Source organism: Oncorhynchus masou, chromosome 9 (assembly GCF_036934945.1).
Source record: "Oncorhynchus masou masou isolate Uvic2021 chromosome 9, UVic_Omas_1.1, whole genome shotgun sequence".
Classification (NCBI taxonomy): domain Eukaryota; kingdom Metazoa; phylum Chordata; class Actinopteri; order Salmoniformes; family Salmonidae; genus Oncorhynchus; species Oncorhynchus masou.
In genome coordinates, this window is record NC_088220.1 from 48,070,751 (window position 1) to 48,142,550 (window position 71,800).

The 71,800-nt window shown below is 43.6% G+C and overlaps 3 protein-coding genes across 9 annotated transcripts in view; all 3 read left to right on the top strand.

Annotated features, from left to right (window-relative positions):
- Positions 1-19,472: 19,472 nt before the first annotated feature.
- On the top strand, positions 19,473-41,655 carry LOC135546085 (protein FosB-like). Of its 5 annotated transcripts, none has more exons than XM_064974228.1 (5): positions 19,473-19,651; positions 35,727-35,908; positions 37,359-37,745; positions 37,968-38,075; positions 38,506-41,655. In XM_064974228.1, the coding sequence occupies exons 2-5, from the start codon at positions 35,786-35,788 to the stop codon at positions 39,091-39,093; spliced, it is 1,206 nt and encodes a 401-aa protein (XP_064830300.1). In that variant the 5' UTR covers positions 19,473-19,651; positions 35,727-35,785; the 3' UTR covers positions 39,094-41,655. The 5 variants fall into 5 exon arrangements, with proteins under 5 accessions (XP_064830300.1, XP_064830295.1, XP_064830298.1 ...); XM_064974223.1 differs by lacking the exon at positions 19,473-19,651 and adding an exon at positions 35,251-35,521; XM_064974226.1 differs by lacking the exon at positions 19,473-19,651 and adding an exon at positions 35,251-35,521 and having other exon boundaries at positions 37,359-37,715.
- A 4,534-nt stretch (positions 41,656-46,189) lies between these two features.
- LOC135546087 (uncharacterized protein C19orf47 homolog) lies at positions 46,190-51,594 on the top strand. 3 transcript variants are annotated; one of them, XM_064974229.1, is made up of 8 exons: positions 46,190-46,240; positions 47,400-47,487; positions 49,030-49,144; positions 49,463-49,544; positions 49,746-49,871; positions 50,046-50,192; positions 50,448-50,521; positions 50,624-51,594. In XM_064974229.1, the coding sequence occupies exons 1-8, from the start codon at positions 46,222-46,224 to the stop codon at positions 51,152-51,154; spliced, it is 1,182 nt and encodes a 393-aa protein (XP_064830301.1). In that variant the 5' UTR covers positions 46,190-46,221; the 3' UTR covers positions 51,155-51,594. The 3 variants fall into 3 exon arrangements, with proteins under 3 accessions (XP_064830301.1, XP_064830304.1, XP_064830303.1); XM_064974232.1 differs by having other exon boundaries at positions 50,046-50,121; positions 50,452-50,521; XM_064974231.1 differs by having other exon boundaries at positions 49,749-49,871.
- A 9,762-nt stretch (positions 51,595-61,356) lies between these two features.
- The window catches only part of ttc9b (tetratricopeptide repeat domain 9B), a 28,273-nt gene continuing 17,829 nt past the window's right edge, over positions 61,357-71,800 (top strand). Inside the window, exons 1-2 of the mRNA XM_064974233.1 lie at positions 61,357-61,441; positions 61,688-62,171. Of these exons, the coding sequence (XP_064830305.1) occupies positions 61,787-62,171 (385 nt within the window). The 5' untranslated portion in view covers positions 61,357-61,441; positions 61,688-61,786. The remainder of the gene's footprint in view (positions 61,442-61,687; positions 62,172-71,800) is intronic.

Genomic DNA, 71,800 nt, shown 5'->3' on the forward strand with positions numbered 1-71,800 from the left:
GCAAAAAAGATATTTAGTCTGCCTGGGAGCAAGACATCCTGGTCCGTGACTGGGCTGGTTTTCTTTTTGTAATCCGTGATTGACTCTAGACCCTGCCACATACCTAGTGTATTTATACCTTTGTTCTCTGTTCGTCTGTTGCCAGTTAGCTTTGTTTCGTCGAGCCTACTAGTGGTTTTCCCATGCGCCTGGCTTTCGTTCTCTACTTCCTGTTTTCTAGCTTTCCCGGTTTTGACCATTCTGCCTGCCCTGAGCCTGCCTGCCGTTCTGTACCTTGTCACACCACCCTGGATTACTGACCTCTGCCTGCCCTGACCCTGAGACTGCCTGCCGTTGTGTACCTTTCTAACTCTGCTCTGGATAGCCAGTCTTCTCTTGAGAGCCAGGTCTGCCTACGATGGCCTCTCTCAATAGGAAGGCTATGCTCACTGAGTCTGTACATAGTCAAAGCTTTCGTTTAATTTTGGGCCAGTCACAGTGGTCAGGTATTCTGCCACAGTGTACTCTCTGTTTAGGGCCAAATAGCATTCTAGTTCTCAGTTTATTTTGTTAATTACAAAACACATTGGAAATAATTATCTTTTTGTTTTCTCATGATTTGGTTGGGTCTAATTGTGTTTCTGTGCTGGGGATTTGTTGGGTATGTTTGTGTTTTGTGAACAGAGCCCCAGGAACAGCTTGCTTAGGGAAATCTTCTACAGGTTCACCTGTCTGTAGGTGATGGCTTTGTTCTGGAAGGTTTGGGAATCGCTTCCTTTGAAGATGTAAAATTTTACATTTCTTTTATGGATTTTGATATTTATTGGGATCAGCCTAATTCTGCTCATCTTGCGTTATTTGGTGTTTTACATTGTACACAGAGGATATTTTTCCAGAAGTCTGCATGCCGAGTCTCAATTTGGACTTTGTCCCATTTTGTGAATTCTTGGTTGGTGAGCGGACCCCAGACTTCACAGATATAAAGGGCAATGGGTTCTTTAACTGACTCAGGTATTTTTAGCCAGATCCTAATCGGTATGTTGAATTTTATGTTCCTTTTAATGGCGTAGAAGGCCCTTCTTGACTTGTGTCTTAGATTGTTCACAGCTTTCCTGGAAGTTACCTGTGTCGCTGATGTTTAGGCCGAGGTATGTAATAGTTTTTTTTTTAATGCTCTAGGGCAACGGTGTCTAGATGGAAATGTGTCGTCCTTTTTTGAAATAACATTATTTTTGTCTTACTGAGATTTACTGTCGGGGCCCAGGTCTGACACAATCTGTGCAGAAGATCTAAGTGCTGCTGTAGGCCCTCCTTGACTGGGGACAGAAGCACCATATCATGAGTTTAGGCATTTGACTTCAGATTTTAGTAGAGTGAAGCTGGGTATTGCAGATTGTTCTAGTGCCCTCGCCAAATCGAGGCGAGGGCACTAGCTTATTTCTATCACATTCTGACCTTAGTTCATTTTTTATGTTTTTATTTTAGTTGGTCAGGGTGTGAGTTGGGGTGGGCATTCTATGTTGTTTTTCTATGTTTTGTTCTGTTATATTTCTATGTGTTTGGCCTAGTATGGTTCTCAATCAGAGGCAGGTGTCAGTCGTTGTCTCTGATTGGGAGCCATATTTATGTAGCCTGTTTTCTATTGTGCTTTGTGGGTGGTTGTATCCTGTGTTAGTGTTTTCACCATACGGGACTGTTTCGGTTGTTTGTTTGTACTTTTGTTATTTTGCTCAGTGGTCTGTTGATTTATTAAATATATCATGCAGACCACGCTGCACATTGGTCTGATCCTTGCTACTCCTCCTCTGTAGAAAGGAATTCCGTTACAATTTCCATAAGTACTGTGGCAGGCCAGGGGAGTCAAAAGTGAAACTCACAGTAAAATAAGACAGCGGGAGACCGTTTTACGATGCTCAAAATAAAGTTGTTTAATAAACGTTGGGGGGAAGGGGAGAAATACAACTCAAAGGTCTCTCAAGTAACGAGTGGGTCACTGTGTCCATCGTGGTGGCTCCTCTGACTGCCTGTGTTAATGAACAAAACAGAGAGAGCGATGAGTCTGGGGGTTTCAATACATACTCTCAACTTGCACCCGGTGGTGTGCTACCCGGGAATAGGTCCTCTTCCTCGGGGCAAAGAAAAGGAAGAATGAGAGACAAGTGAGTCAAACATTGCCTAGTATCTTCTTTGGTGTCTGATTGAAGTGCTTATCATACTCACTCCAGTTATTCTGAGGTCTACAGTGGCAAGAAAAAGTATGTGGACCCTTTGGAATTATCTGGATTTCTGGATAAATTGGTCATAAAATTTGATTTGATCCTCATCTAAGTCACAACAACAGACAAACACAGTGTGCTTAATCTAATAACACATAAATTGTTGTATTTTTCTTGTCTATATTAAATACATAATTTGAACATTTGAAGTGTAGGTTGGAAAAAGTATGTGAACCCATAGGCTAATGACATCTCCAAAAGCTAATTGGAGTCAGGAGTCAGCTAACCTGGAGTACAATCCTTGAGAAGAGATTGGAGATGTTGGTTAGAGCTGGCCTGCCCTATAAAAAACACTGAAAAAATTTGAGTTTGCTATTCACAATAATCATTGCCTGATGTGAACCATGCCTCGAACAAAAGAGATCTCAGGAGACCAAAGATTAAGAATTGTTGACTTGCATAAGGCTGGAAAGGATTACAAAAGTATCTCTAAAAGCCTTGATGTTCATCAGTCCACAGTAAGACAAATTGTCTATAATTGGAAAAAGATCAGCACTGTTGCTACTCTCCCTAAGAATGGCCATCCTGCAAATATGACTGCAAGAGCACAGTGCATAATGCTCAATAAGGTTAAGAAGAATCCTAGGGTGTCAGCTAAAGACTTACAGAAATCTCTGGAACATGCTATCTCTGTTGACGAGTCTATGATACGTAGAACACTAAACAAGAATGGTGTTCATGAGAGGACACCATGGAAGAAGCAACTGCTGCATGTCTGATGTTTGCAAAAGAGCACCTGGACGTTCCACAGAGCTACTGGCAAAATATTCTGGGGACAGATGAAACTAAAGCTGAGTTGTTTGGAAGGAACACACAACACTATGTGTTGAGAAAAAAAGGCACAGCACACCAACATCAAACCTCGTACTGTAGTGAAGCCGTCTCTAGAGTAATGCAAGGTCTCTTTCATGATCATGTGAAACGTCAATTGCTATGGCAATGCTGGGATTGGTTTTTCAATTATGTTAAAGGTAATTATGATGCAACTATGATGGTGATACGATATGGATTACAATTATCATCATGAATATTAAGGCTATACACACTACATGTTACACACAGACACTAAACCATGGAAATTGGCAGAGTTATTATTTATTTGGACATCACACATTATACTCTTATAGTCTTACTCTTATACAGACATAGTACACACTCTCACTATAACACATCCAATATCATACACATCAACCTACTCAGATTTGTTACACACATAATATCTTGTCTCAATATTCTAACATCTGTGGCATTGGCTCACAGGCAAACAGGCAAGGGAATAAAACAAATATTGCTAGAACCTATTTCTTGAATTATAAATATCAGACATTTGAAAGCTCTAGTTTTGACCTTCATAATACCTCTGATAGCAGTCATTTTACAAGCACTAATTATGGTAAATTTAGACTGAGAATAGGATCTAGTTATGGTAAGGGGTGAAATAAGTATAGCCAGTTATAATTGTAACGGTTTAGCAGATTATAAAAAAGAAGATCCATCGTTACATGGCTTAAAGAAAAGGAGTATAACATATACTGTTTACAGGAAACTCACTCTACAGTCGTGGCCAAAAGTTTTGAGTATGACACAAATATTCATTTTCACAAAGTCTGGTGCCTCAGTTTGTATGATGGCAATTTGCATATGCTCCAGAATGTTATGAAGAGTGATCAGATAAATTGCAATTAATTGTAAAGTCCCTCTTTGCCATGCAAATGAACTAAAACCCCCAAAAACATTTCCACTGCATTTCAGCCCTGCCACAAAAGGACCAGCTGATATCATGTCTGTGATTCTCTCGTTAACACAGGTGTGAGTGTTGATGAGGAGAAGGCTGGAGATCACTCTGTCATGCTGATGGAGTTCGAATAACAGACTGGAAGCTTCAAAAGGAGGGTGGTGCATGGAATCATTGTTCTTCCTCTGTCAACCATGGTTACCTGCAAGGAAACACGTGCCATCATCATTGCTTCGCACAAAAAGGGCTTCACAGGCAAGGATATTGCTGCCAGTAAGATTGCACCTAAATCAACCATTTATCGGATCATCAAGAACTTCAAGGAGAGCGGTTCAATTGCTGTGAAGAAGGCTTCAGGGCGCCCAAAAAAGTCCAGCAAGTGCCAGGACCGTCTCCTAAAGTTGATTCAGCTGCGGGATCGGGGCACCACCAGTACAGAGCTTGCTCAGGAATGGCAGCAGGCAGGTGTGAGTGCATCTGCACGCACAGTGAGGTGAAGACTTTTGGTTGGATGGCCTGGTGTCAAGAAGGGTAGCAAAGAAGCCACTTCTCTCCAGGAAAAACATCAGGGACAGACTGATATTCTGCAGAAGGTACAGGGTTTGGACTGCTGAGGACTGGGGTAAAGTCATTTTCTCTGATGAATCCTCTTTCCGATTGTTTCGAGCATCCTTAAAAAAAGCTTGTCCGGAGAAGACAAGGTGAGCGCTACTATCAGTCCTGTGTCATGCCAACAGTAAAGCATCCTGAGACCATTCATGTGTGGGGTTGCTTCTCAGCCAAGGGAGTGGGCTCACTCACAATTTTGCCTAAGAACACAGCCAAAATAAAGAATGGTACCAACACATCCTCCGAGAGCAACTTCTCCCAACCATCCAGGAACAGATTGGTGATGAACAATGCCTTTTCCAGCATGAAGGAGCACCTTTCCATAAGGCAAAAGTGATAACTAAGTGGCTCGGGGAACAAAACATATATTTTTTGGGTCCATGGCCAGGAAACTCCCTAGGTCCCATTGAGAACTTGTGGTCAATCCTCAAGAGGCAAAATCCCACAAATTCTGACAAACTCCAAGTATTGATTATGAAAGAATGGGCTGCCATCAGTCAGGATGTGGCCCAGAAGTTAATTGACAGCATGCCAGGGTGGATTGCAGAGGTCTTGAAAAAGAAGGGTCAACACTGCAAATAATGACTCTTTGCATTAACTTCATGTAATTGTCAATAAAAGCCTTTGACACATTTGAAATGCTTGTAATTATACTTCAGTATTCCATAGTAACATCTGACAAAAATATCTAAAGACACTGAAGCAGCAAACTTTGTGGAAATTAATATTTGTGTCATTCTCAAAACTTTAGGCCAAAACTTTTGACTGTACATCCTTAGATGAAGTTGCGTGGAAAAAGGAATGGTGAATTTTTTTAATTTCATGGTCAAAGGAACTCAAAAGGTGTGATGATATTAATTAACATAAATTCCGATCTGAATGTGCAAATAGTCAGGAATTATTCGCAAGGAAGTTGGATCCTTTCGAATATGAAAGTGTACGGAAAAGAGATCTGACTCAATAATCTGTATGGTCCAAATCAGGATGATCCAGACTTCTTCAAAAACATTTATACCAATTTATTGAACTTACAGGCAACAAATGATCTAATCATTATGGTAGGAGACTATAACACAGTGTTAAATACCTCAATGGAACGTAAAGGTAATCACTCTACAAACTATCATCACCGTGCCCTTAAGGAAATCACAAATATTATGGACACTTTAGAAATAGTGGATATTTGGAGACTTAAAAAAACCCTGACCGAGTGAGATATACATGGAGGAGACTTAATCAAGCTAGTCATCTTGACTACTTTCTTGTCTCTTTCTCTCTTGCATCAAAGGTTAAAAAAGTTTTGATAGGAGACAGAATGCGATCGGATCATCATCTAATGTCACGTTCTGACCTTTATTTCCTTTGTTTTGTCATTCTTTAGTATGGTCTATGCGTGAGTTGGGGTGGGCAGTCTATGTTTGTTTTTCTATGATTTTGGGATTTCTATGTTTCGGCCTAGTATGGTTCTCAATCAGAGGCAGGTGTCATTAGTTGTCTCTGATTGAGAATCATACTTAGGTAGCCTGGGTTTCACTGTTTGTTGGGGGGTGTTTGTTTCCGTGTCTGTGTTTTTCACCACACGGTATTGTTTAGGTTTTTCGATCGTTTCATGTTTATTGTTTTTGTATCAGTTGTGTTCATGTTGAGTATTTCTTATTAATTGAACCATGGACACTTATCACGCCGTATATTGGTCCTCCGATCCTTCTCGCCTCTCCTCTTCAGACAAAGAGGAGGAAAACCTTTACAGAAACACCCACCAACCAAGGACCAAGCGGCGTGGTAACAGACAGCGGCAGCAGCCGCAGCGGCCAGCATCACAGGACTCCTGGACATGGGAGGAGATTTTGAACAGAGAAGGACCCTGGGCACAGGCTGGGGAATATCGCCGCCCCAAAGCAGAGCTGGAGGCAGTGAAAGCTGAGTGGCGGCGATGTGAGGAGGCAGCACGGCAGCGCGACACGTACGAGAGGCAGCCCCCAATTTTTTGGGAAGGGGCACACGAGGTGTGGGGCTAAACCAGGTAGCAGACCTGAGCTCACTCCTCGTGCTTATTATAAGCAGCGCGTTACTGGTCAGGCAACGTGTTAAGCGCACGGTGTCGCCAGTACGTGCCCATAGCCCGGTGCGCTATAGGGCAGCCCCCCGAGAGTGTCATGCGAGTGTGGGCATCCAGCCAGGGCGTATGGTGCCTGCTCAGCGTGTCTGGTCACCGGTACGCCGTTTCGGTCCAGGGTATCCTGCGCCGGCTCTGCGTGCTGTGTCTCCGGGGTGCTGGGAGGGTGCAGTGCGTCCTATGCCTGCGCTCAGCTCGTGCTGGGCAAATGTGGGAGTGGAGCCTAAGGGAGAGGTGCGCGTAGTGGCACTAGATCTCCCGTGCTTACCGACAGCCCGGTTCAACCTGTGCCTGCACTCTGGAGGGTCCGGGCTAGAGAAGTTATCCAGCCTGGGGAATGGTGCCAAGGCTGCGCACCAGAGCTCCAGTGCTCCCCCACAGCCCGGTCCTTCAGGTGCCTCCTCCTAACACCAAGCCTCCTGGAGGTCTCCCCAGCCTGGTGGGCCCTTTGGCAGCCCCACGCACCAGGCTGTCTCTCTGTCTCCTCCCTACAGGTGTTCCCGTCTGTCCAGAGCGGCTAGAGTCTCCCGTCTGTCCAGAGCTGCTAGAGTCTCCCGTCTGTCCAGAGCGGCTAGAGTCTCACATCTGTCCAGAGCTGCTAGAGTCTCCCGTCTGTCCAGAGCAGCTAGTGTCTCCTGTCTGTCCAGAGCGACTAGAGTCTCCCGTCTGTCCAGAGCTGCTCGAGTCTCCCGTCTGTCCAGAGCTGCTAGAGTCTCCCGTCTGTCAGGAGCCGCCAGAGCCGCCAGTCTATAATGAGCCGCCAGAGCCGCCAGTCTGTATGGAGCCGCCAGAGCCGCCACTCAGCATGGAGCCGCCAGAGCCGCCAGTCAGCATGGAGCCGCCAGAGCCGCCAGTCAGCATGGAGCCGCCAGAGCCGCCAGGATCTGCCAGAGCCGCCATTCAGCCAGGATCTGCCAGAGCCGCCATTCAGCCAGGATCTGCCAGAGCCGCCAGTCAGCCAGGATCTGCCAGAGTCGTCAGCCAGTCCGGAGCTGCCCCTCAGTCCTGAGCTACCCCTCAGTCCAGAGCTACCCCTCAGTACTGAGCTGCCCCTCAGTCCCGAGCTGCCCCTCAGTCCCGAGCTGCCTCTCAGTCCCGATCTGCCCCTCAGTCCCGAGCTGCCCCTCAGTCTCGAGTTACCCCTCAGTCCCAAGCTACCCCTCAGTCCCGAGCTGCCCCTCAGTCCAGTGGAGCCATTTAGAAGGGTCGCCGTGTTTAGGAGGCCACGGAGGCGGACAATGAGGCGGAGAAAGACTGTGGTGAAGTGGGGTCCATGTCCCGCGCCAGAGCCGCGGACAGACGCCCACCCAGACCCTCCCCTATAGGTTAAGGGTTTTGCGGCCGGAGTCCGCACCTTTGGGGGGGGGGTATTGTCACGTTCTGACCTTTATTTCCTTTGTTTTGTCATTATTTAGTATGGTCAGGGCGTGAGTTGGGGTGGGCAGTCTATGTTTGTTTTTCTATGATTTTGGGATTTCTATGTTTCGACCTAGTATGGTTCTCAATCAGAGGCAGGTGTCATTAGTTGTCTCTGATTGAGAATCATACTTACAGTGCCTTGCGAAAGTATTCGGCCCCCTTGAACTTTGCGACCTTTTGCCACATTTCAGGCTTCAAACATAAAGATATAAAACTGTTTTTTTTGTGAAGAATCAACAACAAGTGGGACACAGTCATAAAGTAGAACGACATTTATTGGATATTTCAAACTTTTTTAACAAATCAAAAACTGACAAATTGGGCGTGCAAAATTATTCAGCCCCTTTACTTTCAGTGCAGCAAACTCTCTCCAGAAGTTCAGTGAGGATCTCTGAATTATCCAATGTTGACCTAAATGACTAATGATGATAAATACAATCCACCTGTGTGTAATCAAGTCTCCGTATAAATGCACCTGCACTGTGATAGTCTCAGAGGTCCGTTAAAAGCGCAGAGAGCATCATGAAGAACAAGGAACACACCAGGCAGGTCCGAGATACTGTTGTGAAGAAGTTTAAAGCCGGATTTGGATACAAAAAGATTTCCCAAGCTTTAAACATCCCAAGGAGCACTGTGCAAGCGATAATATTGAAATGGAAGGAGTATCAGACCACTGCAAATCTACCAAGACCTGGCCGTCCCTCTAAACTTTCAGCTCATACAAGGAGAAGACTGATCAGAGATGCAGCCAAGAGGCCCATGATCACTCTGGATGAACTGCAGAGATCTACAGCTGAGGTGGGAGACTCTGTCCATAGGACAACAATCAGTCGTATATTGCACAAATCTGGCCTTTATGGAAGAGTGGCAAGAAGAAAGCCATTTCTTAAAGATATCCATAAAAAGTGTCATTTAAAGTTTGCCACAAGCCACCTGGGAGACACACCAAACATGTGGAAGAAGGTGCTCTGGTCAGATGAAACCAAAATTGAACTTTTTGGCAACAGTCCAAAACGTTACGTTTGGCATAAAAGCAACACAGCTCATCACCCTGAACACACCATCCCCACTGTCAAACATGGTGGTGGCAGAATCATGGTTTGGGCCTGCTTTTCTTCAGCAGGAACAGGGAAGATTGTTAAAATTGATGGGAAGATGGATGGAGCCAAATACAGGACCATTCTGGAAGAGAACCTGATGGAGTCTGCAAAAGACCTGAGACTGGGATGGAGATTTGTCTTCCAACAAGACAATGATCCAAAACATAAAGCAAAATCTACAATGGAATGGTTCAAAAATAAACATATCCAGGTGTTAGAATGGCCAAGTCAAAGTCCAGACCTGAATCCAATCGAGAATCTGTGGAAAGAACTGAAAACTGCTGTTCACAAATGCTCTCCATCCAACCTCACTGAGCTCGAGCTATTTTGCAAGGAGGAATGGGAAAAAATTTCAGTCTCTCGATGTGCAAAACTGATAGAGACATACCCCAAGCGACTTACAGCTGTAATCGTAGCAAAAGGTGGCGCTACAAAGTATTAACTTAAGGGGGCTGAATAATTTTGCACGCCCAATTTTTCAGTTTTTGATTTGTTAAAAAAGTTTGAAATATCCAATAAATGTAGTTCCACTTCATGATTGTGTCCCACTTGTTGTTGATTCTTCACAAAAAATACAGTTTTATATCTTTATGTTTGAAGCCTGAAATGTGGCAAAAGGTCACAAAGTTCAAGGGGGCCGAATACTTTCGCAAGGCACTGTAGGTAGCCTGGGTTTCACTGTTTGTTGGGGGGTGTTTGTTTTCGTGTCTGTGTTTTTCACCACACTGTACTGTTTTGGTTTTCGTTCGTTTCACGTTTATTGTTTTTGTATCAGTTGTGTTCATGTTGAGTATTTCTTATTAAAAGAACCATGGACACTTACCACGCTGCATATTGGTCCTCCGATCCTTCTCGCCTCTCCTCTTCAGACGAAGAGGAGGAAAACCTTTACATCTAACTGGCATTCACATAACTCTCATAGATTTTCCACATGGATGGGGATATTTGAAATGTAATCAAAGTCTACTGGACGACAACTTATTTTTTAACTAAGACAAAATTATTCATAACTGAACTTTTCCAGTATAATATAGGTAAAAACAAATCCCCTTATTGTTTGGGATACTTTTAAATGTACCGTCAGGGGTCATTCAATTCAATGTTCATCAATAATTTAAAAGAAAGCTGTTTCTGGCTAAAGAGACAAGAGGGAAATCCATGAACTAATAGTACAGGTAGATAGCAATAAAAATGACACTACAGAGACACAAAATAAGTTAGAGGAAAAACAAAAAGAACTTGAGGAACTTATTCAAGAACGATCTAATATAATCTACTCCAAAAATAAAGCAAACTGGATGGAATATGGAGAAAAATGCACAAACTTCTTCCTGAATCTCTAATACAGGAACGCTAAGAAAAATAATTTGCAAAAACTTGTTACTCATTCTCCGAATTATATTTTAAAAGAGGAAGCTAATTATTTTAGGCAGATGTTCTCTTTTCCGTCTCATCCTTTCCCACTGAATGAAGATTATGGTAAGGAATTCTTTCCAAATAATATAAAAAATTGAAAATTAACAAATGTACGGAAAGATCAGTGCGAAGGCCAAATTACAGAGGAAGAACTTTTTGAGGCTATTAAATCCTTTCAGCCTGGAAAAACCCCAGCTTGATGGCATACCGGTAGAGGTATATCAAGTATTTTTTGATATACTAAAATCTCCTTTGTTTTAGATTGTTTTAACTACTCCTATAGAAATGGTAGTCTGTCAGGTACTCAGCAGGAAGGTCTGATTTCTCTATTATTTAAACAAGACCCAGATGGCAAATATAAAGACCCAGTCTATCTAAAAAACTGGAGGCCCCTTACACGTCAATGTTGTGATGCAAAAATACCAGCAAAATGCATAGCACTCAGAAATAAAAGGGTTTTACCAGGTATTGTTCATCCTGATCCTGTTCATCCAGACAGGTTTTTTACATGGACGATACATTGGAGATAATATACGACAACTGCGAGAAATAATAGAACATCATGAAACATGTAAGAAGCCAGGAATGGTATTTATAGCGGATTTTGAAAATGCATTTGATAAAGTAAGACTGGATTTTATTTATAAATGCCTGGATTTTTTCAATTTTGGTAATTCTCTTATAAAATGGGTAAAAAATAATGTATAGCAACCCCGGGTATAAAACAGTAAATAACAGCTATTTCTTAGAGAGTTTTGAATTGTCAAGAGGAGTTAAACAAGGGTGTCCGCTGTCACCATATCTATTCGTTACGGCCATTGAAATGCTAGCTATTAAAATCAAATCCAATAACAACATTAGAGGATGAGAAATCCAAGGCTTAAAAACAATGGTGTCCTTGTATGCCGATGACTCAAGTTTTATATTAAGTCCGCAAGCTAGATCCCTGCAATGTCTCATTGAAGATCTAGATAACTATTCTGTAGTCTCTGGACTAAATCCTAATTATGATAAGTGTACAATATGTACAATGTATTGGATCTTTAAAAAATACAACTTTTACATTACCCTGCAGTTTACCTATAAAATGGGCTGATGGTGAAGTAGACATACTCGATATTCATATCATAAAACATATAAATAAGCTCTCCACAATGAATTTCAGTAGAAAACTTCTAATAAAAGACAAGATCATGCAACCATGGGGAGGTAAATACCTGTCTATTTATGGAAAAATTGCCCTCATTAGTCATATCTCAGTTTACTCACTTACTTATGGTGCTGCCTACTCCTGATGATTCATTTTCAAATCATATGAGCAAACAATATTTAGCTCTATCTGGGACTCTAAACCAGATAAAATAAAACGCGCCTGTCTATATAATGAATATGAATTGGGTGATTTGAGATTATTAAATATAAAAGCACTAAACCTCTCTTTGAAAGCTTCACTCATTCAATAGTTTTATTTGAGCCCAAAATGGTTCTCAATTAGATTACTAAGAAAAGCTCATCCATTTAAAAAAATTGCCTTTTTGCCTTTGTGCAGATTGCCATGTCTCATCTTCGATTAATTGAAAATGATACTATTTTTAAAGTACAGTATCTCTCTTTTTCAAACAAGCATTGCAGAGCTGGCTACAATTTCAATTTCATCCCCCTGAAAAGATAGAACAAATATTCTGGCTGAACTCAAATGTGCTGGTTGATAAAATACCTGTATTCATGGGAAAGATGTTTGAAAAGGGTATTTTGTTCTTAAATTATATTGTAAATTGGAATGGTAGAGTTATGTCCTTCATGGAGTCATCAGAATTGTACAGAAAGGTCTGCTCAATCCAAGAGTACAACCAATTGATTACAGCATTACCCCAAAAATGGAGGAGGCAGGTGGCAGCGGGAGGAGGTAGGTGGCAGCGGGAGGATGTAGGGAACTGGTGTGTCTGCCCCCAAAAAAGGATCAAAACTGGCGGAGGAATAAAAATAGCATAAATAGGAAAGTATTCCAGTTTCATTTGAGGACCAGGATGTTGACATCTGTGCCATGCAGATTGCAAAATAGTTGGGAAGAGATTTTTGATGTACCAATTCCATGGTACAGGGTGTATGAGTTGATATATAAAACAACGCATGATTCAAGACTTCATGCTTTTCAGCTAAAATTATTATATAGAATTCTTGCCACCAACAAAATGTTGACTATTTGGGGCATAAAATCATTGAAGCTCTGCAGATTTTGTTGTGAGGATACAGAATCAAAAGACCATTTATTTTGGTATTGCCCTCAGGTAGCTTGTTTCTGGTCTCAGGTTCAGAAATGGCTGAAAATAAATAGCATTGATCTAAAATTGACCCTAGAAATAGTACTGTTATGAGATCTTTTACTCTTAGTAAAAGTATTTATCTTCAACTCTCAATCGGTGGATTCGATTCGATTAGATAGATTGAAATTGTACGTTAAACATCACAGCATAGTTGAAAGATATGTGTTGCGCAGAAACCCGAAGTGGGTGGCCAACAGAGATAGATGGGATGTGCTTAAGGTTGGTATGTGGAATTGGAGACAAGTAGGATTGGAGTTGCTGTGTGAGAGAGAGAATGATGGTCAAAGATAAAAGAAAAAAAAGTCAAAATAAAACATAATAAAAAGTACATTTGAATGACACTAAGTGGCAGTGTTTTTACAACTAATGCCGGTTTGCCTGAGGCTGATGCCGTGCAGGTGTTTGTACACATGCTCTCATTCAAATAAACACATACATGAACAGTGCCAGACATGCACACAGTCTGTGAACAGTGCCAGACATGCACACAGTCAATATACAGTTGGCATCGCTGTTATGATTTTAGTTGTCCTTGATGTCCTTTGGTTTATTTTGTTTTATTTTGTATATTTTTTTGCATTGTTGTTTGCTGTTTTCTTCCAACCTTTCCTTTTTTCTCTTTAGTTTATTCTCTTGGTTGTTGGTGCATTAGAGGGTTCTTGGGGGTGGGGAATGGAATTAATTGTATTTTTTATATATTTTTTCTTCCTGGGGTGGTGAAATTGGGAGGGTTCTTGAATGGTTGAGGGACAGCTATTGTGGAACTGTGGGGGGATCTTGGAGGGTTTGGGTTCATGATTTTTGGCGGTAGATCAGGGCATTGACCCTGGATGCTTCGTCGACTTCATTGCAAGTATATTGTATGTTTCAAATATTCAATAAATAAATAAACATTTAAAAACATTAACAAAAGAACTTGAAACTCTCTACCCGCTCCACTACAGCCTGTCGATGTTAATGAGGGCATGTTTGGCCTGCCTTTTCCTGTTGTCCACGATCAGCTCTTTTGTCTTGCTCACATTGAGTGAGAGATTCTTGTCCTGGCACCACACTGCCAGGTCTCTGACCTTCTACCTATAGGCTGTTTCATCGTTGTCGGTGATCAGGAATATCACTTGTGTCGTCAACAAACTTAATGATGGTGTTGGAGTCATGTTTGGCCACGCAGTCGTGGGTGAACAAGGAGTACTGGATGTACTGTACACACCCCTGAGGGGCCCCCGTGTTGAGGATCAGCGTGGCAGACGTGTTGTTGTCTACCCTTACCACCTGGGGGCAGAAGTCCAGGATCCAGTTGCAGTGGGGGGTGTTTAGTCCCAGGGTTCTTAGCTTAGTGATGAGCTTCATGGGCACTATGGTGTTGAACAGCATTCTCACATACAGTGGGGAGAACAAGTATTTGATACACTGCCAATTTTTCAGGTTTTTCTACTTAAAAAGCATGTAGAGGTCTCTAATTTTTATCATAGGTACACTTCAACTGTGAGAGAGACGGAATCTAAAACAAAAATCCAGAAAATCACATTGTATGATTTTTAAGTAATTAATTTGCATTTTATTGCATTACATAAGTATTTGATACATCAGAAAAACAGAACTTAATATTTGGTACAGAAACCTTTGTTTGCAATTACAGAGATCATACATTTCCTGTAGTTCTTGACCATGTTTGCACACACTGCAGCAGGGATTTTGGCCCACTCCTCCATACAGACACTCGCCCGATCCTTCAGGTTTCGGGGCTGATTCTGGGCAATACGGACTTTCAGCTCCCTCCAAAGTTTTTCTATTGGGTTCAGGTCTGGAGACTGGCTAGGCCACCCCTGGACCTTGAGATGCTTCTTACAGAGCCACTCCTTAGTTGCCATGGCTGTGTGTTTCGGGTTGTTGTCATGCTGGAAGACCCAGCCACGACCCATCTTCAATGCTCTTACTGAGGGAAGGAGGTTGTTGGCCAAGATCTCGGGATACATGGCCCCATCCATCCTTCCCTCAATACGGTGCAGTCGTCCTGTCCCCTTTGCAGAAAATCATCCCCAAAGAATGATGTTTCCACCTCCATGCTTGATGGTTTGGGATGGTGTTCTTGGGGTTGTACTCATCCTTCTTCTTCCTCCAAACACGGCGAGTGGAGTTTAGACCAAAAGGCTCTATTTTTGTCTCATCAGACCACATGACCTTCTCCCATTCCTCCTCTGGATCATCCAGATGGTCACTGGCAAACTTCAGACGGGCCTGGACATGCGCTGGCTTGAGCAGGAGGACCTTGCGTGCGCTGCAGGATTTTAATCCATGATGGCGTAGTGTGTTACAAATGGTTTTCTTTGAGACTGTGGTCCCAGCTCCCTTCGGGTCATTTTCCCGGTCCTGCCGTGTAGTTCTGGGCTGATCCCTCACCTTCCTCATGATCATTGATGCCCCACGAGGTGAGATCTTGCATGGAGCCCCAGACCGAGGGTGATTGACTGTCATCTTGAACTTCTTCCATTTTCTAATAATTGCACCAACAGTTGTTGCCTTCTCACCAAGCTGCTTGCCTATTGTCCTGTTGCCCATCCCAGCCGTGTGCAGGTCTACAATTTATCCCTCATGTCCTTACAAGGCTCTCTGGTCTTGGCCATTGTGGAGAGGTTGGAGTCTGTTTGATTGAGTGTGTGGACAGGTCTTTTATACAGGTAACGAGTTCAAACAGGTGCAGTTAATACAGGTAATGAGTGGAGAACAGGAGGGCTTCTTAAAGAAAAACTAACAGGTCTGTGAGAGCCGGAATTCTTACTGGTTGGTAGGTGATCAAATACTTTTGTCATGCAATAAAATGCAAATCAATGACTTAAAAATCATACAATGTCATTTTCTGGATTTTTGTTTTAGATTCCGTCTCTCACGGTTGAAGTGTACCTATGATAAAAATTACAGACCTCTACATGCTTTGTAAGTAGGAAAACCTGCAAAATTGGCAGTGTATCAAATATTTGTTCTCCCCACTGTAGGTGTTCCTTTTGTCCAGTTGGGAAAGGGCAGTGTGGAGTGCGATTGAGATTGCATCATCTGTGGATCTGTTTGGGCGGTATGCGAATTGGAGTGGGTCTAGGGTATCCGGGAGGATGCTGTTGATGTGAGCCATGACCTTCCTTTCAAAGCACGTCATGGCTACCGACATGAGTGCTACGGGGTGGTAATCATTTAGACAGGTTACCTTCGCTACCTAGGGCACAGGGACTATGGTGGTCTGCTTGAAACATGTAGGTATTACAGACTCGGTCAGGGAGAGGTTGAAAATGTCAGTGAAGATACTTGCCAGTTGGTCCGCGCATGCTTTGAATACAGGTCCTGGTAATCCGTCTGGCCCCACGGCTTTGTGAATGTTGACCTGTTTAAAGGTCTTGCTCACATCGGCTACAGAGAGCATTATCACACAGTCATCCAGAAAAGCTGGTGCTCTCGTGCATGCTTCAGTGTTGTTTGCCTCACAGCCAGCATGAAAAGGCATGTATCTTGTCTGGTAGGCTCGTGTCACTGTGCAGCTCGCGACTGGGTTTTCCTTTGTAGTCCGTAATAGTTTTCAAGCCCTGCCACATCCGACGAGCGTCAGAGGAGTAGGATTCAATCTTAATCCTGTATTGACGCTTTGATTGTTTTGTGGTTCGTCTGAGGGCATAGCGGGATTTCTTATAGGTGTCCGGGTTAGTGTCCGGCTCCTTGAAAACAGCAGCTCTAGCCTTTAGCTCAATGCGGATGTTGCCTGTAATCCATGGCTTATGGTTGGGATATGTACGTACGGTCACTGTGGAGGCGACATCGTCAATCCACTTATTGATGAAGCTGATGACTGAGGTGGTATACTCCTCAATACCATTGGATGAATCACGGAACATATTCCAGTCTGTTCGAGCAAAACATTCCTGTAGCGTAGCGTAGCATCCACGTCATCTGACCACTTCCGTATTGAGTGAGTCACTGGTACTTCCTGTTATAGTTTTTGCTAGTAAGCAAGAATCAGGAGGATAGAATTATGGTCAGATTTGCCAAATGGAGGGCGGGGAAGAGCTTTGTATGCATCTCTGTGTGTGGAGTAAAGGTGGTCTAGAGTTTATTTTCCTCTGGTTGCACATGTCACATGCTGGTAGAAATTATGTGAAAGGGATTTGTTTGCCTGCGTTAAAGTCCTCGGCCACAAAGTGCGCCGCTTCTGGATGAGCATTTTCTTGTTTGCTTATGGCCTTATACAGTTGGTTGAGTGCGGTCTTAGTGCCATCATCGGGTTGTGGTGGTAAATTGACGGCTAATATAGATGAGAACTCTCTTGGTAGTTAGTGTGGTAATCAATTTTAGGATAAGGCTGTAACGTAGCAAAAATGTGGAAAAAGTCAAGGGTTCTGAATACTTTCGGACATACACTTCAGAACAAACTTATTTTGGAGTTTTTCTGTTGTTCCATGTAGTGAATCTGTTATTCAATGCGTTTGTAGGGCTAATAGCAGTAAAAAAAAAAATATTTAAATGCATACATTTTTGTTTATATATATTTATTTTGATACTTCACAGGGTCTTAAAATTCTAAATTAAATAGCTAAATTGACGTTCTTAAAACAATTCCATATAGCTTAGTAGAACCCCCCCTCATTGTCAAGCCCCGTCCTCCTTAGCTACTGTTGCTTTCCAGGTCAAATGCACCGTTCAATTATTTAACAATAAACAATAATAATGGATGTAAACCCCTCATGCCATAGCATTGATGAGCTTCCATGCATTTCAAACGAACGCTGGAGCTGGGCCTGTTCATCAGACTCCAGGGCCCTTTATAGCAGAGTTGTGTAAATGTCATGGTTGGTTTTCACTTGACAAACACTTTATAATGTGATTTGTGCAGGCTGATAAATGTAGCATTCGGGTGCCATCAGAAACTTGAACATTTGTAACAAGCATGTTAACAAGCATTTGTTGTTACACCTTTGTGATTACAGACTGCAATTAACACCAATCAGTTACATGTTAATACAGGGTAACTATAAATTATTACAATACTTGTTGTAGTGTAATTACACTGTAATAAGGACCCCTTAAAATTAAGTGTTACCATTGTTTGTGTGTGTGTGGTTCAGGTCAAGAAGTGTGTGTGTGTGTGTGTGTGTGTGTGTGTGTGTGTGTGTGTGTGTGTGTGTGTGTGTGTGTGTGTGTGTGTGTGTGTGTGTGTGTGTGTGTGTGTGTGCTTCACATGTAACGTCAATGCCACCAGTCTTGCCAGAGGATCGCAAGAGAGTACAGAAGACCTCTTGATGAGATGGCGGAGCCTGTAGGAACTCTCTCGTCTCAAAATATAACTCAACCATAGAAGAGAATTAACCTCCTGTTCTCTCTCCCTGGCAGGACGACAAGCTGAATGCAAAGGAGTTCATGAAGCTCATTAACTCAGGTTAGATCATTAATGAATCCATAAGAGTCTAAGCCGGGGGAGGGGGTTCTGATAAGATATATGGAATTGTTTTAAGAATTATATAAACAAGTATTTGACTTAAAAAACTATTTGGCCTCACTGGTGCGACATAGGCTAATATGGTGGATTGAGACACATCCAATGCAGCAAAACGTATCTCTAACTTAAACTGACAGTTTTATTTTCCGCGGACATCATTATTCATTGTTATGTTAATTTAGTCAAATCTGTCGTAATGAAGGGTATCGGTATTGTATGTTAGTCCTATGTGGGGAATATTATTACACTACAGTACCAGTAAGAGCCAGTAGGTGGGAGCAGAGTAGCAAGGTTTTAGGCAAAACCTCATAGCTAATATACCATTACAATCCTCTGCCTCGTTCACTCCTACCCACAGGTGATATTTAAGAGGGGCTGACCCAGTGCTCCAGTTGGCTTGAGAGATGGTGATGACGTTTCACACCTTTAGTTGGCTCTCCCTATTTGTTTTTGTTTTTTAACTATCCTTTGTCTGATCTTCCCCGTTTTCGTTTTGATCCACTTTTTTGTTGTTGTTTTCGGTCTAAGTTTGGTGTGGGGTTTTATTTTGTTTGCCTCTTCTTAGGCAGATGTATTGGGCACTAATGTGTGGGTGTCTTTTAGGTCCCGGTTGTTATGGCTAGTCAACTAGAATCCCACCTGTTGTTCTGGTCGTAGTCTGTGACTCTTTGTTAGTTCCCTTTCTGTTTGAGTTACTTTTTTTTTGTTTTATTGCTGGGGAACGTAACAAAATGGGGGCTTGTCCTGGATCTTATTAATGGGTATGGTAGTTGCTCTAATCACCTACTCTGAAGCTCGGTGTGTCCAGATATTTGAGTGTTCAAAAGACCCGTTTGGGGTAGAATTTATGTCACTGACATCCACCCTGAGTGGCTATAAGATTGGTGAAATCATTGAAAGTTTCATAAAAGTTGGAAGCATTTGTGGAAAATCCGACAAATCCTCAAAGAGTTAGTCTATACTGCTTTGGTGGAGGAGGAAATCCTTACAGAGAGGGAGGATGATGAAAGGGTCCTTCGGGTGGTAGAGTACACCCCATAGACATAGAACTGCGAGAGGTAGAACTAAAGGCAAAATGGGAACGACAGAAATTAGAGCTCGAGCACAAGAAAAGGATAAGAGACTGTGCAGCCAGACTAGAACAAGAACAGGAAGAGTGAATAAAACAGATTGAGCTGGAAGCGCAACAAAGGGAGACAGATCTGTAAGTACTCCGAATCAAGGCCATCCTGCACCCTCAACAGAGTTTGATCTTGGTCGGAACAGCCGGCTTGTAATTCCTTTTTAAAAAAGGAGGTCGATGTGTATTTTACTCGGTTTGATCGGATTGCCTCGTTCCTAAAATGGCAGTCAGGACACTGCTCCTCCAAAGTGTTCTTGTGGGAAATGCCCAGAAAGTATACGCTGCTTTCTCTTGGCCAGAGCTTAGATTATGACACTGTTAAAGCTTCTATTTTACACGTTGGTCCCAAAGGCATACAGGTAACAGTTCTATAAATTACGAAAGACAGAATCGCAAAGCCATGTTGAATTCGCAAAGGAAAAAACATGTATTTTTGATTGGTGGATTTAAAGACGTTCGTACTTCTTGATGATTTCAAGAATTGCCGTCACTTAAGGGTTTCTACCTACATTTGAGGACAAGGATCTCACTCTTGAGAAAGCTGCAGTCCTTGCAGATGAGTTTGTTAACACATAAAACTACCTTCACAAACAAAGCACCTAGTAGTTATCCCTACGCAAGGGAAGCCATCCCCTACGGCGAGGTATGTCTTTTTCTACAGTGCCCAAAGACAATGATCAGCAGAACTGGTTTTTCGTATCCACCTTTTTGTTGTTACTGCCAGTGAGAAATAACATATTGTCTCTGTGTCCTAAGTTGAAACAGGAAAATTAGAGAGAGGAAAAAGCTGTTTATTTTTGTGGGAGCACCCCAGCCCATTAAGTCTCTGGTTTGGACTCGTATGCATTTCCTAAACAAGATTTTGGATCAGATGTGTATGAACTTTGTTTCAGATGCGTTCATGTCTCTGCCGAGTGGCAAATCAGTTAAGCAGCCGGTGAAGATACTGCAAGACACTGCGGCAGCCCAATCCTTCATTTTGGAGGGCATTTTGCCCTTGTCTGACATTTCAGCAACTTGTGGCAGTGCGTTAATACAAGGGGTGGAGAAGGGTTGCATGGAAGTTGTTTTGTAAAACGTGGAACTCAAATCTGATCTTATTTCTGGTTCCATTTGGAGTGAGGCCTAGGCTACTGGTGAAGGGGTCTCATTCATTTTGGGAAATGATTTAGTTGGAGGGAGGGTTGTGCAAAATCCTGTCATTTGTAAGGAACACAGAGTAGGGGAACCTGAATTGTTCACGAATGCACTGTGCTTTAGAGTGTTCCCAGCGTGTGCCGTTACACGTGCTATGTCTAAGAAAGTTGCCGGGAGCAAGTCTAGTGTTGAGGAGGACGTCAGCGATCCCACCATGGTCGATCTGTCTGAGACGTTTATGGGTGATTCTGATTTCAGTTGACCTCTCCTTTGAAAACCCCAAAGATGAGCATGTTTGTCGGACCACTGAAGGAAGAGAGGGACCCCTACAGTTGACACTGCGATGTCTGGGAAGTAGCTGATTGCTGAACAGAGTAAAGATGTTTCCTGCTCCCCTCTTTTTGCTGAGATGTCATCTCATTAGTCAGTATGTTTTACACCTGTGCTGGCTTGTCATCTTGTTAGTAGGGTGTTTCATCTGTGCTGGCACAGTTGGCTGGAGAGATGTGGAGGGTTAACACCTTTAGTTGGTTCTCCCTATTTGCTAAAAGTTATTTTTTTAAATATTTTATTTATTTTAATTTTAATTTTATTTTTTATTTCACCTTTATTTAACCAGGTAGGCCAGTTGAGAACAAGTTCTCATTTACAACTACAACCTGGCCAAGATAAAGCAAATCAATGTGACACAAACAACAGAGTTACACATGGGATAAACAAACGTACAGTCAACAACACTATAGAAAAATCTATATACAGTGTGTGCAAATGTAGTAAAATTAGGTAGGTAAGGCAATAAATAGGCCATAGTGGTGAAATAATTACAATTTAGCAATTAAACACTGGAGTGATAGATAGGAGATGAAAGTGCAAGTAGAGATACTGGGGTGCAAAGGAGCAAAAAATGTATAACAATGGCTCACTTCGTAGGGTTATTTTTGATTTAGGGTGGAGTAAAACCTCTTGCTTCGCCTCTTCCTCTTTGCCCTTGCCTAACCAACAACAGTTGTATTTCAAATAATGTCCAAGGTTGAGTCCAGTGGTCATGTGGCTTGTATCCGCTTGTATTGTGATCCCAAGGGGAGAAGTGGTAGAGGTGTCACTACACACTCCCTGGTTTGAATCCAGGCTGTATCACAACCAGCCGTGATTGGGAGTCCGGTGTATCACAACCAGCTGTGATTGGGAGTCCGGTGTATCACAACCAGCCGTGATTGGGAGTCCGGTGTATCACAACCAGCCGTGATTGGGGTTTGGCTGGTGTAGGCAGTCATTGTAAATAACAATTTGTTGTTAACTGACCGCAATGCTGTATGGGATGAGTAGTTTGTTTTCCACCTGACTCTGGTATGTACATAGTCTTGTACCCTTGACTTTTTTCTCTCATAAATCTTATAATCTCATAAAATTCTATTATTTTGAAAGAAAGGTTCTCCCCAGAGATTGTTGTTGTACCTAATTACGGTTTGGAACCACACAAGCAGCATGTTGTTGACATTTTTATGCAAAAAAATGTATGGGTGTGTCAGTTCCAGAACTATAACCGCAGGAATGGGGGTGTGGCCCCTCAGATCCCTATAAGGCCAGAGAGGGTGTGGTACAGCGCATTCTGAAAGTATTCAGACCTCTTGACTTTTCCCACATTTTGTTACTGTAAGGGTTGCGGAACTGGTGGCAGTGAAGTCAGATGCAGGAGAGCAGAGATAAGTAATAGCCGGAGCAGTTTGATAACAAAACCAACTGCAATACAAAAATAACCTACATGGGTACAAAACCTGATGCACACCAGTAACATGGCGTACAAGCACTTACAAACAAACAAACAATTCCACACAAGGACATGGGTGGAACAGAGGGTTAAATACACAACAATTAATTATGGAAATGGAAACTAGGTGTGTAAGAAAACAAGACAACACAAATGGAAAATGAAAAAGGGATCGAAGATGGCTAGAAGACCGGTGACAACGACAGCCGAACACCGCCCGAACAAGGAGAGGAAACGACTTCGGTGGAAGTCGTGACAGTTACGTTACAGCCTTATTCTAAAATATATGAGTTTTTAGTTTATTTAATCCATCTACACACAATACCCCATAACGACAAAGCGAAAACAAGTTTTTACACATGTTTTTTTTAAACAATAAGTTAAAAATTAAAATACCTTATTTACATAAGTGTTCAGACCCTTTGCTATGTGACTCGGAATTGAGATCAGGTGCATCCTTTTTCCATTGATCATCCTTGAGATGTTTATAGTTCTCCTGTCTATTAAAGGTCCCACAGTTGACAATGCATGTCAGAGCAAAAACTAAGCCATGATGTCGAAGGAGCTACGAGACAGGATTGTGTCGAGGCACCGATCTGGGGAAGGGTACCAAAACATTTCTGCATCATTGAAGGTCCCCTAGAACAGTGGCCTCCATAATTCATAAATGGAAGAAGTTTAGAACCACCAAGACTCCGCCGCCCAGCCAAACTGAGCAATTGGGGGAGAAGGGAGGTGACCAAGAACCTGATGGTCACTCTGACAGAGCTCCAGAGTTCCTCTGTGGAGATGGGAGAATCTCACAGAAGGACAGCCATCTCTGCAGTGGCCAGACAGATCACTCCTCAGTAAAAGGTACATGACAGCCCGCTTGGAGTTTACCAAAAGGCACCTAAAGGACTGTGACCATGAGAAACAAGATTCTATGGTCTGATGAAACCAAGATTGAACTCTTCAGCCTGAATGCCAAGCTTCACGTCTGGAGGAAACCTGGCACCATCTCTACGGTGAAGCATGGTGGTGGCAGCATCATGCTGTGGGGATGTTTTTCCAGCAGCAGGGACTGGAAGACTAGTCAGGATCGAGGGAAAGATAAACGGAGCAAAGTACAGAGAGATCCTTGATGAAAACCTGCTCCAGAGCACTCAGGACCTCAGACTGGGGAGAAGGTTCACCAACAACCCTAAGCACACAGCCAAGACAATGCAGGAGTGGCTTTGGGGCAAGTCTCGGTATGTCCTTGAGTGGCCCAGCCAGAGTCCACTTGAACTTGATTGAACATCTCTGGAGAGACCTGAAAATAGCTGTGCAGCAATGCTCAGCAATGGGGAATTCAGCCTGACAGAGCTTGAGAGGATCTGCAGAGAAGAATAGGAGAAACTACCCAAATACAGGTGTGCCAAGCTTGTAGCGTCATACCCAAGAAGACTCAAGGCTGTAATCGCTGCCAAAGGTGTTTCAACAAAGTACTGAGTAAAGGGTCTGAATACGTATGTAAGTGTGATATTTCCGTTTAAATGTTTAATACATTTGCAAAATATCTAAACCTGTTTTTGCTTTGTCATTATGGGGTATTGTGTGTAGATTGATGAGGGAAAAAATACAATTGAAACCATTTTAGAATAAGACTGTAACGTAACAAAATGTGGAAAAGGTCAAGGGGTCTGAATACTTTCTGAATGCACTGGCCAATATATCACAGCTAAGGGGTGTTCTTAGGCACAACGTAAAGCAGAGTGCCTGGATACAGCCCTTAGCTGTGGTATATTGGCCGTATACCACAAAGCCCTGAGGTGCCTTATTATTAGCTGTTTACCAACATAAATAGAACAGGAAACAAGTATTTTTGTTTCTGTTGTAAACACTATTGTCTGATATACACACTAGTGAAGCGCAGATTGACTCATATCCCGCAGGCGGATTTAGGGTCATGAAACATTGTGTGGATGAAAGGCGGGTGGGTGGCGGGCGGATTGAAAAAGAGAAATAAATGTATAAAAAAATATTGATAAATGTATAAATCTTGTGCAATTAATATCTACAGGCCACATTGAGGTTTGTCTTTCATTATTTTTTATTTGGCATTAGTGCGTACGCTTTAGCTTTAGGTCCTAACTGTACTCACGCCAAATGCTTTCGGGATCTTGGGAAGAAAAAGTGAAAATCTGCAAAATGTCGAGTTGAAAATAAAGAGAAGGGATTGTTCTAGTTCATAAAAACATTAGGCTACTGTTCAAAAGGTCTAAATATTAAATAAATACATGAATAAATGTTAAAGAAAACCGTCATTGTTCAATAATTGTTCAACAGAAAAAAAGGAACTTTACAGTGCTTTTTCTGTATTTGCGTGATAAGGTCGGCCACAGGCCTCAGATTTTTACTTTATCATATATAGTCGGGCGGTTACGGATGGGTTATTTGCAATTATGGGTGGATGCAGGATGGGTGAACAAACAGCTGACCTACGCATCACTTATACACACAGCTGAAATGCTGTTTCAGTCAATCAGCATCAAGGTAATTAATTGCACCCACCTGGTGTCCCAGGTCTAAATCAGTCTCTGATTAGAGGGGAACAATGAAAAAAAAGCAGTGGAACTGACTTTGCGGTCCAGAGTTGAGTTTGAGGGAGGTAGACTTTGCTGGACAGGCATAGACCAGCTTGGTCACCAGCATACCAGCATGGTCAGATCAGCTTGACCAGCTAGAACTAGAAATGGGCAACTCTAGTCCTTGGGGGCCGGAATGGTGTCACACTTTTCCCTTGTAAATGCAGCTGAATAAACTAATTGCATTCTAAACTGATTAGTGATTAGTTGATTACAGATCATGATTAGTTGAGTCGGGTGTGTTCGCTGGAGCAAAAGTGGGACACCAATCAGGCTATACCTTTACTAATGCCCTCTAACCCCGACTGGTTGCTCCTCTCTTTGCTTTTCTTTTCCAGTGGCTGCTTGAACACCTGTGAGTGTGCTCTGTAAACAGGCTTTTCTGAGCGGGCACTGCAGGGGCATTCTGTCTGACCAGTACCATGTGACGACGTCATGCCTCCGTTGGCGCCCTCGTCCACACATGAATGAACAAATGCACACACACATACACACACTAACAACTCCAGGCCTTTGTCACCATATAATAATAGCCCGCTCCTATAGGCTCTTTCACATTAGCAGTGTCAGAATAACAGCCTGAAAGCAGTACAGTATGTGATGACTATGTCACACGGCACATTATATTCTACTGTGATGTACAGCGCTGTCATTCTCTACCGCCATATTGTATTATAGTGCTTTACATTCATTTACATGGATAGTACCTCTGGAGTTAGTGTCACTACTAATGTATTTGATGTGAACGCAGGTACTGTATGTATCTCTCTCAATGTAAATTTACACTGAGTGTGCAAAACATTAAAAAGACCTTTGTAATATTGAGTTGCAATCCCCGACACTTTTGCCCTCAGATCAGCCTCCATTCGTTGCGGCATGGAGTTGACAAGGTGTCGAAAGTGTTCCATCGGGATGCTGGCACATGTTGACTCAAATGCTTCCCACAGTTGGGCAAGTTGGCTGGATGTCCTTTGGGTGGTGGACCGTTCTTGATACACACAGGAAACTGTTGTGTGAAAAAACCAGCAGCGTTGCAGTTCTTGACACAAACCGGTGTGCCTGGCACCTACTACCATACCCCGTTCAAAGGCCCTTAAATCGTTTGTCTTGTACATTCACTCTCTGAATGGTGCATATTACACAATCCATGTCTCAATTCTTAAGGCTTAGAAATACTTCTTTCACCTGTCTCCTCCCCTTCATCTACACTGAAGTTGGTTTAACAAGTGACATCAATATGGGATCATCACTTTCACCTGGTCAGTCTATGTCATGGAAAGAGTAGGTGTTCTTAATGTTTTGTACACTCAATGTATATCAGCTATTTCAGCTAAGTCTTTTCAGTATTTCAGTTATTTATTTCCCCTCTTTCATTGTTTGACTTTTAGAGGGTGAAAATGTTGTTAAACCGTTGGAAATTATAATGAAAAACGCCATAATGAAATGTATCCAAAAATAAAAATGTTTGCAGATATGAATCCACTTTGTTAATATTAAATTATTCCTGTGTTTATAAATACAACCCAGCCTCACACACACACGGTGAGCACGGCCTGCCCCGGTGAGGGATTGAAGGTGAGGTCTCAGCTGCGCTGCACTCACCGTCTCTATTCTTATCATACTGACGCCACGTACAGCATCAACACGCACTCGCCGCCTCCTCCACCACGTTCCCTCGCTCCCTCCCTCCTTTGCTCCATTCCTCCCTCCCTCGCGCTCTCTCTAGTAACTCTGTCTCACACTCTGCCTCCTTCTCCCTCTGGTTACCCTCCGTGCTCTGTCACACACAAACATGTATGCTCTTGTCCTTTCTCCTGATGCAGCTATAAATGGAAGCTTTGCTTCACATACAGCCTCCTGTTCATCTTTAGGGGACTAAACTCAGGTTGCCCATGGCAACAGTCCATCCACCTCAGGACAGAAGGGAGGGGGGGGGGGCACTACGACGACATAATACACATGTACCAGGATGGGGCACTCCTCTCTGTGTCTCTTTTCACGACAAAACAAATATAACACACAACATACTCACACACTCTAGGGGCTGTATCAGTACAACCCAGCAAGATATCATTACAGGTATCACCCCACCACCACCACCTGCTCCATGCACCCAACCTCCCGGTGGGGTGCTGACTGTAAATGCTATGACACAGGCTTGGCGTCTGTTCTTGGGATGTGCTGGTATTTCTGTGCCGTAGTGGCAGGGGAGGCTACAGGAATAGTGCTGGAGTTGTAGTGTGGGGGTGTTGGGGGGGTGCATACGGAGTCTGCCAAGCTGCAAATGTAGCCCAGGCTCACTCGCTCCCGCATAACGTGATGATCTCAGTCGTCACATTGAGGTATTTAAAGATGTGCTTGTGTGTCGGCATGGGACACAGAGTGCATGATTTACCAGACGAGGTGATTGAGACGAGGGCTGTATTTACATTTACAATACGCCTCCTCTCTGTCTATTGTTTCTCATCGCACTGCAGCTATTCATTAGTCAGCCTGTCACCTACATCCTTGGCGGTTTACTATAAATTGTGCTGTAATAGTGATAGGTGTGCCTCAGTCACTGACTACTAATTGAAACAACAATTCATTGTGAAATGTCAAGCAGATATAACATGATCTAACAGTCAAGCATGCGGTCATAGTTGCTTTCACTTGAGTACAATTTGTGTAAATATTCTGACAGCTAGATTTGAATGAGTAGCTATAGATTCATGTATTAATCTTCATAGTCAGGATTAGCTACTTTCTTTTGCATCACAAGCCAAATCAGTATTAACCATACTAAAGTCATGTAATTCACTTCACTGGTAAATGCAACCCGTTGCAAAGGCATAGTTCACCCAAATGACATATTGGTTTCCTTACCCTGTAAGCAGTCTATGGACGAGGCAAGACAGTAATCCATGCTTTGCTTATTTCAGCCGGCCATTGTCTCCCAGGGAGCATTTAGGCCACAAAATTGCTCGCTTAAACTTTTGTGGCCCAAAACCGATGCAAGTCATTGTCCTAAATATTAGCATATGAACATCTGTTTGTCCATGTCACAATCAGTCGGTGTCTAAAAGGTAACGATGGAAACATTCAGGGTGCAGACACTGCAGCCTTCGAGGATTGGAGTCAGGTTTCCCTGCTCAGAAGTGACTCCACTGTCGTGTTAGGTGAACGATACTAGGTCATTCCTGTGCTGCGATATGATTTCCATGCCCTGGTCTGCATGGATAGGTCGGCCCAGCGAATAGGTTGGCGCAGAAGGCAGAAGCAGTGGGGATGTGGCAGAGGAGGAATGGGGGAAGTGAGAGGTGAGGATCAGAGGTGGGGGGGTAAGAATCAAACCCTTTCAGGTCATTTTTTTAAGAGTGTATGTGCAGCGTTTCAAGAGTGGATAAGGGGTGAGTCATAAAGGAGGTTGGGTGAGGAGCAGAGGGGAGTGTGTGGGTGAGGAGCAGAGGGGAGTGTGTGGGTGAGGAGTATAATGCAAAGCCAGTGTGTGGGTGAGGAGCGGATGGGAGTGTGTGGGTGAGGAGCAGAGGGGAGTATGTGTGTAAGAGGGGTGAGGAGCGGATGGGAGTGTGTGGGTGAGGAGCAGAGGGGAGTGTGTGTGTAAGAGGGGTGAGGAGCAGAGAGGAGTGTGTGGGTGAGGAGCAGAGGGGAGTGTGTGGGTAAGAGGGGTGAAGAACAGAGAGGAGTGTGTAGGTGAGATGGAGGAGAGGGGAGTGTGTGGGTAATAGGGGTGAGGAGTAGAGGGAAGTGTGTGTGAGGGGTGAGGAGCAGAGAGGAGTGTGTAGGTGAGATGGGTGAGGAGCAGAGGGGAGTGTGTGTGAGGGGTGGGGAGCAGAGGGGAGTGTGTGGGTTGGGATGGGTAATGACACGGAGATGGGGTGAGGGGGATGATGATGGGAGCACATGCAGAACTCTGTCTTCACATATGTCGTGTGACATCATTCCTACCCCTTGCTTCTGTCTCGTCCATCCAATCTTATTTGATCTCTCTTTCCAATGTATCTCTACATTTGTATTTTCTTTTTTCTTCCCCTCTCTCTCCCACTCACTCCCTATCTCCCTCCCTGTAAACGTGCCTTAAAAAATAGGTCATCCCTCATATGAGAAGGGAAGGAGATAGGGGAATATGGAGGGCAAGAGATAGGTTGAAAAATAGACGGACAAAGAGACACGGTGAGCGAGAGAAAAGTGAGTGGGGGGGAATAATCATGACATTCGACCCTCTCCTCCTCCCTCTGCCTCCCTGAATGGCAGTTGGCCTGTTGAAAGTAGTCTAGGTTTGACGTGCTGTCTGAGTCACAGAGAGCTGCGGAATACTAAAACCCACTGATTGCATTTAACTTTGGGTACCCAACTCCCATGCAGTGCATGATACAATAGAACAAGCCATGCTAATTTCTGCTGCTGACGGCTCAGGATTCACTCAAACAAAAACAAAAAGCAATTGAAAAAGTAACAATTACGCGGTCCACAATCAGAGACACAGGAATGTATTGGCAGGCATCCCGTCTATATTTGTTGTGTGTGCTCATACAAGAAAAGGGGGGGATTAGAAATTATGCCAACAATTAAATTGAACCTACAATCTATCTGCAATAGGTTATATTGTTTTTGTGCATCTCTGAGTGATGTTCTGTCAATTCCCGGGGTCATTCTATGCAAAACACACCGAATAGTGCGGATACACATGAAAACAGGTAATCGATAGAACATTGCTCAGAGAGATGCACAAAAACAATATAACATTCAAAATAGGTGAATCTTTGCATTAACACCTGTCTCACTCCAGCCCTGAGTTCATTGTTATCTACCACTAGTCAGTAAGAGTTATTGACCCTGTCTGTCTGTCTGTCTGTCTGTCTGTCTGTCTGTCTGTCTGTCTGACGCAGGAGGAGAAGTGGAGGGATAGGCCTGGTTAATCAAGTTTTAGTCCTAGCCCTTGCAAATCCTCTGTTTTATACACTCCCTGGTCTTTGGTCCAAGTATAACACAACCCAGACAGCTGTAGAATGAGCAGGAGGGGGAGAGAGCAAGCAGAAGGGAGAAAGAGCGAGATGACCTAATTCTGCTCCTAGCCCTTCCAGATGTTTCCAGACACGACTGAATGTTTCACGAGATCACGCAACACAGAGGAGGGGGACAGGGGTTCCCTGTCTCCCTTCCCAAACAAACAGAGTGTAGAGACATGATACATACTTAACTGTAGTTGTGGGAGGTAGAGAGTAGAGACATTACTCTTTCCTGAGCTGAGCAATTTCTTTGTTGTAACATTTTAATAATAGGTCTACACTAAACAGGGGGAGTGTTCAACATAGCGGTAATATATTGTTGTTTGACATATCTAATAAAGTGACTGTAACCAGAAATAGGGGGAGGTTAAGAGGTTTTAACAAACAGAAAAAAGAGAAGTCCACAGTTCCAAAAGTTTGAACGTCATTATGAGCTCAGAGGTTTCGCTCAAGCGGCCAATGTTATTAATTTCAGATCTGATATATTTCAGTTAATATAACAAACACAAGTCACGTTTGCTTAGACTGAGGCAATGGCCCATCTATGCTGCCAAGAAAGAATTACTGGATTTGACGGACTAGGGGAGAAGGAGATGTTATAGGGACAGACTTTCTCCCTTATATCAGCAAGAGCAGCTGTCATATATACAGCCCTAAAACTGTGGAGCCAAGAGCTAACTTCATAGCAAGCAATAGCCCCATAATCTGCCTGCCTCATAGTCTTCAACTATTCTGCTGAGCTTTTGTATTTTGTCTAGCAATCTAAGTGAGTAGCTACAGATGACAGACAGAAGAGAAAACTGTTGAGAGAGCTTTGGAGACAAAGTCAGCTCTATTTCTGTGGTTAACAGGGGGAGGGGTGGGAGGAATTCTTTGGTGTGTTGGGTAGAAAGAAATTCAGGTCAAACTTCTCTCAGTGGTGAAAGCCTGTGGAGGGTTTAGGCAACGTTGTCGGGGTGAGCAGCCAGAAGGGGTGTAAACAACACCATTCTGAAGTGGGACGGGCCTGGTTGTTGCCTGGTAACAAATATTTGGGGCAGGAAGACTGGGCAAACATGCCTCGCCCCCCAAGGAAACAGGGGCAGGCCTCACTAGCAGAGTGCGAGTTAGCAGCTTCCCGGAAATACGAAGGGCAAGCAAAACAAAGCACACTCAGGCACAGGACAGATCTACTGGTTCATTTCAAATTCAGTACATCTGTAATGCAAAATGCATGAACTCTCAAGACACTGATGGAAAGTGTAAAACTCCCAGCAGTTATGCAGGTTTATTTAGTACTCCTCATACCACTGTGGTGTATATGGCTACACATTTGGCATTTAGGCTCCCTGATATCAATGAGACCAATATACTGTCAAATTATAACATTAGGAGAATACTGCTTATAGCCACAGGTCATAGTCTGATCCAAGATGTGTGTGTGCTTTAGCAAACTCCTTAGACTACTGTTGTTATGGTGCCATGAAAGAACCATACAAGATCATGGGAACGGGCTAAACGGGTCACAAGTTGCAGCCTAAAGAAAACAGGTCACACGTTGCTGCTAAATTTGGCTTGGGGGCCATTATTTTGCGTATTGTCTACACCAGTCACCATATTTCCAGCACCTAAATGAGGGGGAAAGTCATGTGATTTCCTGTTTCTGTGGTGTACATATGAGAAACAACTAAGCAAAATTAGGGTATTTTCCTTATTAAATCTATTTGAGATGTGTATTTGATTAAGAACAACCGTTTCCCTGAGTAGCTTACAATACAATTTCAAAACAACATTTAACCTCGGGCATTTGCTTAAGAAAATGATGAATGATAGTCAAATAAATTACTATGACCTTGTGGTATTGCAGTATTCATATGGTGGATAATAATATTACCCAATAACTGGCAGTCAATGTCGTAAGCTCCTTCATTTTGCACCACATAGACTTCTAGCAGATTTATGTTCTGCACTTCTGTGTGAACTTCAAAGCCAACACATCTCACATCGCTCCATCAAGCAGCGGGATAAATGTTTTTATTAACAGAACTTTTGCATGAAAATGAGCATTAACAACTCGTGGATGCAGATGGAAACTGATTGTCTAACTTCCAAGGCGGAACAATACATTATTTTGCGATAATTAATTCCGACCAAACTATTTAGCCACGAGTCGCAACCAAGTGGAATCTCCTAAAAAGCAAGTTAGGATATAAGTTAGCTTGCTTGTAGCTAGGCTACGGGCTGCGCTGCTGTAGCTAGTATCTCCAAACGCTTTGCAAGTCTACAAAGGTAGATATATGCATGCAAAATCACACAACGATGAATTTGTATTTGAACGGAAATGGCAGGGCTATATCATCAACTTGAAAATACGCTGTTAAACGAGAAATTCGTGGACTTGTGGAATACATTTCAGTCAGACATCTTATTCGTGCCTCAACAAACGCTCTACCCCTGCCCTGTCACTCAAGAACTGGTTACTGCGGAAACCGGTTGCCAAGCAACAACAACAAAAAAGACTAAATTTGAAGCTACGTTTCTACGTCAGGCGTGTTGGAACGGTATCTCCAAGGCAACACAACGCTGTACTGTGTACACATGCAGCAGACTTCATCGTGGTGAGAAATGGATAGCAAGCACGTGGTCGATCTGTAAAACCTCTCCAGTCTTGTTTTATCCGTTATATAACCTAAACAAGACTCGATATATTGATTATATAAACATGCTGAACACGCCTGGGTTTTTCTTGTGTGTGCCTAGCAAGCCTCAGCTTGCAGTGCAGATATGTTTACTGACAAGTTAATTGCTGTTTGCCTGATGCAGATGTTAACTGTATTCCTTAAGTTCAACCACCCTTTCCTTTATTAGACAGCTTAATGGTGGTAGTGGTTGTTGTCCTTTTTACAGTCGGTGCAGTTAGAATGTGAAACTTTAGGTAGTCTATTGATCTCAATAATACCTGTGCCCCATTGATGTTGTAGACCTCCAGCCCTATCTTCTTGATAACTTCCCTGATTATGAACCACCATCCCCTAATATAATACAACACTTGCTGCTCTCCTGTGTAGGTAGGTAAATGTATTGTCAAAGTGGTATTGTTATGACCTCAGAGCTTCCCATGAACCATCTGTCCGGATTACTCATCGCGATTGATCACCGACAAAGTACAGAACGTTCCTTGTCGGTGACGTTGTAGTGCTGACTAATTGTTATTATCCCCACTATTCCCTGTCCTTATACACACCGATGTATGCTGCCATGACATTTTACGACATTGCAAACCTAATTATTTTTCTTGTCTATTTTAACACACACACTCACACACACACCTCCTCCCACCTGCCATATTCCCATTGGCGTCTGTACGTAGGGAGAAGTGTACAGAAAATGAATAATTTTCTGTACAATTCGACAGAGGATGTTTGCAGTGACAGCAGTGTATGGCGACGATTTCCGTCACTGCTGCCCACTGTCCGTGTCGGAACACTCTGCCTCTCAATCTGTTGACATATTTTCTGGTAAAACGTTTGGAGGCTGTTGAATAAAGAATAGCCCTCGTTGTTATTCTGGGAACTTGTGTAAAAAAAAAAATGACAACAGAATCATTGATCAGCGACGCCCTCTGCACATTTTACATCCCACACTCATGAATAACACGTCTGTCTTGCCTACTTCATGCATGAGTGTGTAGCTACTCACAGTCCATAGATATGTTACCTGAAGATGCTCCACTCATACAAAAACATGTCGAATGGAAGTCCAAAAACGCTTACTCATTGCTTCATGCGCTTATGCTCGATCTTCTCCATTTCAGTCTAAAAGACCAGCTCATAAAGAAATATTAATGAAATCAATCAAATTACATCTTACATCAGCTGATGTCAGAGTGCTGTACAAAAACCCAGCCTATTACCCCAAACAGCAAGCAATGCAGGTGTAGAAGCACGAAAACTGATGATCCGCCACTATATGCTATGATAAAGAAAAATAACTGAATGTGTTCAAACGTACCAGCGCAAAAACCTGTCGAAATCCCAGCAGCAGAAGACCCAGTTATAGAACGAGGGATTCCACGGCCTCTCCAAGAAAGGGAACTCCCGAGGGCGTGTCAGTGAGAAAGTTCACTCGAGAGGATTTCCTCTCTTTGCCTGGTGGGTTTCCTTCCTCTTGTGAGCGATGTCAAAGCATGTAATTGCGTAAGAAATCGACAATGGAATGTGCATATGTTTATAATGGCCAACCGGTCTGAATAGGCCTTATTGAATAGTGCCAGTAGGAAGTAGCCTGTCCCATAGCCTATTTTTCAATGATGTTGCTCAATAGCCTAGAAGTAATTTCAGTCATTTCCCATTTCATTGTCACTAGGTTATAGCCTACAGTATATACGAGGTTATATATTTGCTAACCTACATGCTAGATCTATATGCGTTTATATATTCATGTATCTATTTAGGCCTATGCAAAGAATAATAATACGTGTATAGGAGGCAGACAGTGTGTACGTTAATACCTGTTTTATTATCTATCATATTCATTAGCGGAAGGGTAGCCTAGTGGTTAGAATGTTGGGCTAGTAACTGAAAGGTTTCATGTTCAAATCCCCGAGCTGACAAGGTACAAATCGGTCGTTCTGCCCCTGAACAGGCAGTTAACCCGTCATTGAAAATAAGAAATTAAATCTTAACTGTTTTGCCTAGTTAAATAAAGGTAAACTAAAAAAAATAGGCAATGGGCTAAACTAGCCCTCAAAGTTGTACTTGATCTGGAGCTTAAATCTACAATACCTATGCTGTTTACTGAGTCTACAAAATAATGATTAGGCTACATGAAGTTTACACCTCCAAAACACTAAGAACACGTGCATTTAGATTTTCATTTAATCTACTTTACAATACATATTTTGGCTAGGTGCACGCTAAAATGGTCATAACTTGTTGTTTCAGTAAATGTACTACCAGAAATTGTTTCTTGATTAGAAATATATCGTGGCTGTGATAGTAACATGTTATATTCTCGTCTGCTGTACGGTTTCTGTGGGAGAGGGAATCCCTAGCTAAACGTCATTACCAAGGATACCAAACAAAAACACAACCCCATAAATGGGCACGTACGTCAGCGGAACTCCTAGGCGGGACTTCGTATCCTTTACAATGCTTCTCTCGTACTCCATGGCTTCATTCATAAGACAAGACTCGCTTCTGTGGACTGTGACTCTATATCGCTGATCAGTTGACATATAGTGGACTTTTACATGGATCTATCATTGCACATTGTAAAAAGGGGACAAAGGACACATTTTAGCGGATTCTGAATCGGATCGATGAGTTTTTAAAAATCCGAAACGTAAGGACTGTTTCCATAGCAGCGAACTGGATTTCCTTCTTCATGCAACTTTTTTGGAAAGAGACCAATAGCATCTTACCGGAGCACAATAAGGAACACATTAACGGTAAAATACTTTTAAAACATGAATGTTAGATAATGCAGCAACAACGGTTCTTATTACGTGCTTTCCGATATACATGTAGGCTACACGTAAAGCAAGGCTTCCAGTTATGCAAATTTACTGTTATCCATATCCTAGATACACGAGACTGCATTTCAATGACATCAAACTGACAGCTGTCTCCCCTTGCCCTTGTGTGTTCGAACAGCAGGTGACATCACACTCACTCCGGGAACTGTAGGTTTCCCTCTCGGCTCCGCCCGGGAAATGTTCCAAGGGTTCCCCGGTGACTTTGATTCCGTCTCCCGTGGAAGTTCGTCCCCGTCTATTGAGTCTCAGTACTTTTCCTCCGTGGACTCCTTCGGGAGCCCGCCGGCCAGTGCCTCACAGGTAGGTCCAATAAGTCAAGCAATGATGAGTATCGGGGGAAAAAGGGAGTTTATGTGTCCTTTCCCCCCAATTTAAGATGTTGATTACTATAATATTGAGGAAACATTTCATTTGACAGATGTTTACATAATAATGCATGAAGTCTGATTTATGTTGTACATGATGATGTGGCCGTGGGCTGTATTCCAGAAATATGGGTTACGTTAAGAATTCAATGATGCTTTACAGTTCAGTAGTATTTGCAAATGTTGGTGCAGTTATACCTTGTCGCGTTAGAGTTCTACCATGCAGAGTTTGGATTTATTAACCTGAGTATCATCATAATTATAAGCTTGTTGTTACATAGTTTATATGAAAGGGAAAGGCAAGAAGATTGTCCTTTCACGTCTGATCAACCATGCGTGAAAAAATGCACTGCCAATTGCCTTGAAATCTACAGGCACTTGAATTGTATTGTAGTAAAGGCTGGTCTGCCGGCATGTTTTCTGACTCAGGCTGTGCCACCTCTACTAGCAACGTGTACTGTCTTCGGTGGTAGGTTTACAGCACGCAGCGCAACGGATGACAACGCTTTGGCCCTCCTACGTACGCACAAAAAGCTCCGCCTTTGCTCGCTTCTCTCCACGCTCCCTGTTCTCAGGACTCTCTGTGACGTAAATGCGTTCTATTTTGGAGTGTTACGTCGCGTTGCTAAGGGAACACCGAGGGTGTGACGGGGGAGGAAGAAGGAGGAGGGGGGACTTATTCGAGCGAGTTGATTGGTTGAGGCGGCCCCTTGAAAGCTTCATGTCGCCTTGCCTTAAACGCTTTCAAATGAATATTAATGCAACTCCGAGCTCACTATGGCATCACTGCTCGCCTCAGTTCTAATTAAAGCAGAGAGAGCCAGTGATAGATTTGGGCACCTAAATCTATTCTTGCAATGATCTCTTTATAACATTTGTTGTGCAGGAATTTTGGGAGACTCCAACTCTCACTGACATTCTACCATTCTATAAGAGTGACATTCACTGATATTCACTACTTTTTACAAGTTTGTATGAGCCTTTGCGGTGTTATTATAAGGGTTATCAATGTGTTATGTCTCTATATGTAGCACATTTGTATCTGACAAATTGTTTTTTTATGAAATGTTATTAAGATAGGATCATAATGAGATCATATAAGACATTATAAGGGGGACACACATGCTTATGACTAATCTTACATTGCAACGAATAGAATGGGTGTGTCAAACTGTACCCTGAATGTGTGTGTCTTATGGACATCAAGGCTATGCAACCTTCTGCTGTGACGTCTACCATCTTGTGTACAAGGGGAATCACCATCGAAATAGTTCACAAAGCAATGTTTAAAGAGCATGACACTTTTGTCGTCATTGCATTGTATGGCAGCATCCCATTTCTCTGTCTGTGTTCAGGCCTAACCCCCCCATCTCTGTGTGTTCCAGGATTGTGTGTCTGCTGGAGGCGGGGACGGGGTAGGCAGTGGTTCCGGGGGCAGCAGTGGAGGAGTGGATATGCCAGGCTCCTTTGTGCCCACAGTCACAGCCATCACCAGCAGCCAGGACCTGCAGTGGATGGTGCAGCCAACTCTCATCTCGTCCCAGGCCTCTGGCCAAAGTGGGGCGGGGACCTCGACTATGGCCCAGTCGGTGTCCCTGGTAGACCCTTATGATCTGCCAGGGCCCAGTTATTCCTCTGGCTCAGGTTTTACTCCCGCAGGCTCTGACACCCCGGGGCAAGGCCCAGCCCCGGGCCCCGTCCGTCAGTCCAGGGCCCGCAGCCGCCGTGTACGAGACGAGTCTGTGAGTGACGATGGAGATGTTGGTGTGTTTGTAAGTGTGTGTGTGCCCCGTGTGTCAATCTTTATATGTCGAATGGGTAGACAGCGAGAATGAACACGTTTGCCCCATTTCATTATGATACTGTATTTGACGATACATCTATATGTCTGTTATTCTCAGCTAGCGACGGCCCATTCAAGTGCATTAGAGAGATTCGCGGCAAAGACAAAGTTTGCATTTGTTTTAATCCCTCCTTAATTATTTTTCCCCCAGTTGACTCCAGAGGAGCAGGAGAAGAGGCGTGTTCGGCGCGAGAGGAACAAGCTGGCAGCCGCCAAATGCCGAAACCGCCGGCGCGAACTCACTGACAGACTGCAGGGGGTGAGCTTGCCTGTGTTCTTGCTGTCAAAAAAATGACTTCCTGTGATAATTATATGCAGTGTGTTATGCTACATAACTAGGCTCATGATAATGACTGTGTATGTGAGTAATAGTAACACATGATGTTATTTAAGGGGTTGGTTATTAAGAGACGGGGGTTATTAGATGAAGAGAGCGAAGATGATTATAGTTCTTGTGACAGTCTATTGTGCCTACAGTTGGTATAGTCTAATTTACCAGTCCTAGCATGGGCTAAAGTATCTATTTCAAGGGGAAACATGTAGGCCTATATATATCTAAAAACATAGCCGTGCATCCACCTCCACAGACGTAGAATGAGAACACCTGTGTTGTCTAACCCTCTACCCCCCCCCCTCTCTCTCTCTCTCTCTCTCTCTCTCTCTCTCTCTTTATCTCCCTCCCTCCACAGGAGACTGACATCCTGGAGGAGGAGAAGTCTGAGCTGGAGGCTGAGATCTCTGAGCTGCAGAAGGAGAAGGAGCGCCTGGAGTTTGTCCTTGTGGCTCACCAGCCCAGCTGCAAGATCCCCTACCAGGAGCAGCAGGCCTCAGGCTCCACACAGCTCCAGCATCAGCCCCTACTGCCCCAACAGGCCCCCGTCTCCATCGTGGGCTTGACTGTGGAGGACACTTTCTACCTGCCTCCCGCCTACACCTCGCAGCCTTCTACTTCGCAGCAGCAACAACAGCAGCAGCAGCAGGTTCATCCGCAGCAGCAACAGCAGCAGGTTCATCCGCAGCAGCAGGTTCATCCGCAGCCGGGGATGATGCAGGAGGTAGCGTTTTCTAGTTCTTTCTATGGCTCAAGCGAGCCTGCGCCGGGTGAGGGTGGTGGTCACCACGATGGCGCGGCCGCTGGCAGCTACAACCCTTCATACACATCTTCATTTGTGTTCAGCTACCCAGAGGGAGCCTGCGGGGTCAGCGCTAACCAGAGAAACAGCAGCAGCGAGCAGTCCTCTGATTCCCTGAACTCGCCCTCGCTGCTCGCTCTCTGACTGACCGACAGACACACCACACCACACGCGCGCACACCCTCCCCCCCCTGTGTCAATCACCAGTTGCTCAAAAAAACAGTTGCCCATGATAGACGAGGTCAACAACATGGATAACATACATTATATGATGATCCATACAAACTCACACACATTCAGACCTGTAAAAACATGAAATCAAACCAAGTTTGACCACATAGTATTTAGTGCATATAAGCCACTGTTGTCCTTATGAGAAAACTAAACGTAACTAACCAAGTATTTAAAGTGAATTCAAATTGAGTCTAAAACTCTGGGCTCTGAGTTGTCAGTCGATCTCTGAAACATCCTCTGACATCATACCCAGCTTAATTCACAGTGAATCTTTCAACGTCTTGTGACGTGCACGTCCAGTGCACACAGGAAATAGCAACATGCTCACCTGTGATCTCACAAGCACACTTATCCTCCCCGTCGTTCCCTCTGTCGGTCATTCCTCTCTCACTGCTCCTGCTCTCATCTTTTTCATCCCTCTCTTCATGCTGAATGTATTTGTGCAAGCTGAAATAGGGAAGAAGGACTGAGGTTTGGGTCTTTTTTTTGTGAGGCCAGACTGCTGAGCTCTTGCTCTCCCCTCCCGCCTTCCTCATCCTCTCGGTTCCTCTTGCTTCTTCGTCATTAGTTGTGACTTGGAAAGGGGAGGGCGTCACAGCCTCCAGCTCTCTGGCTCTTTCTCTTTTTATCCTGCCGTCTGCTCTTCGTCCATCTCTCCATCTTTGTTTCTCTCCTCTGTGTGTCTCTCTCTGTCTCTTTGAAGTCTTCGAACCCTGAGAGCACGCCGAGCCCTTCCAGCCCCTGGGACCTTGACTGAGCACCGGCCAACCTCACACGTCCCACACGGACGCGGACGCACCCCCAACTGAGGAGCCCTGGAGTATTTCACTCAAAGCAGACAAAATCAAAAACTAAAAAACACACACACACACACACATACACACACACACACACACTGAAAATACACCAAATTTGATGGACACAAATGTAAAAGAGTTGTCACTCTTTTCTTTCTTCTCCTGAGCCATTGTTGGATGTTGAAACGATGGAGATGAAAGGAGACTTGTGTTGTGACGGTGAGATGAGGACGGCGGGAGAATGAGAGATGAGGCTTTAGCCGAGGTAGAGGTCTAGAGGGAGAGCTGAAACTTTGGCAGAGAGAGAGGATGAGCCCCCTGTACTCGTAAGCCTGAATTGAATTTAAAACAATCCCAAAAAATCCTGCTTTTGCCAACTGTATGGGATGGATTACCTCTTACCTGCAGAGTACCACCGCCATACTTCAAGCATCTGGATTGTCCTCCACTTGTTACTGATACTATTTTGTATAATGTTCTTCACCCTCCTTTATCACCAAGTATTTTCTGTTGTTGTTTCTAAGTCTAACCTTTGACCAGAGAAAATATCATGGTGAGACAAAAACATTGAGAGAGGAATGTACTTTTGGTAAAGTGCTTTTGTTGGACATGAGTCTGTTGGTAACCAATATGTTTAAAAAATATATATATTACTTTTAAGGAATATTCAGCCAACCTCTGAACATTGGGATGAGTGGCCTCTGTGCCTCTCCTAGTGGGAGGTGCATTTATTGTGAGTGTATCCCACTCTGAGCCACTTGGCCCGCTTATTTATTTCTTGATTGAGGTTGACATGATGAGAGAGAGCACAATACGGAGCCGGACACACAGAGGAGACAAGAGGAGGGGGTGTTTTATGAGTATATGCGTTCTACATTTTGTCTGTGAATTTGTTCCTTTTATTTCCAGTGACATTTGTTATGTTTTACGTTTGAGTTTTTTGTTGTTGCTTTTTGTCCTCCGCTCTTGCCTGTGTTGTCGCTGCCAGCGGTTCTTGTTCTTACAGGGGAGGTTTTCCCCTTAATGTTACATTTACTATTGCATTGTAACTATTATTGTGTTATTATGTTCTTTTTTATCTTAGTTTTGGCAACTTCAGAGGCATGATATGCACTATAAAGACATTTTCTATGTGTCAAAAGTATACTTAAAAGCATATGCATATAGATACAAAAAATGTGTATATTTAAGTGTATGTACAATTATTGTGAAGTATGAATGTTTGAAAATATAAATGGGATATTTTTGTCAATGAAGAAACAGAGGTGCCGTTGTTGAGGCTGGTTTTAAAATTGATATTTTTCTAAAAGAACAAAGATTTATTTAAAAAACAAACAAAAAAACAACGATAATACTTAACCAATCCCTCAATATGACGCACATTATCACTGCCTGTGCTCATATGTTTTACATATAAAGCACATTATTCAGGATAACTATATCTAACATGTGATGCTGCATGTATTGCAGTTTGCCAATATGATGAGATTATTGAGGTGGTGCTATTGCCTTTTGCTTTCACATTTGCCTGTCTGTTTGTTTTTCTCTGTGAGGTCAGTCCCGATGCCTATGCCACCAAAGCTTAATGTCACCACTTAGTCTCCTACGGACCCAAAATGAGGAAACTAGTATGAATTGAATGTCAAAATACATATTAAAATATTAATGATGCAAATCATTTTTTATTGAATGTTTTTTGTTGAGAACAGTCTGTTAGTCCAGTGTGCATTCCTGTTCAATAAAGTAGTTATCGTGTGATTCGAACAACAGACATTTTTGGAGAGCTTTTTGAGAGTTTGCTCTCATACATTTAAAAAAAAAATCACCTCACAGTAGTTATTGTTGCATAACTTGAAATATCAATGGAGGTGTGATTGTTCCAAAAAAAATGTCTGGCTTATCATTAGATGGGCTAAAGTCTTAGTTGTGAATTGAAAAGAGGGCCCCTCCATTTTTATTGTGAAGCAAAAAAAATGTAACTTAAGTGCCAGGCTTCAAGTGGTAGGACAAGGGACAGGCCTCATATGCCTTTTTTGAGTGACGAACTTCCATGCCTTTTGATTTCCTTCCATGAACCTACCATGGCATTGTTGATGATGTGTGAAAGGGGTTTACACTGATAGATGGCACCGTCTGGATAAGTATGGCTCGTGTACAGAATGGTTTTGTGGTGCTACTTATAGTATATCAGATGAACTTATCATAGAACATCCTGTTCTGGCAAATTCACTTACAACTTATCAGTGATGAGGTCCGTGGGTCCTGCTCCATCAAAACCGCTCGAAGAGTCTCCAGAGTTGGGCAAAAATATACCACGGTTCTTCCACGGAATGAGAGCATGTTTGAATATTCATTCCGACAATATTCTTCTTATTTCACGCCCGAAACAGTGTCGCATTGATATCTTGAATTCCAACCATGTGTTCTCTTAGAGAATGTTATGTCATTTTTGTCTTACCCCGGAAACCCAGTTACCGGTTTGGAAGAATTCACACCTATGTCAGCACCGGGAGAGATCGGAAAATGAGGTCTAGTTCACATAAGTCTAATTTTGTAATCTGTACCATCCAAGAGAGAGAATGAGAGAGGCAGAAAGGTAAAGACAGAGAAATAGAGAGGAGGAGAATTGAAGTGGCAGAGGGAGAGAACTTCCATTTTGGAACCTTTTCTAACAATCCAAGTTGAGATGGGCCATGGACATATGTAGCAATGATGAAATAAACTGAGTAACTTTGTTGTATCAGTGAACCTGCCTTCATACAAATACCTCCATACAAGACTGACTAGAACAGACAAGAGGTCTTTTACCATTTGCGTGGTTGATAAATACCTTATTTTTTCCATGAGTTGCAAACTTGCAATGTTATGTATTGAAATTGAAACACTCATATCCTCTAGGATAGACATGTATCAAATCATATGAAAAGCTTAATTTACACCGTGCCAGAAGTTTTCTGGCGCTCTCTTTCTGCTATGCTACGTGTCCAGTGTGATCATGTATTGTTGGGATTTTCCACCCCTATTATAAACTGTACCGCGATCTTTCATTCACATAGCCCGGTATCTATGTTTGGGCCAAGAGGTCTTGACCTAATTGAGTGGAGGTTGAGGGGCAGACCTTGATTATAAATATATGACTCTTCAAGAAATTTTTCAAAAACCTTCATTTTTTGCATTTTCCTTTGATGCCTTGTGACTGATATTTTTGTCATTTCCTTCAATAGAACCTTTGTCTTTTCCTCGAATGCCTTCTCTAGAAAGTTTATTTCTGACTTTATATGTGAACAGATGTTTGTCTTTTTCTGTGAAGCAATGGTTGCATTGTTGTGATCAGCAGTGACTAATGAAAATGGACCCGGAAACTTTACGGGAATTTATACTCAAGACATTTTGAGACTATTTGTAACAGCTGAGGCCCAAAACTAAATAGGGTTTAGGCCTTCCTGGTTAAATAAAGGTTAAATAAAAATAAAATAAATAAAACATCTCAAGTGATAGATATAATGATGGTGCTTTGATAACTACACATTTGTCCTTGTTCTCAATGCATAAAATAAGTATAATAATTGATGAAATATAATGCTCAATTACCCTTCTCTTGCATCTGTTTCTGAGGGGATCAATTTAACCTCTGACTATATTATACAGTATTGTCTATCTTTTTCAAATGGACCAGATGTGATGACAGTACACCTCTCATATTTCCCCCTCTCTCTCTCTCTCTCTCTCTCTCTCTCTCTCTCTCTCTCTCTCTCTCTCTCTCTCTCTTCTCTCTCTCTCTCTTCCTCTCTCTCTCTCTCTCTCTCTCTCTCTCTCTCTCTTCCTCTATTTCTTCTCTCTCTCTCTCTCTCGCTCTCTGTGTCCAACCCATCCTAACTCCTTTCCCCCATTCTCTCTTATTTTTACTTTTACTTGACGGAGGGGAACTTTAATCATCGTTGTTCTTGATAGACTGTGAAAGCTGAGTGAGCTTTCCCCTCCGTCACTGTTTATATTACGGTCCAAATCTTTATTTTGGAGAAAATAGCATTCAATAAACAGCAATATAGTATCAAGGTGATTTATTGTGTGTTAGTGTGTGTGTGCTGTGGCCCCATACCTCACCTCTATCATAAAATGTCATGCCACTGAAATGTCTCCAAAGGGTCGGGAAAAGGAGTCCCTAGAGAAAGCAAGGACAAGATGGTTGTCAGGAGTAGTGCAGTATTATCATACAGAGATGTATTCTTGGGAAACGGAGGAGGAATGGAGGGAAAAAGAGAGGGAGAGGATATCTAAGAGAGAGGGAGGAAGAGGGTGAGCTTGAGTCAGATAAAAATTGTGGGAAAAAGTGAGATGTTAAAGCAGAATGGTAGAAAGTGTAAAGAATGGTAGAAAGTGTAAAGAATGGTAGAATGTGGAGCTGAAGACAGGAGGAGAAATGGAAGTGAATGAGGGTGAAGTCTCGGAGGTGGTAGGTGTGGTGAAGTTATCGGAGACCGAGGTATGCAAAGAGGGTCAGGAAAAAGATGAGTCTGTGACAGTACGAGTGAAGTTTATGGAAAAAGTGGACTCTGCCTTTTGGCTGATCCATTTGTGGTTTCACGGTGGGTGAAAAAAGTGTTGGAAAATGTGGAATCGGCGAGGGTAACCAGAAGTGGTCTAGTAATAATTGTTTGTGTTTCCGTTAGTCAGAGGGAGAAGGCGCTCGGGGTAAAACAAATGGGGGCAGCAAAAGTGAATTGTTTCACTCTCAAGAAAAGGGCACCAATGAAAGGAGTGATAACTGGGGTAGCAGTGAATATAAAAGTTTACCAGCTGAGGAGAAAGGTTCCCGGTGTTTGTGATGCTCGTCGTTTGATGCGACGCAGACAGGGTGGCGAGAGTGGGGAAACAGAAGTGTCATTGTCTGTTCTTTTGAGTTTTGATGTTGAGTCTCTGCCCAACAAAGTGAAGTTAGGATATATAAGTTATCCTGTACGTGCTTATGTGCCGAATACAAGCTTATGGGCATGTGGCAGGAGTGTGTAGGAGGGAGAGTCCACGATGTGAGAAGTGTGCCGAAGGGCATGAGACAAAGGAATATGTAGCATTGGGGAAAGTAGTGGAATGTGTTAATTGTAGGGGTGCACATGAAGCTGGGGATCAGAAATGTCCCGTGTGGGAGAGGCAGGTTGAGGTTTCCAGGGTTAGAGTAGTACAGAAGTTGTCATATGCTGAGGCAGTGAAGAAAGTCGAGGAAGATGGGTTAAGGTGTGGTGAGAGTAGTAGAGACATACCAGTACAGAGGGATTGGCCAAAAAGTGATATAAGTTTCAGTAAGATTGGATTTTTAGCATTTATAACAATGGCTATCAACTGTACTGCAGGGATGGAACGGAAGTCGCAGAAAATTGAGGTGGTGGTGGCAGCTGCGGAGAGGTATTTGGGTGTACGAGACTTGACATCAGAAGAGTTACAGGGTGTGTTAAGTGGTGATGTGTTAAGTGGTGATGTCTCATCCTTAATGGCATGAGGTAGGAATAAATACATTTGATCTGATCAGGCCCTACACCCAAACAAGGGCACTGCGTTCATCCACCTCTGGCCTGCTCGCCTCCCTACCACTGAGGAAGTACAGTTCCCGCTCAGCCCAGTCAAAACTGTTCGCTGCTCTGGCCCCCCAATGGTGGAACAAACTCCCTCACGACGCCAGGACAGCGGAGTCAATCACCACCTTCCGGAGACACCTGAAACCCCACCTCTTCAAGGAATACCTAGGATAGGATAAGTAATCCTTCTCACCCCCCCCCCCCTTAAATGATTTAGATGCACTATTGTAAAGTGGCTGTTCCACTGGATGTCAGAAGGTGAATTCACCAATTTGTAAGTCGCTCTGGATAAGAGCGTCTGCTAAATGACTTAAATGTAAATTAGTGGAGTGGGGCGATGTTAATTTTATTTGAAATAATTTTGAAATTAGTGAGTATAGTGTTAGATGGTAGAGTATTTATTTATTTATTACATTTGTATTTTTCAAGCGAAGTATATGGGAGTTGTACTCCAGTCTAGTGGGTGGCAGTAATGCAACACATTTGATACCAACCGCCATTAAACCTCGAAGAAGAAGAAGACGAAGAAGAAGAAGAAGAAACGTCTCCAAAAAAGAACGACCATTTAGGGCAGTAGATTGAAGGGTTACACTGCACTCATGTGGTGAAAATATGTTACTTTAAAAAATGGAACGGAAATTACGTCACGAACGGAGCCGTCTCCTGTAAACATGGCGTCCGTAACCACAGGTGAGTGACATAAAAGGGCCCAAATGACGTGGAGGATCGCTTAAAAAGACTCAAAAGCATATTTCCCCCCCAATTATTATTAGGATACTGAGTGAAGATGTTAATTTTATTTTGTTCGGAATGTAGGGATACTGTTCTCTGTATGTCTACCTAGCTAACATGGTGTGTACGGACACAAGTCAAGTGCCGAATGGAATGTAGCTAACGTTAGCCGGTTGGCTATTCAAAATTCCTCGTGCATCATTATTGTTTGTAGTTACATTGTTTGACCACGAACATACGTGGGACTGGTTACTAGCTTATCATTGGCGCCACCGTGTTGACTGATAGGTACGAAGTTGTAACTAATATAGCTATCGCGAACCAACATTTTCATTCGTATTAACGTTAGCTAGCTAAATTGGCTAGCAAGTCAACTTGTAGCCAGTTCGCTAGCCCACAGTCGCACACTAAACGTTTAACGTTAGCTTGCTGCAGGGGAGGGTAGGTCGCTAGAACAACTGCCGAAAGTTCGCCTTGTGAAAATTGTCATACGTTTCGTAGAGGCCATCGTGACATTAAACCTAAACTGAGAACGGTTGGTTAACTAGTTTAGTTAGCGAGTATTTGTATGTGTAAGAGACAAGTAGCCCACACACTGCAAACAGGGCCCTTTTAGCTAATGTTTGGACTGGCTTTAGCTGCCTGTTTTCTCCCTCTATTTAGCTAAACAGAGACCACTCAGTTTAATAAAATAAAAACATTTTATTGTGCCTGATACTGTAAAATTAAGTAATTTACTTGATGGCATAAGTATTGTTCTGAGGGAAACACTGGCAATATCAAATGTGTCTATGAACCCCAGTGGAATTTGGCTCACCACAAGAAGCTCCATCATGGTTTTATAAATAACACCCAGCTGGCCAGTCAGCAAGCCTGTCCTGTCCCCAGGGTTTACATTTGGTATTTTCCATTGGATCTCACTGAAAATGGATCTCGCCTAATCAGATGGCTTTGAGTTATAACTTTGAAGGTCAATAAGTTTGATAGCTTTTAGTATTGCCATTGAAAACTAAGTTTTAAGAATACATTTTGAAATATAGCTCTTATAAGTTAACACAGTACATGTAAACACTTCAGCAATTAAAGTTGAGGTGTTTGTTTTCTCTTGTCTTTTCAGCCACCTCGGAGTGGATCCAGTTCTTCAAGGATGCTGGGATCCCTGCTGGTCTAGCTGTCAACTATGCCGTGTCTTTTGTGGACAACAGGTAATAAATGCCATCTTAACTCCTTGGCCGGGAACAGTTCACCGCAAAGTGAAAGATTGTCTGACCTTTTCATTTGATTATTGGTATTTAAGGTACTAAGAGAAGTGTTTTTCAGTTTTGTTTTGGTGAAGACATTCTTGAGTTTACTATTAATTATACATTTTTGGGTCTTTTTCTTGATGAACCTATTACTGTTCTATTCGGGAACATCTGCCCTGGACGACTCAGCAAGTAGAGCTCTTGGAGGAGTTATAGGGAAAACAATAACACTCAAATATATTGGTTTTGCTACGTATTCCAAACTCTATCAGACATGCGTGTGTCCTGTTCTGGACTATTCAGCTGGAGTTTGCACCTATACTTGCAATAACTAGGGATATGGGCTGGGAACCCTATGAGGTGAGATGGAAGACATGTATGGTGAGACTTTGGAATAGACTGTTGGAAATGACAACTGCCAGAATAGCTAGTAAAGTTGTTCTATGGGATCTATCGATAAGGGGAGCCTGGGCAACTGAAATGTTCAGACTCTTGAAAAAGGTTGGACGTCTGTACAAAAACTAAAGTTAAGGGAGACATGGATATAGATATATTTTTAACCAACTGTTGATGCAATATGGGGGGAAAAATGGCTGGTGGAGAGGAATCATGAACCCAAATTGAGAACCTTTTGTTTTTATAAGGGTGAATTTGTGTTTGAGATATATTATGTATAACCTACCTAAAAGCAAGAGATCGCTGTGTGCACACGTAAAATCAGGGATATTGTCCCTGCCTATTGAAACAGGTCAGTATTGTGATGAAATGGAAGAAGAAAGACTATGTAAGTTTTGGGACCTTGAAGAAATAGAGAATGAAACTCATTTTATCCTCTATTGTCCTTTCTACTACGATATACGCTTGCTCTTATTCCAGAAAGCACACCAGATATACCAAGGAATTATGTGGCTGAGTGATGAGGGGAAATTGGTTTTTGTCCATGGTGTATTTCCTTTTGTGGAATATTTAAATAAAGCCTGGAAAAAAAGAAAAAGGGCTACCTATAATTACATTTTCTAAAAGGATTTAGCTTCTATGTGGTTAATGGTGTGTGTATATAGATTGTGTATAGGCATGTCTTCCATATGAATCTTCTCATTGTGCCAGACCAGATTCAAGTGACTTCTGTTTCCTTTTCCTCCTTTTTTTCTGTATTTATTTATCTCTATATGTTATGTATGTATGTATATTTTACTGCTCTAGGGATGTAATGTACTATTATATATTGATTTGTACCGTTTCTTTCTTCTTCTCTTTATGCGATGCGCAATGCAGGGAACACCGGAAGAAGAATTGTCATTTAATTACCATAGTGAATTATTGTAATGTTTGTTTGTGTCAATTAATCACATAAGGGACGGGTTGGCGATTTGACACAAATAAAATTCATTATTCATTTGGTAATCAGACATGAATAATTTCTATTAGTTTCGAGAGAAGAAAATCACATCCATTCTTTTATTAGTACGATTTAAATCTTTATCTCGCTCGCTCTCTCTGCAGGATCCAGAAGACCATGCTGATGGACCTCAGTAAGGAGATCATGATGGACCTGGGCATCACTGTCATCGGTGACATTATTGCCATCCTCAAACACGCCAAACAGGTCTACCGACAGGTAAGGAGACAGCTTGTGTATAGCATGCTCTTATTCAGAGCCACTGGGAATGCCTTGAAGATCCACCAGTCTATTGCGATCGACAGGTTGGTTGACCACCGGTCTAGAGAAATGATGGGCTGAAAGATACAATGACTTCCTGTTGCATCATTCATTTTAAAGAGCTTTCGGCACATCCTGGGATCACTTCCTCCAATGCAGCACTATAGCTCAAGCGGGAGAGATGGTGCTTTGCCAAAAGACTTGCTGTTTTTAATGCCGTTTTGACAGCAGTTAGTCTAGTGCTGACTCTCTCCCACATCCTCTTCCCCTCTCCAGGACATGTGCAAAATGGCCACACAGGCCATAACCTCAGGACAGTCCAGCATTCAGACCGAACTCAGAAGAACTGCAAACACCCGTGAGTGTTTAAATTCAAATCAATGAACCGTTATGAATGTCATACCAGTGATTTGCCTTTTATGTAGAGTTTTTCTCGAATGATTTAACACTGTATGATAAGTCACCCCTTCCACTACCAATGAGCAGTATCACCCATTTGGGTAATGGCGGGAGTCATTCTGTGCCAGAATTCTCACCATATGTTTATAATCCTCTGCAGCAGCCACACGTATGATTGCCAACGCCTTGAGCCACGACTCACCGCCAACCACACCAGCCCATCACCCGGACAACCGGGCAATCTCTGTGACCGTGTCGAACAAACAGGCGAAGTGTGGCAAAGCAGGTAGCTACCCCCTGTTCCACTCTGTGTGGACTGGCCTTCTCTCTCTCCATCTGCTGTATCATGAGATGTTACATAGATGTCACACTGACTCTCTCCGTCTCCCTCCCACAACATCTCCATTTTTCTTCTCTACCTCATTTCACCCCCCCCCCATCCTTTCTCTCTCTTTCCCAGTGCTGAGCCGGCCTGCTGACGATGGGAACGGTCTGCCGGCGAAGCGTCGCCGCGTGACTGCAGAGATGGAAGGCAAGTACATCATCAACATGCCCAAAGGCACCACGGCACGCACCGCCCGAATCCTGGCCCAGCAGGCCAAGAAAGGTAGGGCCTCACCTTCTGGCCAGGGTGAACCAAGGAAACTAATCATTCAACCTCCTTTAATTCTCATCCCACTAACATTATGGACTGACGCATCTAAAGGAAATGGGTCTTGAAATGTCTTTATCTCTTACCATGATAAAGATGACCCCTATCCCTAACTAGAACCCACCATCCCACTCTTTCTGTGTGTGTCTCTTAAAATGTCTGTGTGTGACAGTATATTTCTCTTTTTAACTCTCTCTTACCCATAAAAAGGGAGCAAGCGGATGTCTGTGTTTGAGCGACTGGGAGCCGAGTCCAAAGCCGATACCACCACGGGCAGCAGCAAGGTGAGCCCTCTCTTTTGACACGTTACATGTGTGTCTATGTGAGTGACGTTGGGTGTTAGTCAGGGCATGGCCTCTCTGCTCTCATGACCCGTCTCTCTCCAGGCCACGGGTGTGTTCAGTCGTCTGGGCCGAGCAGACGGAGTGGAGGAGGAGCAGGGAACAGCAGGAAGGGTTGATGTAGACGGAGCGGAGGAGGAGGAGGAGGATGATAATAGTGATGGAGATGGTTCGGTCCTACAGTATGCTGGCGTCCTAAAGCGACTCCCTCCCTCCCAGAAGAAAGAGCCTGTGGCCCCCAAGCGGGCCCCCACCACCCTCCGCCGCCTAGGAGTGAAGATCAAACTCCCCCCTACTGACTCTCCCTCCTCCTCCTCCTCTTCCTCCCCCAATGGCCTCCCCCCTGCCAAGCGCAGCGTGCTTCAGAGACTGGGTAAACCAAATGCCTCCCCACCGCCTGCCGACACCCAGGACAGCCGTGTGACCAGCACCAGAAATAAGGCCCGGCCAGGCCTGGCCCTGGCTAGCCCCAAGGTCAGCAGCAGCACCAGGGCTGGAGGAGGGGAGAGTTTTGGGGCTCAGATGGACGTAGGGTCAGTCAATGTCTTTAAGAGACTGGGCAGCAAGAGGACCTAACGCATATCAGGCCACGATTAGACCTATACCGTTTCATTAGCTTTATATTATTTGCATCCATCCGGAAGGCTAGTTATTGTGACATGTTGGTAACATCACATAGACAGCTAGCCTGGGTACCAGTCTGTTTGCTCTAACATTCCCCTCCCTGTCATGCTATGTTTATTATATGACACAGAGTACAAGAGGTGGAATGTTAGCACAAAACAGGTCTGTATTTTAGGCTTACGGGGGGCTGCTTCTAGGAGTTGGCTCAGTGATGAAAAGGGATTGTGGGAATGCCGGATGTAATGTTCACCGTATCACCTCAGCACTCACCTCCACCGGGCTGTGACTACCGGGTACAGTCCACTTAAGACGTTCATGCTGTAACACTAGTCCGGCAACAGGCAACAACTGCAACAGGCAAACAACACATAAAGCAACCTCTTAACCCACAAGCAAGAGCATCTCATCAGCCTCATTTTTATATGAACTGCATTTGTAGAAAGGTGTAGACTCGTATTGCTGTGAAGGCTCCACCACCACATTGAACCTCTGGTTGTGTACAACGATCCGCTTGAAAGCCAAGATATTCAGAGTTGTCTGTTCACAGAATAGGAAGTCACCCACCATTGACCTGTATGTAGATGTTATTGTGAGTTTTTTTCCCAGGGCTTATTCAATACATTGCAGATAGAAGTGTAACGTATAGAGTTTTATTGACTAACAAAGAATCATGTTAGTTCTGCACCATACATTTCTATCTATACTGAACAAAAATATATACGCAACAATTTCAATGATTTTACTGAGTTATAGTTTATATAAGGAAATTAGTCAATTTATATAAATTCATTAGTCCCTAATCAATGGATTTCACAAGACCGGGAAGGGGCGCAGCCATGGGTGGGCCTGGGAGGGCATAGGCCGACCCACTGGGGTGCCAGGCATAGCCAATCAGAATTAGTTTTTCACCACAAAAGGGCTTTATTACAGACCAAAATTCTCCTCCGTTTTATCAGTTGTCCGGGTGGCTGGTCTCAGACGATCCAGCAGGTGAAAATGCCAGATGTAGAGATCCTGGGCTGGCATGGTTACACGCGGTTTGTAAGGCCGGTTGGACGTAGTGCCAAATTCTCTAAAACGGGGGTAGATTATGGTAGATTATCTGGCAACAGCTCTGGTGGACATCCCTACAGTCAGCGTGCCAATCGCACTCTCTCTAAAAAACTTGAGGCACTTGTGGCTTTGTGTTGTGTGACAAAGCTGCACATTTTAGTGGCCTTTTATTGTCCCCCAGCACAAGGTGCACCTATGTAATGATCATGCTGTTTACACAGCTTCTTGATATGCCACACCTGTCAGGTGGATGGATGATCTTGGCAAAGGATAAATGTTCACTGACAGGGATGGAAACACATTTGTGCACAACATTTGAGAGAAATAATATGTTTGTGTATGCAACATTACTGAAACATGGAACCAACACAAGTTGTTTATATTTTTGCTCAGTATACATGTTGTGTAATGTTGTGCTTTCCTGAATAACACCATGGTTTGCCATTATTCCGCATGGTACAGGAACTGATATGTAAATGTCCCCTTGATATTGATACAATACTTAAGAGGTGTTCACCCAACTTTCTATCTTTAAAAAAAAAATGTTTTTATTGAACTTCACCAGAACTTTGCTATACTGTATATACACTGCTCAAAAAAATAAAGGGAACACTTAAACAACACAATGTAACTCCAAGTCAATCACACTTCTGTGAAATCAAACTGTCCACTTAGGAAGCAACACTGATTGACAGTACATTTCACATGCTGTTGTGCAAATGGAATAGACAACAGGTGGAAATTATAGGCATTTAGCAAGACACCCCCAATAAAGGAGTGGTTCTGCAGGTGGTGACCACAGACCACTTTTCAGGTCCTATGTTTCCTGGCTGATGTTTTGGTCACTTTTGAATGCTGGCGGTGCTTTCACTCAAGTGGTAGTATGAGACGGAGTCTACAACCCACACAAGTGGCTCAGGTAGTGCAGCTCATCCAGGATGGCACATCAATGCGAGATGTGGCAAGAAGGTTTGCTGTGTCTGTCAGCGTAGTGTCCAGAGCATGGAGGCGCAACCAGGAGACAGGCCAGTACATCAGGAGACGTGGAGGAGGCCGTAGGAGGGCAACAACCCAGCAGCAGGACCGCTACCTCTGCCTTTGTGCAAGGAGGAGCACTGCCAGAGCCCTGCAAAATGACCTCCAGCAGGCCACAAATGTGCATGTGTCTGCTCAAACGGTCAGAAACAGACTCCACGAGGGCCCGACGTCCACAGATGGGGGTTGTGCTTACAGCCCAACACCGTGCAGGACGTTTGGCATTTGCAAGAGAACACCAAGATTGGCAAATTCGCCACTGGCGCCCTGTGCTCTTCACAGATGAAAGCAGGTTCACACTGAGCACGTGACAGACATGACAGTCTGGAGACGCCGTGGAGAACATTCTGCTGCCTGCAACATTTTCCAGCATGACCGGTTTGGGGGTGGGTCAGTCATGGTGTGGGGTGGCATTTCTTTGTGGGGCCGCACAGCCCTCCATGTGCTCGCCAGAGGTAGCCTGACTGCCATTAGGTACCGAGATGAGATCCTCAGACCCCTTGTGAGAACATATGCTGGTGTGGTTGGCCCTGGGTTCATCCTAATGCAAGACAATGCTAGACCTCATGTGGCTGGAGTGTGTCAGCAGTTCCTGCAAGAGGAAGGCATTGATGCTATGGACTGGCCCGCCCGTTCCCCAGACCTGAATCCAATTGAGCACATCTGTGAAATCATGTCTCGCTCCATCCACCAACGCCATGTTGCACCACAGACTGTCCAGGAGTTGGCAGATGCTTTAGTCCAGGTCTGGGAGGAGATCCCTCAGAAGACCATCCGCCACCTCATCAGGAGCATGCCCAGGCGTTGTAGGGAGGTCATTCATACAGGCACGTGGAGGCCACACACACTACTGAGCCTCATTTTGACTTGTTTTAAGGACATTACATCAAAGTTGGATCAGCCTGTAGTGTGGTTTTACACTTTAATTTTGAGTGTGACTCCAAATCCAGACCTCCATGGGTTGATAAATTTGATTTCCATTGATAATTTTTGTGATTTTGTTGTCAGCACATTCAACTATGTAAAGAAAAAAGTATTTAATAAGAACATTTCATTCATTCAGATCTAGTATGTGTTATTTTAGTGTTCCCTTTATTTCTTTGAGCAGTGTAGATTTAGAAAATCATGACGAGAAAAAAAAATAACATCCAAGGTTTTAAGATGTAATGGAACATTACAATGCCTTGAGAAAGTGATCTTGAACATAAACAAGAAAATGGTGGAAAAAATCTTGCCTGATTTATTTTCCCTCCCTCTTTGAGCCAGCTACTTCAAGAAGCCGTCCCGTCCTCCAGTCCAACAGTGTGCTTTTGTCCTTTGACCATGCTCTTTTAATGAGAGACCCTGTCATTGAAATTGCAACTGAGAGACCACAGTCAATATTTGGCTTCTTGGGGGAATAGACACTGAGCTGATCATTTATCTATTGATGAGTTCAATAATATGTTGTCTGAAGGAGTGGTGTATGTTTGTCTGGGAGTGTTGTGTGTGTGTGTTAGGGGGGTGAGTCAGTGAGCTCTTCATGTTGTCAGTATTACCGCCCTGGGGATGGGTGTCTTAGCCCCCAACCTCCCCCTCACACAGAAACAAGAGACAAAATCAGGCAGAAGCACAGCTGGTACCACGAACCAGGCTTTGACAGTGACCGACCGAGAGGGATGGTGCGAGTGTGACAGCCTGTCCACTCTTCTCCTACTCATTGTTTCAGACAGAGAATACATGGAAGAGAGTGAATTGTCATAGACCTTCACTTTGTGTGGCGGTGTCTTTTTCGACTTCAGTGCAGCTTTTGACATTATCGATCATAGTCTGCTGCTGGAAATACGTACGTGTATTGGCTTTACACCCCCTGCTATAGTGTGGATAAAGAGTTACTTGTCTAACAGAACATAGAGAGTGTTCTTTAATGGAAGCCTCTCAAACATAATCCAGGTAAAAGCAGGAATTCCCCAGCGTAGTTGTATAGGCCCGTTGCTTTTTTCAATCTTTACTAACGACATGCCACTAGCTTTGAGTAAGGCCCGTGTGTTTACAGTGACTTGTGAAAGTATTCACCCCCCCTTGACATTTTTCCTATTTTGTTGCCTTACAACCTGGAAATGAAATAGATTTTTTTTTGGGGGGGTTGTATCATTTGATTTACACAACATGCCTACCACTTTGAAGATGCAAAATATTTGTTCTTGTGGAACAAGGATAATGAGACTTGAGTGTAACTATTCACCCCCCCCAAAGTCAGTACTTTGGTGAGTCACCTTTTGCAGCAATTACAGCTGCAAGTCTCTTGGGGTATGTCTCTATAAGCTTGGCGCATCTAGCCACTGGGAATTTTGCCCATTCAAGACAAAACTGCTCCAGCTCCTTCAAGTTGGATGGGTTCTGCTGGTGTACAGAAATATTTAAGTCATACCACATATTCTCAATTGGATGGAGGTCTGGGCTTTGACTCGGCCATTCCAAGATATTTAAATGTTTCCCCTTAAACCACTCAAGTGTTGCTTCAGCAGTATGCTTAGGGTCATTGTCCTGCTGGAAGGTGAAACTCCATCCCAGTCTCAAATCTCTGGAAGACTGGAACAGGATTCCCTCAAGAATTACCCTGTATTTAGCGCCATTCAACATTCCTTCAATTCTGACCAGTTTCCCAGTCCCTGCTGATGAAAAACATCACCACAGCATGATGCTGCCGCCATGGTGACAGTGCTTCACTGTGGGGATGGTTTTCTTGGGGTGATGGGAGGTGTTGAGTTTGCACCAGACATAGTGTTTTCCTTGATGGCCAAAAAGCTCAACTCTTCGGTAAAGCCCAGCTCTGTGGAGTGTACGGCTTAAAGTGGTCCTATGGACAGATACTCCAATCTCCGCTGTGGAGCGTTGCAGCTCCTTCGGGGTTATCTTTGGTCTGTTTGTTGCCTCTGATGAATGCCCTCCTTGCCTGGTCTGTGAGTTTTGGTGAGTGGCCCTCTCTTTGCAGGTTTGTTGTGGTGCCATATTCTTTCCATTTTTAAGTAATGGATTTAATGGTGCTCCGTGGGATGTGCAACGTTTCGGATTTTTTTTTTATAGCCCAACCCTGATCAGTACTTCTCCACAACTTTGTCCCTGACCTGTTTGGAGAGCTCCTTGGTCTTCATAGTACTGCTTCCTTGGTGGTGTCCCTTGCTTAGTGGTGTTGCAGACTCTGGGGCCTTACAGAATGGATGTGTGTATATACAGTGGGGCAAAAAAGTTGTCATCCACCAATTGTGCAAGTTCCCCCTACTTAAAAAGATGAGAGACCTGTAATTTTCATAGGTACACTTCAACTATGACAGACAAAATGAGAAAAAAAATCCTGAAAATCACATTGGTCAATAACAAAAGTTTATCTCAATACTTTGTTATATACCCTTTGTTGGCAATGACAGAGGTCAAACGTTTTCTGTAAGTCTTCACAAGATTTTCACACACTGTTGCTGGTATTTTGGCCCATTCCTCCATGCAGATCTCCTCTAGAGCAGTGATGTTTTGGTGCTGTTGCTGGGCAACACAGACTTTCAACTCCCTCCAAAGATTTTCTTATGGGGTTGAGATCTGGAGACAGGCTGGGCCACTCCAGGACCTTGAAATGCTTCTTACGAAGCCACTCCTTCGTTGCCCGGGCGGTGTGTTTGGGATCATTGTCATGCTGAAAGACCCAGCCACGTTTCATCTTCAGGTTTTCACTCAAAATCTCACGATACATGGCCCCATTCATTCTTTCCTTTCCACGGATCAGTCGTCCTGGTCCCTTTGCAGAAAAACAGCCCCAAAGCATGATGTTTCCACCCCCATGCTTCACAGTAGGTATGGTGTTCTTTGGATGCAACTCATGATTCTTTGTCCTCCAAACACGACGAGTTGAGTTTTTACCAAAAGGTTATATTTTGGTTTCATCTGACCATATGACATTCTCCCAATCTTCTTCTGGATCATCCAAATGCTCTCTAGCAAACTTCAGACGGGCCTGGACATGTACTGGCTTAAGCAGGGGGACACGTCTGGCAATGCAGGATTTGAGTCCCTGGCGCCGTAGTGTGTTACTGGTGGTAGGCTTTGTTACTTTGGTCCCAGCTCTCTGCAGGTCATTCACTAGGTCCCCCCCGTGTGGTTCTAGGATTTTTGCTCACCGTTCTTGTGATGATTTTGACCCCACAGGGTGAGATCTTGCATGGAGCCCCAGATTGAGGGAGATTATCAGTGCTCTTGTATGTCTTCCATTTCCTAATAATTGCTCCCACAGTTGATTTCTTCAAACCAAGCTGCTTACCTATTGCAGTTGCAGTCTTCCCAGCCTGGTGCAGGTCTACAATTTTGTTTCTGGTGTCCTTTGACAGCTATTTGGTCTTGGAGTTTGGAGTGTGACTGTTTGAGGTTGTGGACAGGTGTCTTTTATACTGATAGCAAGTTCAAACAGGTGCCATTAATACAGGTAACGAGTGGAGGACAGAGGAGCCTCTTAAAGAAGAAGTTACAGGTCTGTGAGAGACAGAAATCTTGCTTGTTTGTAGGTGACCAAATACTTATTTTCCACCATAATTTGCAAATAAATTCATTAAAAATCCTACAATGTGATTTTCTGGATTTTTCTTTTCTTCTCATTTTGTCTGTCATAGATGAAGTGTACCTATGATGAAAATTACAGGCCTCTCTCATCTTTTTAGGTGGGAGAACTTGCACAATTGGTGGCTGACAATACTTTTTTGCCCCACTGTATGTGTATATGTATATATATAGATATATATCTTTTTTTCATTTCACTTCACCAATTTTTGACTTTTGTGTATATCCATTACATGAAATCCAAATACATCCAATGAAATTACAGGTTGTAATGCATCAAAATAGGAAAACGCCAAGGAGGTGAATACTTTTGCAAGGCACTGAATATATGCGGATGATTCAACACTACACGTAACTGAAATTAATGAAACACTGAACAAATAAGTTAAGTTATTTCCAAAACTAAAAGCATTATATTTGGAACAAATATCATTCACTTAACCTCAACTACATCTCTTAATGAATCATGTGGAAATTGAGCAAGTTGAGGTGACTAAACTGCTTGGAGTAATCTTTGATTGTAAACTGTCCTGGTCAAAACATATTGATACAACACTAGCTAAGATGGGGAGAAGTCTGTCCATAAAGTGCTGCTTTGCTGCCTTAACAACACTATCAACAAGGCAGGTCCTACAGGTCCTGGTTTTGTCTCACCTGGACTACTGTTCAGTAGTGTGGTCAGGTGCCACAAAGAGGGACTTGGGGAAATTTTCAGTTGGCTCAGAACAGGGCAGCAAGGCTGGCACTTAAAGGCATACGGAGAGCTAACATTAATGACATGCATGTCAATCTCTCCTGGCTCAAAGTGGAAGAGAGATTGACTTATTACTTGTTTTTGTAAGAGGTGTTGACAAGCTGAAGGTACCGAGCTGTCTGCTTTAAAATACTAGCACACAGCTCAGACACCCATACATACCCCACAAGACATGCCACCTGGGGTCTCTTCACAATCCCCAAGTCCAGAACAGACTATGGGAGGTGCACAGTACTACATAGAGCAATGACTACATGGAACTCTATTCCACATCAGGTAACTGAGGCAGCAGTAGAATCAGATTTAAAAAGCGGGTAAAAATACACCTTATGGAACAGCGGGGACTGTGAAGTAATACAAACAGACATGCATACAAACGCAAGATAACATACGCACTATACACACACATACACATGGATTTTGCGTTGTCGAAATGTGGTAGGGAAGTATGGGCCTGAGGGTACACAGTGTGTTGTGAGTTCTGTATTGAATGTACTGTAATGTTTTTTAAATATAGCTGCCTTAATTTTGCCGGACCCCAGGAAGAGCTAATGAGGATCCATAATAAACACAAAAGTCACTACTTTCACCTCTGATTTGTAGCACCCACCTAGCCTGAAATACAAAACCTATTTTGCTAACATTCCACTCCTTGTACTCCATGTCATGTTTAGCATGACAAGGAGTGGAACAATAACTCAAATCGACTGGTACCCAGGCTAGAAAAAAAAACACATTTTGCACCGGAGTCCTCACCACTCATCAGCTCTCACTGTAGAGAAGGGAGAAGTGATTGGTTGTAATTGCATGCCAGTGATCTTTTGGGACGAGAGGGGACACAGCTGCTTTGCCAGAGGGGAAGTCCTCTGGGTCCTAGCTGCTTAGTAACCAGCACAGTCCCACAGCAGGTGATGCTGGCCATTAACGTGAACATGGGCACAGTACATTCATAATAGATGAGTGTGGCCGAACAACAACTATGGATTCTATACCAGTATAGGTTAGTCTCCTGTGGAATTAATGTAGGCTAGGCTATACAAAAGGGCACAACGCTGGTATTTTTTGGGTTCCAATGGAATTGGGTCACAAATCATTGACATTGACACAATTTCACCTTGACGTCGCTCTCATCCTGCTACCTATCACACTCTTCGGGAGACAAATAACAGAAGAGTGGCATGGTGCCACTAAGTTAGCCTAGGAAGGTACACTACATGACCAAAAGTATGTGGACACCTGCTCGTCGAACATCTCATTCCAAAAACATGGCCTTTAATATGGAGTTGGTCCCCCCCTTTGCTGCTATAACTGAAACCCTTCCCACTCTTCTGGGAAGGGTTTCCACTTGATGTTGGAACATTGCTGTGGGGACTTGCTTGCATTCAGCCACAAGAGCATTTGTGACGTTGGGCGATTAGGCCTGGCTCGCAGTCGGCGTTCCAATTCATCCCAAAGGTGTTCGATGGGGTTGTGGTTAGGGCTCTGTGCAGGACAGTCAAGTTCTTCCACAGCGATCTCAACAAAATATTTTCTACATGAACCTCGTTTTGTGCATGGGGGGCATTGTCATGCTGAAACAGGAAAGGGCCTTCCCCAAACTGTTGCCACAAAGATGGAAGCACTGAATCATATAGCATGTCATTGTATGCTGTAGCGTTAAGATTTTTTTTCTTCCCTGGAACTAAGGGGTCTAGCCTGAACCATAAAAAACAGCCCCAGACCATTATTTCTCCTCCACCAAACTTTACAGTTGGCTCTATGCATTTGAGCAAGTAGCGTTCTCCTGGTATCCACCAAACATAGATTCGTCTTTCGGTCTGCTAGATGGTGATCCCGTGATTCATCACTCCAGAGAACATCCGCTGCTCCAGAGTCCAATGGTGGCGAGCTTTACAGCACTCCAGCCGACGCTTGGCATTGCAGATGTTGATCCTGGACATGTTTGCGGCTGCTCTGCCATGGAAAGCAATTCATGAAGCTCCCGACGAACTGTTCTCGTGCTGACTTTGCTTCCAGAGGCAGTTTGGGACTCGGTAGTGAGTGTTGCAACCGAGAACAGATGATTTTTACTCACCAAGCGCTTCAGCACTCGACGCTTCAGTACTCACCAAGCGCTTCAGCACCCGTACTATGAGCTTGTGTGGCATACCACTTTGCAGTTGAGCCGTTGTTTCTCCTAGAAGTTTCCATTTCAAAATAACAGCATTTACAGTTAACCGGGGCATCTTATGACGGTGCCCCATTGAAAGTCCCTGAGCTCTTCAGTAAGGTCCTCCTTCTGAAAATGTTTGTCTATGGAGATTGCATGGCGGCGTGCTCGATTTTATACACCTGTCAGCAAGGGGTGTGGCCGAAATAGACAGATCCACTAATTTGAAGGGGTGTCCACATACTTTTGTATGTATAGTGTATATGGATTTCATTGATTTCATTTGCGCAATTGACATATCTTGCCATTTGGATCAGAGCCAGAGGGCATAGGCCTACTACAATCATGTTGTTGATTACAGATTTTAAAACCATAGATTTGTAGAATAGATTTAGCCTGGGACATATTCCATACATAGTCATTTCATCTCCGGGTTATAAATGTTGGGGTGCTTTTTTAGTTTTTATTTTCAGTTTTATTTTCAGTTTCTTTATACAAATACACCGTGGCTCTTGAGCGAACGCTCACAGACTGAAGTGCGCTCGTGGTGCAGGAACACTGCACTACTCCTCTCTTTCCCACAATTCACCACGCGCGATCCTGCGCTCGCTGTCTGTGGTGCTGAAGCGGCGCGTGCTGGGGACTGGAGCACAAACATACAATCGAGGTATCCTCTCGCGGGATGGTCAGAGGAGCTACGAAGTAGATAGAAGAAGAGTGTTTTGCAATTCAGGAATCCAAGCCAATTATTTGTGATTTTTTATATACAATACAATTTACAGTAGTCTGAATTTGGGTTTGCTGTTTTGATAGCATATAGCCTATTTGCGCTGTACATGTTAGGTTTTTTACACAGCCTCTCTCTCTAAATTATTTCGCTCTCACCTTTCGAGTTGTTGCCTGCCCGTGTCAGGCGTTCTTTATGCACAGCAAGCTGCTCCAGTTCTCTCCGAGAAAATAGACATTCACATCGGAACAGCATGGCCCGGTCCAGTCGCACCCACTGAGAGAGATGGAAGCCAAGCAGCACTCCCTAAAGAGCCTGAAGAGCTACCCTGAGGCGGGGGGCCGGAGCCTGGCGGCGGCCGCGGGAGACGTCGGTGTTGGAGGTGGTGGAGGAGGGTGTCGTGCCGGCTCGGCACAAATGGAGATGGAGGCAAACATACAGAAAGCCATTGACTTCAAGGTGGAGGGCCACCGTTGCTACAAGGAGAAGAAATTTCGGGAAGCGATAGGGAAGTACCACCGGGCTCTGCTGCAGCTGAAAGGGGTGCATTTAGTGGATGGAACCACGGGCTCCGAGGTCAACCTCCTGAGCCAAGCCGCGGTCAAACTGACGGAGGAGCAGCGGAGAACTGTGGAGATCACGGAGATCGAATGCTACGACAGCCTGACAGGTGAGTAGCTAGCCTCGTCGGTGTTTTTTGCTCGGCATCGCGCGGCCACGCAACGGAGGAGACCCCGGCTCTTGAGGGGCTTGAGCCTGGAAAGCCCGTTTTCTGAGATTGAACCACGGCTGCCATTGTTCGTTTCGGATCACGGGGTTAGGAAGGAACGAGTTTAGACAATTAGCCAGTGTCAAGCATAATTTCCGCTGCTGTCAAGCCTGTATGGGCATAAATTAATCAGATTTGGCTTAATAATACATTAATAGTTTGCGCTTTTGACAATGGACAGCGCCAAATCTCGGTCTTTCTTATTGGTCTATTAACTAATTTACCACCTGGGGATGTCACTAGGCAGGTCAAAACTCCATCCCACAAAAACAGGCTGAAATTTCAGTCAGTCTTTTCGAACAGGTCTTATACTAAAAGGGCATTATCATTTCACAATTTCACAGTATTATTCCAACAGTGTGGAAATATATCTATATATATATATATATATATATATATATATATATATATGAACACAGGAAAATTACATTTTTCTGTGCACTGATTAATGATTCCTTTATTAGTAACTGGCACAGGGGTTAATTATAATATCTTATCATTTGTGTGCTAGACTCGTTTTTTCCTCCAGCCATGTCTTCCTCCTGTGATTCTTATCAAGGTCCCCCCCCCCCCACTGTCTGTCTCTCTTTGTTGTGCTCCATTCAAGTTTATTTTTGCTTCTATTGATTCAAAACCTTCTCCCCCCAGTTAATTCCTTTGATAGCCCTGGGGGGAAACCAGTGATTGGATGTTGATCAACTGTTAATGTAGTCAGTGGAACAGGCTGTATTAACAGGAGTGTACATCCTGTGGAAAAGGGACACAAATACACACAGTGGGAGCCTGGGGGTTAATATGGAGCCATATCATCCAACACATGATGTCTCTCCCACAGTGCAGCTGTGTTGTTGCAAAAACAGTTCACATGCTCTGAGGTGGGAAAAACATGGCGTGGACTGTCCCAGTTTACAGGTGAAATCCGTCTACATGGATCCTTGAATGACTTCACACATACAAGTAATACGCCACTACGGCTGCGTTTACACAGGCAGCCCAATTCTGATATTTTACCCAATTATTGATGAAAGAGCCGATCTGATCCGTCAAAGGACCAATTAGTGAGAAAAAAATATCGGAATTGGGCTGCCTGTGTAAACGCAGCCAATGAATTGCAACCTACAACAATTTGTCTAGGTAAGAGTACTTGACAATATTAGGAGTCCTTTCTGGTCAGCATCGTCATGTCTGGTCATCAAGTTTAATCGGTCTATCAAACCAAGCACAAGTGTCAGTTAAACAGGCTCTGTATGTGTAATGTAATTAGAAAAGATAAACTGATATCGTACTCGGATAAACATAATATCTCTCTAACAAGGAGATTTGAGTAAAGCTGAGCTTACAGGTATTTGTTTCTGGTAATTCTTTGAGTAAGAAATAGGATTGTCTGTTCAACAGATGTGAGCGTAAGAGATGGTCTCCTGGCAGATAATCTATGAAACAGACGAGATTTGATTCAAACAGATACAGTAGTCTGTCTGGCAGATGTGAGTTGGCCTATAGGGGATTAGATGTGTCAGTGGGTCAAATGATGACCGTATTAAACATTGTCTACCACTGCGACAGTAGTCCGTCCACATAAGAGCATGGCTAAGATGTTCCCTTATTGCATTGTGAAATCTATTTGGTGAGTGATATGCCATGATCTCTTTTACGGTGCCTGTCTTATACATTTTGTTGACCATATCTATGGAGATTCAGCCCCCTATTACTCAGAGGAATCTCTTGATTCAGCGGTGCCATTTTCCGTACAAGAAAAAACAGTTAACATGAAAACATAGAATGGTTTAAAGGCGGGATGGGTTGCTGTGGTGCTAGGCTGTGTCTCTCTGTCCCGGCTCCGCTGGGTCCTGGGCTCAGCTGGTGTGACAGGCTGAAGGTCGACTCTCTCTGCCCCCCGTCTGATGGCCCTCTGTCTGGGCCCTGGCGTGCAGGAGAAATGGAGAAGGAGGTAAGGGGGTGGAAAGAGAGGGAGAGTAAAAGAGCGAGGGAGAGAGAGAGAGAGAGAAGTGAGGAAGAAAGAGAAAAGGAAGAGGGAAAGCGAGGCAGACTCTGGGCCCTTCCCTGTTGTTATTCTCGTGTCCGTCACCTCATTCTGCTCTCAATTCTCACAATAACACGGTTCACAGTAACAGCAGTGATAATGCATATTGGTCATAGCCCACATCCTCTCAGTGGTGTGCGTTTTTCAGATCATGTATTTGTGATTATTTCTATTTGATTTAAGAATGAATAGAAATACATGTACATTGCGTACATATTTCACAAGACGAGACCTTTCCACCCTACCGACAGTCTGGTCACCCAGAGTCCTGCTGGACAGAAGGTGGCCCCTGTGGTGTTGAGTGAGGCAGTGTTTTGATTGGCCAACTGTCTTCGTCTCTGACGCATGATACAGGTGCAACAGAGCGAACAGCCTCACCTCCAGCTCGTCTGTGCGCGTGCACGCGTGATTCTGTTTGTCTCAGCAATCGCAGCTCTGAAGAACAGCAGCTAACCAAGGGGGTATCTGATATGGAGGAAGGTGGGGGGGGGGGGGGTACACAGATTGCTTCTCACCCTGCCATTCTCACAGTGCCCATACTGACATTGCTGTGTGTTATGTCTGTTCTTTTTGAGTAGGGATGTGCGAGCTTATGGCGTGCGTGCTTGACTTTGTCGTGACAAGGACAGGCTTTGCCTTCCCATTGTGTGTCTCGTCACGGCACCAGAGGTTTTCACTTACGTGCAGCGATTTTGCCGTCAGCATGCCACAGACAGGGATTGTGTTTGGAGACTGAGATTCAAGACAAGAGATAGGAGAGAAGCCGACATCAAAGGAGACAAGTAAATGATGGAAAGAGACAGAGGAGGAAACTGTGAGCGAATGACACAAGTAATAAAGACCTGCATTTGGCTGTAATGGTGGTTTGGAAGAAGGGGAGAAAAAAAAACACCAGAGAAGAGAGAGAGAATCGAGAGAGAGAGGGTGGGAAACAGGAAGATGGAGGTTTGTGCCTAGTGTTGTTACCAGGTTCTGTCTGAGAGAGGTCCATTGAGATGAATGGCCTATTTGCCATTGTCCTAAAAGAGACACAATTCTGTTTCCCCATGGGGCTGTGGGACTGTATCTGAGTGGGTTACACCAAGGCAGCCTGTCTGTAGCCACTCTGGGAAATGGCGCTGCAACATGTTGGCCAGAGGGAGACCGCAAGCCACGCAGGTTGATGCTTTTTGGGATGAATCGTGTTCTGCAGGCAGCCCACCCACCCACCCACACCACATGCTGTGCTCACGGATACATGTGACAACAGCAAATATACAAACGTTTTTTTTTACACTCTTCTTTTTTATACACGGCACTCGAAGCACTTCCCAAAATGGAGACCCTATGAGCAAAAGACGTTGAAAAGGCATCGCGAGTACGTCTTTTCAGCGTCTTATGCTCACTGGGGAGGGAGAATATGTACACAGCAGGAAGCAGTTGATGCGTTATTAGAAAATGCACCTTTAAAAAAAAAATGTAACCAGGTAAGTTGACTGAGAACACATTCTCCCTTTACACCAACAACCTGGGGAATAGTTACAATGGAGAGGAGGAATGAGCTAATTGTTACCCCGGGGATGATTAGGTGTAAGTGATGGTATGAAGGTAGAGATTGGGAATTTAAACAGGACACCACCCCTTCTCATACAATAAGTGCCATGGGATCTTTAGTGACCACGGAGAGTCAGGACAGCCGTATAACATCCCATCCGAAAGACCACACCCTACACAGGGAAATGTCCCCAATCACTGCCCTGGGGCATTGGGATATTTTTTGGGGTAGACCAGAGGAAAGAGTGCCTCCTACTGGCCCTCCAACACCATTTCCAGCAGCACCTGGTCTCCCATCCAGTGACTGACTGGAACCAATGCTACTTAGCTTCAGAAGCAAGCTAGCAGTGGGATGCAGGGGGGTACGCTGCTGGCTTATTCAGATGGCTTATTCAGGTGAAGAGAGATCTTCTGTAGTGCACAGACATATATGTAAAACAATTAGTCAGGTCCCAAACTCCTTTTGTGAGGGAGATTGAACCATCTTTTCCTTGTCCGGTTTCCTCTGATTTCTGACTCAATTATTCCTTTGTTCCCTGCGAGTGGCTTAATTGGCGCGTGAGTCATGAGTCACAGCCTTGGGTAGAACCTGCGGCAAACACGTTTTGAGAGAGGAATCGCTTATTTCGTAACACCTAACACCTTTTGTTCACCCATCAGGATGTTTTGTAACACCTAACACATTTTGTTCACCCATCAAGATGTTTTGTAACACCTAACACCTTTTATTCACCCATCAGGATGTTTTGTAACACCTAACACTGTTTGTTCACCCATCAGGATGTTTCGTAACACCCAACACCTTTTATTCACCCATCACGGTGTTTCGTAACACCCAATACCTTTTGTTCACCCATCAGGATGTTTCGTAACACCTAACACCTTTTGTTCACCCATCAGGATGTTTCGTAACACCCAACACCTTTTATACACCCATCAGGATGTTTCGTAACACCTTTTATTCGCCCATCACGGTGTTTCGTAACACCCAACACCTTTTATTCACCCATCAGCATGTTTCGTAACACCCAACACCTTTTATACACCCATCAGGATGTTTCGTAACACCCAACACCTTTTATTCACCCATCACGGTGTTTCGTAACACCCAACACCTTTTATTCACCCATTAGGATGTTTCGTAACACCCAACATCTTTTATTCACCCATCAGGATTTTTCGTAACACCCAACACCTTTTATTCACCCATCACGGTGTTTCGTAACACCCAACACCTTTTATTCACCCATCACGGTGTTTCGTAACACCCAACACCGTTTATTCACCCATCAGGATGTTTCGTAACACCCAACACCTTTTATTCACCCATCAGGATGTTTCGTAACACCCAACACCTTTTATTCACCCATCAGGATGTTTCGTAACACCCAACACCTTTTATTCACCCATCAGGATGTTTCGTAACACCCAACACCTTTTATTCACCCATCAGGATGTTTCGTAACACCCAACACCTTTTATTCACCCATCACAATGTTTCGTAACGCCCAACACCTTTTATTCATCCATCACGGTGTTCCGTAACACCCAACACCTTTTATTCACCCATCACAATGTTTCGTAACACCCAACACCTTTTATTCACCCATCACAATGTTTCGTAACACCCAACACCTTTTATTCATCCATCACAGTGTTTCGTAACACCCAACTCCTTTTATACACCCATCACGGTGTTTCGTAACACCCAACACATTTTATACACTGTTCTCAAATGCTCTTCTCACTGCCATGATGATCCAGCAACTTCCACCCACGTGTGTGTGTGTGTATGTGTGTGTATGTGTGTGTGAGCTCTACCACTCTGCAGCAGATCCACCCATAGCCCTTTCAGGAGACTGGCTTTCTTTTAGACACAATGCATTAAGCCAAAGAGCTGCGACGGGGGCATGATGGACACTTTAGAAGGTTTAGGCTGTGTGTTATTTCATCGATGTCCATTAACATTTTGCTGCGGTATGTTTACACTAATCTATCAGGCTCCTAGAATGCTCATGTATCAACACAATCTCCATTAGCTCCATCACTGGCCTGTGTGTGTGCGTGTGCGCGCGTGCGTGCGTGCCTGTGTGTCCGCATGCTTGTGTGTATCCGTATCTGATGTTAAGGGTCCATATTTCTCACCACATCCATTTCCTCCCAGGACTATTACATTGAGGCGATCTATGAACTTGTGACCCTTGACTTTGCAATTCTAGGCCCCCATAGTAACAAGACTTGAATGAGGGTCGCATCCATCTCTCCCTGGACAAGAAATAGACAACCCACGAGTCTCAGAATGAGAACGCTGCCTGGAATCAGATAATCAAGTCAATTTACTGGAAGTTCCATTTGGCTCCCAGTGCCACCACTCTCTAATCTTAATCTCATTCCAGAAGGGGGGGGGGGTATAATACTGTCAGAGGCTGTGCCCCAAATTGGCACCCTATTCACTATATAGGGAATAGGGTGCCATCGAGGATATAGACTTAGTCCTCATATAATGCTGCCGAGGGGGTACTATCTATCATGGGGCCTAGCCTACTATACAGTCCAGTCAGCCCCCTACTATAAAACCAGAGTGGAGCAGCAAAACTCCTCCCTTTCACCCACTGCCAATAACGTCACTAGAGGAGGAGATGGAGAGGAGGATGTGTATGGAGGAGGAAGAGGAGGTGTTGAAGGGGGAGAGGAAGAGGAAGAATGAGGGGTGTGAGGTATATGGGAGAAGAAGAGGAGGAGAAAGTATATGGGGAGGAGGAAAAGGAGAAGGGAAAGAAAGGGTGAATTATATGGGGAAGGAAGAGGGGGAGAGAGGGGGAGAGAGGAAAGTGAGGGTGAAAAGAAAGAATGTTTTTTTTCCCTTGGTTCGTATGTTGGCCGTTCAGGGGTTGCGTGGTTGTATGAGAGCCACGGGCGCATTGTGCCAGGTCTGCAGATGGCATGGCATCACTGTGGGGGCTCGACTGGGCATGCTGTACTCCCCTCTTTACCATTCCATTGCAGTCGAGAGGAGAGGAGAGAGGGAAGGGAATGGGGGACGGTCAGGGAGCCAAGAGAAAAGGCGCTGAGCGTGAAGAGGGGGAGGGTGGGGGAAAGAGAGTGAGCGAAACTGGACAGGGTTTTAAGGGAACTGTTAAATATGAAGGGATAAGCAGAGGGGGGGGAGAAAAGAGGTGACTTTGTTGGACCTTTGTGACCTCTTCATTGCTGCATTTGCATATAATTTGTGATTGTAGGTGGCTGACGGTATTATATCATCGCCCTGGCTTTGCTGGAGTGCTCTAGTCATGCCAGTAAATAAGATCCAGTCATCTGCGAAGGAGGGAGAGAGAGGGAAGGAGGGAGAGAGAATGAGAGAGGGGGGGGTCAGAGAGTAAGAACATACAGAGTGTTCTTGGTCAACACCTACCGTAATGAAAATTTGTAAGAATCATTTGTAAGTATCTTAACACACTGTGCTCCAGTGGACAGGAGATACAACTTGGTATTTATCGAGAAAGCTGCATATTAATATAGGTGGGGTCCACACTTTTGTTCTCTCAGCCCTATGTTCCCTCAGCCCTATGTCCCCTCAGCCCTATGTCCCCTCAGCCCTATGTCTTCTCAGCCCTATGTTCCCTCAGCCCTATGTTCCCTCAGCCCTATGTCCCCTCAGCCCTATGTCCCCTCAGCACTATGTCCCCTCAGCCCTATGTCCTCTCAGCCCTATGTCCCCTCAGCCCTATGTCCCCTCAGCCCTATGTCCCCTCAGCCCTATGTCCTCTCAGCCCTATGTCCTCTCAGCCCTATGTTCCCTCAGCCCTATGTCCCCTCAGCCCTATGTCCCCTCAGCACTATGTCCCCTCAGCCCTATGTTCCCTCAGCCCTATGTTCCCTCAGCCCTATGTTCCCTCAGCCCTATGTTCCCTCAGCCCTATGTTCCCTCAGCCCTATGTTCCCTCATACCTATGTCCCCTCAAACCTATGTTCCCTCAATACCCACTGAACCAAACTCAAATGGCACAAATGATTATTGTTATAAGGTAGAACATGCAGATTATTTTAGTATCTACATATGTAAGGGTATGCACTGAGTATACAAAACATTAAGAACACCTGCTCTTTCCATGACATAGACTGACCAGGTGAAAGCTGTGATCCCTTATTGATGTCACTTGTTAAATCCACTTCAATCAGTGTTGGGGAAGGGGAGGAGACAGGCAAAAGTACCCAATTGTCATACTTGAGTATAAGTAAAGATACCTTACTAGAAAATGACTCAAGTAAAAGTGAAAGTCACCCAGTAAAATACTATTTGAGTAAAAGTCTAAAAGTATTTGGTTTTAAATATACTTAAGTATCAAAAGTAAATGTAATTACTAAAATATACTTAAGTATAAAAAGCAAACCAGTAGGCACAATTATTATATATATATTTTTTAAATTACGGATAGCCAGAGGCACATTCCAACACTCAGACATCATTTACAAACAAAGCATTTGTGTTTATTGAGTCCACCAGATCAGAGGCAGTAGGGATGAGTAGGGATGTTCTCTTGATAAGTGTGTGAATTAGACCATCTCTGTCCTGCTAAGCATTCACAATGTACTTTTGGGTGTCAAGGAAAATGTATGGAGTAAAAATTACATTATTTATTTAGGAATGTAGTGAAGTAAAAGTAAAATGTGTCAAAAATATAAATAGTAAAGTGCCGATACCCAAAAACATGACTTAAGTAGTACATTAAAGTATTGTTACATAAGTACTTTACACCACTGGGGATAGGTTAATGAAGGATTTTTAAGCCTTGAGAAAATTGAGACATGGGATATTTTTTTATCGCAGCATCTACTCAAGTATTTTTTTTTACGATTGCCTTACATATGTACAATTATATAGCCTACCCACTGGATAAAAACAGGTTGAATTCTTTCCACGTAATTTCAACCCCGAAATTAAATGTGATGACATTGAATCAACCTGGGAATAGTCAGGGAACAAATCTAAATCCAATGACATGGTGAAATGTTTTGTTGATTTTACGTTGAACTGACATCTGTGCCCAGTGGGTATGACCCACTGAAATATTGAATCATTGGTGACCGGAAACAAATTTCTGAGTTGAGTAAGTGGTTATTTATCTCTGCATTGATCATATTGGGGCGGCAGGGTAGCCTAGTGGTTAGAGCGTTGGACTAGTAACCGGAAGGTTGCAAGTTCAAACCCCAGAGCTGTACAAATCTGTCGTTCTGCCCCTGTACAGGCAGTTAACCCACTGTTCCTAGGCCGTCATTGAAAATAATAATTTGTTCTTAACTGACTTGCCTAGTTAAATAAAGGAAGAAAAAAAACATAAAAAATATATATTTGGCACAAATACTGTAAGCAAGGCCATTGGACTGACTAAAAATGTTTAAAGAATATGTCTTTGGCAGAAAGTCGAGGGTCACACTGACCAGAAATGTATATTCAAAATAATGACCGAGATTTACGGCCTTTTCTCAGGTTAAGCCTAACATTTCACAAAGCTATACACAATGTCGCAAAGCTGCACTTTTAGGACTGCTGGTTGGTGGCAATAATGTAATTACTTTCTCGGTAATTAAAGTTGGTCATTCAAACATTGCATATTGTCAAATGAATTTTAGATACAACAGAATATACCTATCAGTTAACAATAGATTTTTTAAAAATATATATATATATAGAATATACATCTGTCCTATATAGGCTACCTAAACCTGCGTAACGTGAGTCGTCCCTTCTTGGATAGAAAGTTGTTGTGCGTAAAACCAGTCTATTCATGACAAATACACTGAACAAAAAATATAAACGCAACATGCAACAATCTCAACGATTTTACTGAGTCGCAGTTCATATAAGGACATCAGTCAATTGAAAAACGTTCATTAGGCCCTGATCTATTCACATGACTGGGAATACAGATATGCTTTTGTTGGTCACTGATACCTT

What these genes read in the sequence shown, in the direction of transcription:
- LOC135546085 (XM_064974223.1), top strand. Translation starts at nt 35,458, where the DNA reads ATGCAACTTTTTTGGAAAGAGACCAATAGCATCTTACCGGAGCACAAT. An exon ending in ATGGAGATGTTGGTGTGTTT is followed by an intron (nt 37,746 to 37,967) that starts GTAAGTGTGTGT and finishes TTTTTCCCCCAG; the next exon opens with TTGACTCCAGAGGAGCAGGA. An exon ending in TCACTGACAGACTGCAGGGG is followed by an intron (nt 38,076 to 38,505) that starts GTGAGCTTGCCT and finishes CTCCCTCCACAG; the next exon opens with GAGACTGACATCCTGGAGGA.
- LOC135546087 (XM_064974229.1), top strand. An exon ending in CCAAACAGGTCTACCGACAG is followed by an intron (nt 49,145 to 49,462) that starts GTAAGGAGACAG and finishes TCCCCTCTCCAG; the next exon opens with GACATGTGCAAAATGGCCAC. An exon ending in CAGAAGAACTGCAAACACCC is followed by an intron (nt 49,545 to 49,745) that starts GTGAGTGTTTAA and finishes AATCCTCTGCAG; the next exon opens with CAGCCACACGTATGATTGCC.